Here is a 66,978-nt window from a genome sequence, read left to right as displayed (position 1 = left end):
CTGTCTGTAGGGCTGACTCAGCCTGTTCCAAGGCCCAGAACCATCTTTTGCTAGACCCCAGAGCCTTTGTCCTTAGTCATGAGGCCTGAGGGGGTGGGGACAGTGGATAAAAGGCCCCAAAGGCAGCACCACACCCTTCCACTGGGCTGCTGTTCACATGAAGCCACCAATGCAACCCCTAACCCAGGCCCTGCCCTCCTCCCTGGGAAATGTCCTTCGAGGCACCGGTTTCCAGGTGCCTGTCATTAAGATGGGCACAGGGTGGGAGGGCTTACAGCGAACTCTGAAAGAAGTAGCCTATGTCCTCCTCTGTTGCTGGTGTATCAAGGAATTACTGGATTAGCGGTGGCAGGGAGCACCTCCTGTCACCCCTGACACCAAGACCTGCATCACTCAGGTGAGGTGGGGGAGGGCAGACGTCAGGGGGAGTGGCTGCAGCTTCTGTGGAGGAACCTGCAGCCCAGCTGTCCTTCACCAACACGTGAAGAGTGAACTATTAACTGCTCTGTGTTGTCCAACTGTCTGACTGCCTCATCCTGGGGCACCCATTCCCAGCTCCCGTCTCCGCTGTATGTCTGGTAGGCACGAGCTTGGCTTGCTGGCTAAGACACCAATGAGACTGCAGCCTCCAGAATGGGTACAGTGAGCCCACCAACCCAGATGACTGCTCCTACCATGTACTTGAAGAACCAGGAATGAACTGCCCCTAAGATCTCTGGTAATCCTGAACTACACATAAAATAAACGTGCCCTCGAGGCCAAAAATTCTAAATGTCTAAAGGGGAGTGAGTACGTGTGTGCCCAGAAAGGGCTTTAGAGCCAGGGTGCGGACCAGGAAAGAAGGATGGATCTCCGGAGAACTGAGACAAAACAAAACAGGTTTGCTGACTGGTGCCGGGATAGAAGAGCGGGACAGAAACACCAGGTTCCTCCCGGCCTCTGTGATAGCAGAAGAATAGAATGAGCCTTATTCTGTGAGTCCCAGGGTTTTAGGACAGGGATCCAAGAACTCAGCCTTTTTCCAAATAGGAGATGTGACCTAGGAAGTTCCCTGTCTCTAAGGAACATGGGACCCAGCTTGTGGAAGGTGTCCCCGTTCACACACAGCTGTGAGAGGAAACATCTGTGTGTTCACACCAGTCCCTCAGGCCCATCACAGCACACCTCTCTCAGGAGTCTGAGTGAGTACACCAACCCTCTCTTCCTCCTAACAACATCAACAGTTCATGTGCGTGTTTATTAATTTGTTCACACCGATCACCGCCTCACCTAAGCCCTCTTTCTGAGCACCCTGGCCTGTCACTGCCCACCTTACCTGCCACACCGACCTGGAGGTAGTGGAGGTAGTATTTAGTTCCTGTCTCCCTCCCTGGGGCCAGCTCTTCTTTAGTCTTTTTCTTAGTCAACTCCTTTTTCTCTGGGCCTTTTGGGTTTTGTTTATTGTTGGTTGTCTGGCTGGTTGTTTGAGTTTGGGGGCTTTGCACTTACTAAATATGCTATCCCAAATGCTGATTTTTGTTGTCATACAGATACTATGTGAACTAGTTGTGGTGGCACACACCTTGAAGTCCAGCACTTGGGAGGCAGCGGCAGGCAGATTTTGAGACCAACCTGATCTACACAGCAAGTTCTAGGCCAGCCAGGGCAACAAGTAAATACATAAATAAACACTTTTGTTTGTTTGTTTGTTGAAATGGGTTTCTCTGTGTAACAGTCCTGGCTGTCCTGGAACTCACTGTGTAGACCAGGCTGGCTTGGAACTCACAGAGATCCACTTGCCTCTGCCTTCCAAGTACTAGGATTAACAGCATGATCCACCATGTCCAGCATAAATAAATACTTTGTAAAAAAATACTCATCAGGCCATGGAGGTGCTCGCCTTTAATCCCAGAACTTGGGAGGCAGAAGTAGGTGGATTTCTCTGAGTTCCAGGCCAGCCTGGTCTACAGAGTGAGTTCCAAGACAGCCAGGACTATTATAGAAAGAAACCCTATCTCAAAAACCACCCCCCAAAAAATAACAAAAAAGAAAGAAAGACTGACAGACAGACAGACTATATGGTTGGGTGCTCAGGAAGCTGAGACATAAGCATCACCAGTACATCACCATCCTGGCTGTATACTTCCAAGTTACCTATGGCTACATAGGAAATCTATCTCAAAAAAAAAAAAAAAAGAATTTGAGATATAGTTAGCACTGGAATACTGCTTACCTAACTTGTCTAGGCTCTGTAATCCCCAGCAAGGTGTGTGTGTGTCAAGGTGTGTGTGTGTCAAGGTGTGTGTGTGTCAAGGTGTGTGTGTGTGTGTCAAGGAGTGTGTGTGTGTGTCAAGGAGTGTGTGTGTGTGTCAAGGAGTGTGTGTGTGTGTCAAGGTGTGTGTGTGTCAAGGTGTGTGTGTGTGTGTGTCAAGGAGTAAGAGTGAGAAAGCTCAGAGGCAAGGTAGAAGGTTAATTTAAGAAAAGCTGTCAAGAAACAAGTCAAGCTAAGGTCAGGCATTTCTAAGTAATAATAAGACTCCATGTGTGTGATTTATTTGGGAGGTGGGTGGCGGGCCCGCCAAGAGAGTAAAGAGTAAAAGAATCCCACTACCACCATCCCCCTGCCTCAGCCTCCTGAGTGCTGTAATTACAGGCAAGATCCACCATGACTGGCTTTTGACCTGGTGTGTTTACTCATGGTTTGTTGACATACTATGCACAGTGCTCTGCATCTTACCTTTTTTTTTTTTTTTAAGATTTATTTACTATGTATACAGTATTCTGCCTACATTCATGCTTGCAGGCCAGAAGAGGGCACCAGATCTCATTACAGATGGTTGTAAGGCACCATGTAGTTGCTGGGAATTGAACTCAGGACCTTTAGATGAGCAAGCGGGGCTCTTCCAGCCCTGTGCCATCTCTCCAGCCCTGTACCTTACCTTTTTAAAAACTGTATTTGTTGAATTTTATTTTATATGTGTTGCTGTTTTGTCCAATGCATGTCTGTATGAGGGTGTCAGATCCCCTGAAACTGTAGTTACAGACAGTTGTGAGCTGCCATATGGTTGCTGAAATTGAACCCGGGTCCTCTGGAAGAGTGCTCTTAACTGCCGAGCCATCTCTCCAGTCCTGGACCTTACCTTTCCTGTGTGAGCTGTGTACAGGACATCTTAACAGTACATTTATCGCTTCCTGTTTCTTCTTAAAACATTATAAGTGCATGCTTTTTTCCCTCTTTCTTTTTCAAAAAGAAAACAGGATCATTTACTAGTCTGCTGTGGGGCCAGAGCAAGCGCAGCAGTAAGAGAAGTGTCTGCTGCCATCTGCTGCAATGCTGCAGTAGGCCTAGAACTCACGGAGATCTGCCTGTCTCTGCCCCCTCCCGCAAGTACTGAGATCAAAGGCGTGTGTCACCATGGACCGGTAGTCCTAGAGCTACTACAAGTCATGATTGTTTCAGCCTTGCTGATCAGTGCCCTTTTCTTTCTTTCTTTGATTTTTGAATCCTAGCTGCCTTCAAATTTGTAGCAATCCTCCTGCCTCAGCTTCCCCAGTCCTGGGATTAGAAGGATAAACCACCATATCTGCTCAGTACCCTTCCAAATAACCAAAACTGCAGGACAGAACTGCCACCTGGCTCCTTCTGAACCCTCCCTCTCGCCCATCCACCACCCCACGCAGCACTGCAGAAGGAATAGGGAGGTCTGAAGCTGCTAGTGGAGGGGGAGGGGGTCGCGCCTGTGCCTCTCCTTCCTCTAGAGTCTGCATTCTGCCTGGCCAGCTCCTCTTTTCCCTAATTCAGTCCTGGCCCAATGCCTTTTTCCCCTCTAAATCGTACTTGAATTAAGTGGGGCAGTACCTGAAGTGGACCCCAGAGTCTGAGGTCTGAGTACAAAGGCTTTTGCCAGAAGAGAGGATGTTTGGCAAAGACGGTTAGGGAGGTGGTGGATAGAGAGAGCAGAGGCCAGGGCTGTGCGCAGTGGCAGGATGGGAGCTGGTGGAAGGAAAAGAATGAAGAGTGGCGGAGGCCCAAGGAGAGCAGCAGCTGGAGAAGCTTACAGCGGAAAGACATGTCACCCTTCTAGAGTCTTCTCAAAGATGTCTCCTTTAAGCTGGGAGTCCAGTGCCTGGGGGTGAAAACAAGAGGATCACCTCCAGTTTGGGGCTAGCATGGGCTACGCAGTAAATTCAAAACCAGCCTAGCCTAAAGAGTGACCCACCCTGTCTCAAACAAGACCAAAATGATTGGTTTTGTTTCAAGACAGTGTTTCTCTGGATAGCCCCCAGCTGTCCTGGAATTTACTCTGTAGACCAGGCTGTCCTTCAACACACAGAAATCCACCTGTCTCTGTCTCCTGAGTGCTGGAATTGAAGGTGTGTGCCCACCACTGCCCAGATGACAAAATTTTTTTTTTTTTTTTTTTTTTGTTTTTCGAGACAGGGTTTCTCTGCAGCTTTAGAGCCTGTCCTGGAGCTAGCTCTTGTAGACCAGGCTGGTCTCGAACTCAGAGATCCGCCTGCCTCTGCCTCCCAAGTGCTGGGATTAAAGGCGTGCGCCACCACCGCCCAGCACAAAAACATTTTTTAAACAAAAACCTCAATGTGTAGCTTTTCCAGCCTGGAAGATGAGATTGGCCTCAAAGTCATAAATAAATTTGCCTTTCTTTCTTCCTTTCTTCCTTTCTTCCTTCCTTTCTTTCTTTCTTTCTTTCTTTCTTTCTTTCTTTCTTTCTTTCTTAGTATACTTTGGGGCTGGCAAGATGGCTCAGGGGATAAAGGTACTTGCTATCAAGAAGCCTGGTCAACTCAGTCCCCTGGGCCCACATGATGAAAGGACAGAGCCAACTCCTGCGAGCTGTCCTCTGACCTCCATACTTGTGTGTGTGTGTGTGTGCTCAGGAGCACAAGTACACCAAAACAGCAGGCAGGCTTGAGTGTGCTGGTGAAACCCTACCTCAGAACCAAGCAACAGACAAAATGTGCACACATACGTACACAGCAAAAGTAGGCAAGATAACAAAGGTAATTATACCACATTAATTTGAAGAAGCAGGCCCAAAGAGGTAAAGTGATTTAACCCAAGGACAGAGGACAAGGCTCTTTGATAGAACTCGGTGAACCTACACTTTCAGATCTCAGCTTTACGGATTGCTAGGCTGGCACACATCAGTTTCCCCTACCTGTTCTGGAGGCTGACTCTGGAGCTGATTGATCCTAGGAGTTAGAGAACAACATGGGCAATATAGTAAGATTCCTGTCTAAATAAAAAGAAAACAGAACCAAAATGAGGGTTCCTCATTAATTTGTCTTCTCTTCTGGTAGAAATGGTTTAATTGCTTTGGAGGCAGAGCCCTGCAAGTGTGGAGGTAGCCCTCCTAAACTGAAGCTCACTGTGTCCTTGGCTCCTTGGATCAACCTTTTTTTTTTATTTGTTTTTCGAGACGGTTTCTGTTTGGAGCCTGTCCTGGAACTCTCTGTAAACCAGGCTGGCCTCGAACTCAGAGATCTGCCTGTCTCTGCCTCCTGAGTGCTGGGATTAAAGGTTGCACCACCACCACCGCCCAAAAAGAGCTCCTTGGGTCTTGAACACCCAAGCTTCAGGAGCTCATGCCAGAATAAGGTGGGCAGGGAAACAAGATACCAACACAGAAAGGGGAGTTACCCCTGGGCTCCTTGTGGCCCCTAGCAGCCCCAAGGGTTAGGGGAATAGTTGGGGTTGAAATGGACCAGACCAGACCAACAAGCTAAAAGTGACCTTCAAGTATTCCAGCAAGAGAAAAGCTTTTCTGTAGATTACATCACATTTGGATCCTTGGCTGGAATGTGAGACAGAGGTGGGGACGGGACACACATAAGTAAGAAAGGGATCACAATAAAATGAGTTTGAGGGTTGATGGGGCCATAGTCCCACATTTTCACAGCAGACGGAGAGACACTGGAGGGAAGAGGCTGGCAATCATGGATGCACCATGGTACTAACACCCTCCCAAGGAAGGGTCTTTGTATTTCGTTTACATATGAAGCCCCCCGACTCCGTTTCTAGGTGGCTCTAGGACTCCAGAGTCTTCCATCCTCCTTAAGTTTCGAATCTGGAACCATCCACAGCCTCTTAGCCACACCGCCCGTTCTTCAGGACCGCTACCCTACACCCCTAGCTGGCTGGGATTTAGGAGCTTTGCGCCACCTGGTGGCGAGTAGGAAGCAGGCTGCGCGCAGAGGGATTCTGTTTTGCCTGCTCTGGGACGCAGAGTTTTGGAAAACGTTCCCCGGAGCTTCCTGAAGCTATTTTTACCACCCCGAGCCCTGGGGGGCACAGAGATCCCAGCGGCGATTAGCACAGCGCGGCAGCGGGCTCCAGCCGAGAGGCCCAGAATAGGAGCGCTGTTATAAATAGTGCTACCCGCAGGTGTGGGGGGAGTCGGCGGGAGGGAGTACCCCTGGCAGCCACCGCCCCTTTAGGTGGGTTGGGCGGTCGCGGTAGGGGTTCTAGGGGGCGGAGGCAGGGAGGGGGCTGCGGTCTGAGCGCCCCCAGCGGTTTCCTGGGCGGCGGGTTTTTCGAGGGAAGCGGAGGCTGCCGCGGGAAAGGGGCGGGGGAGCAGAGCATAGGTGGGCGCCTGGTGCAGGCGGAGGAGCTGCTTTCAGCTCAGCCCCCCCACAACCAGAAACGGGCCCCCAGACTCACTTTAGGACCCTGCCAAAGAGAACCTCGCCTCCAGCAGCCAACTGCATTCTTTCTCCAGGACTCTACAAGCTCTGTCACTGCTCAGCAGCCACTCTTCGGTGTACTTGGACCAGCCAGTCTCGTAACCAGGTCGCCACTCAGAGTCGCTGTCCCCAGCCTTAGGTGTAAAGTCCTTCTTGCTAGGGCTTTTATCCTTCTCAGGACAAACACCTCACTCTCGGGGTATTTACTCACCTATTTTCCTCATACATTAAAGTCTAGAATCTAGAAAGTTGCCTGAAGATTTAAGTCTGAGTGTGAAGGAGGGGGCGCTTACAAGGGGCCCCTGTAGGCCCCACACTTGCCTTCCAGTTCCCAGTACCAGTTCAGATGTATAGAAGATCGGGATTTTGGGGTGCAGGCTCCCTGTAAGGGGACGGGGTCCCACCAGCGCTTTAAGGTTTTTTTCTGTCTCCGGTTTGGCAGTTAGGACCCAAAGTTGGATGGATAGTAGGCAGGAATTTCAAGTCGCCCCCCCCCCCAACATGAACTATTTGTACCACAAGAAAAAGGAAAACCTGGAAAAGAGCCACTGGGGAGCTAACAGATTTCCAGGACTGCTGGAGAATGGTAATCAAGCCGCAAAGGATCCGGGTTGTGTCGAGTCAGACACAACTCCAGCGGGACGGCAGGTGTGTCTCGGTTCCCAAGGAGCTACTAACCAGAACTTCGCCTTGACTTTCTGGAGTCCTGGGCCACTTTTCTACCCTCCCCCAAATGCTTTTCCTAGGTCTTTATACCCTTCTCGTGAAAGCAACACCCCCCCCCCCATTTTACTTAGACATGAGCGCTGCTGCCTTGCCCCGGGCCCGGCCCGTTCCCTGGTCAGCGAGACCTGACAGCGAGGGAGGGAAAAACCCAGTACGGACACTTCTTGCTCGGAATCCTCCCGACTGGAAACACCAGGAGCTAAGAAAACCCGGAGCAAAGATCAGACTGGACCCAGGGCGGGGGGGGGTGGGGGGGGAGGAACGTCCGGACGATAGGAAAACCCGGAACGGATTACTCGAGACAGAGCTCCCCATGCCTACTGCTAGCCACTGGTCCCTATTGCCCCCTAATTCTCCAGTGAGATAATGTCTGGGATGGGGGGCTGTTTGGTTTGGCCTCGGCCCTCCGGGGCGCCTCACACTTTCCGCCCCTGGCTGAGGGGCAGAGCGGCAGCCTCTAGGCTGAGTCACGTAAGGGGGAGAAGGAGAAAGAGGGAGGGAAGGACCGACTCCGCCCCTCCCCCCTGCTCGGGGATCCCGGGTCAGCCCGGGTGAGGGCCCGGGCCCCCCTGGCGCCGCCCATTGTGGTCCAACAGGTTGAGCTGGTGTCCTGCGGAGCCACCTGCTAGAAAGGGAGGGAGGCCCTTTGCGCAGGGGGGCTGGGAAGGAAGGACAAGTCCGACCCGGTTCGGCCTGGCCTGCTGATGCGAAGCTGAACCTGGCCCTAGAGAGCGGGATTTGATTCCGTTTGAAAGCAGTGGGAGGGGCCCTTTTGGGGTACGTAGCACCGCCGGCCCAGTTGGAAGCGTCCCTCAGAGGCTACCTTTCTCTGTTGGCCGGGCACTGAAATAAGAATGCTGGTCCTTCCCAGATACACACAAGCAGACGTCCTAAGACACCCAGGCCTCGATCACCATCAGGGTGTCGGAGTCAAGACATCCCTCCGCAGTAGGGGTCTGTTCCTCCACTAAAGAACAGGCGGGTGCCCGGGAGGGAGCGCACCTCCCCCTTCCCCTTCCCAGACTCCGTCCCTCCCCTCTGAAAATGCCAAGGCAGCAACCGGCACTGGCTAGAGCGCAGAGGCTCCTTGCCCGGGGCACCGTTCCCTCCCCGCGGGGCGCCGACACGCGTGGGGAGGGACGCAGAGTGCCGGCCGCCCCAACTCCCCCGCTCCCTCAGCGGGGGATGGGCCCAGGGGCCGCAGATGAACGTCCAGTGGCCTTCTCCCCTTCCCTCCTGGCGGGACCCCACTCCTTCCCCACGCAGCCTATCTGTAACATCTCCTGCCCTTCCCTCCGCAGGTGCCGAGCCCGCAGAAGCCCCTCTCGAAAGGGAGGAAGTCCCTGAGGGGTTGCTCCGCTCCCTGGCCACTGCGGACAGTCTTCGGCCTCCCTCCCCTTCTGGTCTCAGGCCAGCCCCAAGCTCCACCCACTCCCTGGATGAACCCTAGGCGCGTCCCAAATGGGATAGGCGGCTGTTCAGGCCAATGGGCGGGCAGGGCGGTGGCGTGCAGGGGGTGGAGCTGGCCAGCAGCAGAGGGCTGGACGGGGGTCGGAGGCGGAGCTCCAGTTAAGGTGGACTGGAGGAAATAGTGGTAGAAAGCAGAGAGGGAGAGGGATCGCGGCAGGTGAAGGGAGATAGAAGGAAAGAAGGGAAAGGAAGAGGGTGGGAAAGGCTCTGGGAGCGAAGTAAGAGCTCGGAGGAAGGGGGCGAAAAGGAGGGAGGGATCCATATGCTCTCTGCTGGAACTAGCTGTTGGAAGAGGTGGAAGTTTATGTCCTTATTGGGCGGAGGGAGGGGGTGCCTGGGGGGGGCGGATGAAAAACCAGGAAGTGACAGAGGGTGTTGCTAAGGGTGGGGGGGGAGTTTGGGGGTGGCAGGGGCGGGGGGAGGGAGGGGAGGGATGGGGGAAAGCAAGCGGGAGGACAGGTGAGACAGCAGGACAGGTGAGGCGGGCCCTGGGGGGGGGCGGGTGGGAGCCAGGTGAATGTACGGCTCTCCGCGGCCAAGGGGGGGCGGGCAGCAGGAGGAGGCAAAGGGTGGCGGAGGAGGAGCCCCCCAGCAACGAGCGGCGAGCCACTGACCGCGGCCTTCTGACCAGGACCGGAGCAGGGCCCCAAGCCCCCGGGCCTGGCGGGGGACGCGCTTCTTCCCACACTCTGCATCTGCAGCTCCAGCGAGAGGACCCGACGGCTGAGAGGTAAGTGAACCCTACTTTTTTGTCCCTTGGCTCGGGGTCCACTAGACTCAAGCGTACTGCAGTGTCCTTCGTGCGTCCTGTGAGACCCCTGTACACACACACACACACACATCAGATTTCAAATAGTCGCATTCCCTATAGCTTTCCTAGGTCTTTGGAATTGGTTTTTAACTTGAAGGAAAAGGTAGAGAACTACAGCCTTCCCCCAACTCTGGGCGGAGGGTCTCCAGAAACTTTCTTTACACTTCTAATATCAGACAGACTGTAAGCTACGGGATGGAGAGGGGGTGAGCTGCGCTGAACTTCTCCCAGTCGCCTCCGTGACTTTAGGGGGAAGACCCCAAGCCCGACCGAACGGAGGGAATGGAAATGCTGACGGACTCTAACTAGGACAACGCGTGCCCCCCCCCCGCCCTGCTCCGCGCCCCCCTGGCGCGGTGGGCTGGACCCAGGCCAGTGGCATGGGAGCTGGGGGGCGGCGGGAGGAACCGCGACTCGGGGGGAAAGTTACCGGCTGGACTATTCGGTTTCTTGCGCTTCTAGAGCCGCGTCGTCTCTCCTGCGGTAGTGCGGCTCGACAGAACGACCCCTCTGCCCCTCCTGCTCCGCAATCACATTCCCTTCTCTCAAGCTGCAGCCCCACCACCACCTTTTCAAAGTCAGCCTTTGCTCTCACAACTCCTCCAGCGCGCGGGTGGGTGATAAGAACTCTACCTACCACCGTTTTGCCGCCGGCGCCGGCGCACCTGCCCTAACCAGAGCGGGGGTCGCCGTGTGGTAGAAATCTAGTGCGCGCCGCTGGCAGAGGGTGGCCATTCAAAGGGGTGGGGGGCGCTGCTTTCCATTCCCAGCTTTCTCTCCCCTCCTCCCACCCCACCCAAGTAAGAGAGCGACGTGTCCTGGCCAGAGCGAGGGGGGGTGGGAGTGGGGGGGGGCAGCGTGGGCAGCGGGTTGTGCCCGGACACGTGCCTGCCCAGGCGCCCCGGCCCTGCTAGTGTTTGGAGAGAGGGCGGGTCCCCTGCCCCCCGCCCCGCACATCCCCCATGTATCAAAGGGCGGCTGAGACGTGGTGAGACCTCGGGGCGCCCTGGGGGGCGGGGGGTAAGGCGGGGAGCCTGGGTCCAGAGCAGGGGAGGGGCTGAGGCGCCGGTGCTAGCTGACCCACAGGAAACGAGCACTGCTGACCTAGTTTGGGACACCGGAAGTGGGTGCTGGGGAGAGGGGGAGACCGGCAAGCTGTCCTGGCTTCCGGGCCAGGTGGAGGGCGTTCTTGAATTGACCCCCGCCCGAATGCTTTGGAGACCCCTAGCTGCAGCTGAGAATGGGAATGAGTCAGCGCAGCTATTTCTTCTTGCCCCAACTTATTCCTAGAGAAGGGGACCGTTTATCAGGGGTTGGGGGAGCCAGATTGGAAAGTGAGGAGTTAAACCAAGATAAGAACTCTCTGTTCCCCAAGGGAGTGTGTGTTTTGGGGGGGGCGCTAAGGCCTGGAGGATTATGGAGTTGCGTTTTGCTACCCCACACACACCAACTGGTTTGGTCACCCCTGTACCCTCCTGGCACTGTTTATAGAGAGCTGGCATGGAGTGGACACTAGATTGGGAAGAGATACTGGGCATAAGTATTGTGCTGGGCTGGAGAAGGGCATATTTGTGACTGGGTTTGGATGGTAGTTAGTGTTCCTCCTTAGTGGCAACTGGGGAGAAGGACAGGGGGCTCCCCCTGGAGCAGCTGATGAAACAGGGAGAAATCTCTGCCAGTGCTTCTTGTCCCTGGCCCCCGGGACCCCAGCTCCCCCAGCGTGCCTCTGTTACATGGTTGCTGTAGGCACGCTGCTGCCTGCTGACACCCCCAGACACTGTCCCCTCCCTTGGGCACCTCCCCCCAGCCTGGGGTCAGGAAGGGGTTAATATTGCCAGAAAGGGGCTCTGGGGAAGAAAGCAGTGCCCACTAGGCTCAGGTGAAGAAGACAAGCCTGCTCTAATGGGCCCTTCTCACCGCTACTCAGTCCAGGTGATACAGCCCCAGTGTCCGGGAGACAGGTGTTGCCCTCTTCCCCTTCCCCATGGTGCCCCCTGGCACCCACCGCCCCCAGCTCCTCCTTGGCCTAGTGCCTGCCCCAGGAGGGCGCGGCGGGCAGCGGGGGCTGGGCTAACAATGCACCATCGGGCCCTTTGTGTGCTTGCACTTGGCACCCTGGGGAAGAGTGGGGGAGGGGACCCAGCAGGCAGGGGGGGTGGAGCACCTCTGGGGTGGGGACAGTGAAGGCTTGGGGAGAGAAGCCGAGAGTGAAAACAGGTGGGGAGGAAAGGGAAGTAGGTCAGATAGAGTGCTGGCCCCCCCATTCCAGGCCAAGGGTAAGATGAATGGGATCCTAATGGCATCATGTTGGTACCCGAGGCCCAGCCCAGGAGTGGACATTTGGGGTCAAAAGTTACTAGCCCAACAGACTGCTCAGGTGGAGGAGGCAAGGCCCTCTTCTAGATGACTGAGAGGCCCAGTTCTTTTGGCACAAGGCCAAGGACCTGAAATGGGGAATAAATGGGCTCCAGGCAGGGCAGTGCCCTCTGATAGAAGCCTCTGGGCCTGCTTCAGGGCTTCCTGCCTCCAGTTTGCTTGGCTCTCTGACCTTCCTGAGAGTTAAGACAGCCCTGCCACCAGGCCTTGGGGCTTGTGCCTGTTTTGGCCTAGGGCTGAAAGGAGGGTGGGGGAGGAAGGTGGAGACAGGCAGATGGATAGGACCCTGGCATGGGGTGTGCCTGCTCTGGCCTCTCCCCCTCCTGCTGAGTAAACTCGTGAGTAAACTTGACGTTTTGCCCGGACAGTTTGAAGTTGCCTTGCTGCCCCCCCCCCTCCAGTCCTGCCAACACAGAAGCGGCCAGGTGCCAATGCAGGCCTGGGGGACTGGGGAGAAGGGGACAGAATGACTTGGGTCCACCACCATCACGGACTGGAGGACCAAGACAGACCCCACTACCACCACTTAGCCACGCTCAGGCCTTGGCAGTAATCTTGTGGCCTGTCAGCGTTTGTCACAGAACTTTGGGAAACTAAGAAAAAAAGTGTCTTCAAAGCCGTTCTCTTGCCCATCTCTACCAGGGAAAGATACCCAGTGGCCATCTGGCTCCCTACGAGGCCATATTTGATGTTGATAGGCCACTAGTCCAGGAGGAACTCCAGCAAATGCCTCAGTGAGGCCAGAGGAGGCCTCCCTCTTCTGGCCCATAGCCTGAGACGGGTGGAAGCAGGTGGCACAGGGACATTAGCTCACTCCTCCCTGAGGCTTCTGTGGTCTCTGTCCTGCCATTCCGCTGACCTCACACCTGGGCCTACCCCGCAGCTGCCTTCACAGTACTTGCCATGGAGCCCTTACCCCAACTCCTCCCAGCTTTCCTAGGACCCAGCAAATGCTGTACCGCACCCAGAGTTTCAGGGTGCCCTTGGCAAAAGAGGGCTGGTGACGGGCAAATGGAGCCAATAACACCCCCCCCACACACACACACACAATATGTTACTTCGATACCACTGAACATAACTAATTCCTCTTATGCCTTCCCAGGTCACCAGAATGGCAGGAGAAATGTCTTCCCAGTCTCTGCCACGCCTCAGAGTGGGGCTCCCCCAAGAACTTGCTTTCGACTTCATGTCTCTGGCTTCAATTTCCTTCCTGTTTCCACCCCCCCAGCTCCTCCCCACCCATATGCCCCTTTCAACAGACATCCTCTCGACCTTCCTTCCTTCTTTTCTTCCCCCTTTGCCTGGAATAAGGGGGTCTTCTCTCCCCACCATGAACCTCCTAGCCTGCTTTTACTCTTAAATAGTGCTGGGCTTGGAGAGGTCCATGACCATTCTCTCCCTAACCTACCCACTAAACTCTTGAGAAGAGAACCCAGGGCCCCTTAAGGGAACTACAACTCCCAATGTACATGTAAAACAGCTGTGGTGCACACTGGGAGTTGTAGTCCTCTTTGAGCTCTCAATTTGGTTGAGTCTGAAAGTGTTTCTGGGTAAGGGTAAAGTCCGGACTGGGATGGGTTGCAACGTAGAGACCCTCTGTATTCTCCTTACTTTGTTCTTACCATTACATTCCCATATAACACCACGCATTGACATGCACCTCTCATGCTAAGACATACTACCCATCCTCACCTTAGGATGAGCCCCACCCAGGAGATGCCCACACCCTGCCCTGATGCCCCTGGCAGGGGAAATGAGGGGCCCCATGGACTCCTCCCTTGCCCCCCTGCCCTCCAGGCTAGTTCCCTCCCTTTATGGGGATCAAAGGGCAGGGAGCAGCCCCACCCTGCTCCCTCACCAGCTCTAGGCATTAGACTGAGGCTCTCAGGAATTGCAGGGACTTTGGTGCCCAAGCATTTGCAGGGGGAGTGCTGGGAGACTGGCGCCTGGTGACAGGAGAGACGCTGGTCCCCACCTTGGGGCGTGGATCCTTCAGTAACTGCTCACAGGTCTATCCGTGTTCTGTATCAGCCCTGAGCAATATGCTTCCTCTTAAGGAGGTGGCTTAAGGACAGGGTCCTGGGGCTTATCTATAGGACCTCAGGGGCCTGGGCCCGCCTGCCTGGCACCAAGGCATAGAAGTGACCCTCCCCCACCCCAGGCCCACAGTTGGCATAGGGCACTGCGAGCAGGGGGTAGGAGGGAGAGGCGGGCAGGACTGCCAGCATCCTGGTGGGTAGCTGCCAGCCAGGCCGGGAGCCGGTGAGGAGCAGCAGGCCAGCGGCACTGAGCCAGCAGCTGTTGGGGGTAGCAGGGAGGGGGTATCTTAGGAGACATTTCTGTGATTCTCTCTGAGCCTACCAGAACCTGGGATGGCCTACTCTCTGGAGGACACTGGGGTATCTTTCATTCCAAGAGTAAGAAATTCCAGGAGTTGCACGACATTCTGTAGCCACTCATCTCCTCTCAGAGCTTTCCTGAGTTGCCCCTCAGGCCCAGGCGGGTCCCACCCAACCAGCCAGGGGAGCAGTGGCTTGCGCAAGGGGTGGGGCTAGGAGCTTCCCAGAAGATGCCCCCTCCCAGCTTCTTCCTCTTTCGGTGCCTACAGCTCCCCCAGTATGTCTACCCCTCCTCAGCCAGCTCTGTCCCCCTGGTCACTGGGGTCCTGGCATGAGTGCTGCCCCCTGGCCTGGTTGGCAGGACTGGCGCCCTGGCGAGGAACTGTGGTATGTGAGTGGGTTTGGGGTGAGGCTATGAGGAGGGCGGGTGCTGCCTTGCCCAGCCCCTGAGGGCCCCAGCCTGGTACAAGGTGAAGAGAATCCGGACAGCTCCCAGCAAGGGGCAAGGGCTTCCTAGGTTCTGGAGGGTCTCCTTATGGTCTCTCAATCCCACATACCCCGAGGGGCTGGGACCTGGGCACCTGTCACCCTTGGCACTGACTGTCCTGAGTTCCCCTCCTCCCAATTTGGCCACTGCTGTCTTCTGTCCCCTCCCCTCCCTTCTTCCTTCTCCTGGTCCCACCTCCAGCAACCTCTCCCATTGCTCCTCCTCACCTCTGTCCTCCTGGACTGGCCTAGCTCCTACCTTTCCTGCCCCTCACCTTTTTCCCCTTTTAGGACTGAGCAAGGACAGGCGGGGGTGGGGACAGCTGGGGCTTTGGGCATTGCAGACAGATTCTGGGCCCTCTCCCACGCTGCCAGCTCTTCTGTAACCCCTCCCTCCAAGCTGGGGGAGGGGGACAGCACCCAGAGGGTTAAGGCTGCAGGGGGAGGGACTGGGCCAGGTCGTGGGCGGCCCCTTTGAAGGAGGGAGCTGGAGTGGGGGAACAGACACCCTAACCCCCCCAGTTATCCCTCCCCCACCCTCCCAACGTGCTGCCCCCAGGGACCAGGAGGAGTTGCCGGCAAGGCCCCTCAGCGTTCAGGTGAGTAGGCCCTGCTCTGGCTCAGGAGGTCAGGCCCCAGGGGAGGCTCGGAGGCCTAGAATTGGCCAAGGGTCAGAGGAGAGCTGAAGAACAGGCTAGGAAGAGGGTGCCCAGGTTTCACTGTAGGCTTTAGGGAAGAGGAGCGGAGGCGCTGAAGTGTGGGGAGGCTTCAGAGTCTAAGGGACCCAAGAGGAGCAAGAAAGGCAGAAGAAGGGTTCCACAGAAGCTTGCTTGCTGGGCCGGGTCAGGAGGTTGGACAGGCCTTCAAGGAGCTGGGCTCCGGGGACCCGGCTGGGGTGTCTTCTGGGGCTTGGGGGGGCTCAGGTTTCTGCCTGCGGCTAAGCGGGTGTGGAGTTACCAGCCAGCTTGGTTACCCAGCCAAAGATATGGCCTGGGGGGGAGGGGGATACAAGGTAGACCCTGGCACTTTGAGTAGTCTCCTTAGCCCTAAGAAGAGCTGGCACTGGCTAACCAGACTCTGCTGGGAACCCTGATGACCAGGGTCTGTCCAGTGAATGGTTACCTGGCTCAGGGTGGCCACTTTCTGGGGAAAGTCCAGTAGCTTCAGGGCTGGAAACTCTGACGGGCAGAGAGGCACTTGCTGTCCCCCTTACCCCACATCCGCTCTCGCCGCGCACCCTACCTCTCCCACCTCTTTTCTCCAAGTGGCTCCCAAATTTTGGTCCTCTGCTTCCTTCACAAGGCAGGTATGGGTACCCAAAATTAAACTATTTCTTCATTAAGACCAGGCTTTGTGGAACAAGCCCTGGTCTTGATTTGGCTCTTCCGCCGTGCCTGCCCTGCACAGGCTTGAAGAGGGACACTTGGAGCGTGGTTGATGTTGGGCTCAGGAGAGGTCAGTGAGAGAAGTGATGGGAGAGGGGAAGAAATCTCTGAGGATGGTTCCTAGCAGCAGTCTGTGGGACAAGCATGGGAGAGACGAGAAAGCCCATCAGAACTAAGGAAGGGAACCCAGGTTCAAGCCTGTGCTGGGAAGAGGAGGCCACAGCCAGTGGAAAGAAGAAGGCTGAAAGACTGAAAGAGAGGTCCAAACAAGGAAGGCTGAGAGTCAGGGGCTGCCGGTGAGCTGGGGTCCCCAGAGGTGGAGATGTGAGGCTGGGGAAGCGGCGCCCCATTCCTTCCTCCGCCATCTTTATCTCGTTCCATTCTCCTTGATGGCTAAAGGGCCGTATGCGAGAGAGAAAAGGAGCCTGGTGGTAACCCTCAAATCAGGAGCCCCTGCACCAGGATCGGGACCCACTGGGAGCTTAACCCCCACAGCACCGGGAAGCAGCCAGCTCCCCTTGCCTCCTTCCCCCTTCGTGGCTTGCGGTCTCTCTTCCCCGCCTTGGCCCCCAGGAAGTGTGAGTGCTGGGGGTGGTGAGGTTAGGAGGGGGGGAAGCGTCACATGGGGGATGGGGAAGACATGTACAAGTTTAGAGGGGCTGCAGAGGAGAGCTCCTTTAAATGTCTTGGGCATCCCTGGACCCAGGACCTGTCTTTTGGCCCTGTCTGTGTAAGTTCTTCCAGTCCTCCAGTGACATGTGGCTCAGCCGCCTCACCTGCCTGAAACTGAGCAGTTACGATGTCAGTGACCCTTTGGCCCCAGAAAGGTTGGAGGGAATCATGGAATACGGATTCCTGGGTCCCCAATAACTTTGAACTGTCTGTCCAATTTTCCCTATCCTTCTGGTCCAGCCACAGGCTAAAGCCCTAGCTTCGTGCAAACTGCGTTCCAAAAAAACAGGAAGAGAACCTGAGGCTGGAGCTGGGGTTAGGGGGTGGGGGCAGAAAGGAGAAAGAGGGGGAGGGGTGACCAGCCCAGGCACCAGGAGTCCTGGGCAGTCTTGGGTCTCAGTCATCCCTAGCAGGAAGGTGTTTCCGCCTGGTCCTCACCCTCTATGGTCCTTTGGCAGAGAAGGGGCCTTGGATGGGGGCGGGGTGGGTGGTGATGCTCTGTGCTGCTGCGTATCAGCCCACATCTATTTTTTACGCCACTAATCCTGGTTCTGTCGGCTGCCCCCCACACTAAGCCTCAGTCCCCTAATCCCCAAGGTGGGGAGAAGGGGGAGCCAGCTTTCTTTGGCTGCCCCATTCAGGGCCTCCTATGCCTGCCCTTCAGCTGGCTCAGACCGGCATGGTTGGCCCTGGAGCCCCTCAGCCCTAGTCTGGAAGCTGCCTAAGGTCAGCACCTGAAAGATTCTAGCTGCCTTTGTCTTCTCGAGTAGACCAGCACCCTCTGTGTTTGGCTGTCTGGTAGACACTCTCTAGCAGGTGCCTCTCAGTACTGATGGGTAGGTCATAGGGACTCCCATCTTGGTCACCCTTTACCATGTCACCCTCAAGTTTTCCCCCACGAAAGGTGTTGCAGGCTTGACACAGGGCCTGGTTTCAAGAAAGCTGCCCACTGGCCTGGCCGGTCTAGCAGGCCTGACAATGAGGGGAGCCTGGGGGGGTGGCAAGAAAGAGGGGAGTGATGGGGCGGGGCCCCCAGTACTTTCCCCTACCAGGCAAACAGACCAAACAGACCTTGCCTGGTTCCCTGGCACAGCTGCCCCCCCTCAACCACCACACACACCCATGCCCACAAGGTCTTAGCAAGAGGGGGCATGCCAGGCTGGGTGGGGATGGGCTGCCTACATGGGGCGTCTCAAGGGGACTGGGCCCTCTGGGATACAGATGTGGGAAGGGTGCCCAAGATGGGGTGGGCACACTGGCACCAGTGCCCCACCCTGGCAGAAAGAAGGGGAGGCCTCCACCCCACTAACTCCTCCCATATGATAGAGCTAGGAGTGCCCCCTTGGCCCGGTTGGCACCATCATAGTTCCAGGTGGCACCTCAGTTGGTATGGGTGCCAGGGCTAGGGGATTTCCCAGAACACCCTCTCTGCTGTATGCCATCTGCCTCCATAGTTCTTCCTCGATACCTTGTGGCCATAGGCATTGGATTTGGGCCTAAGGAACTAAACACCCACCCTTGCCCAAGCCCTGTGTGAGTTGGTGGTGAACCACTCAGACCTGTACCCTGATAGCAAGATCAGCCAATCAGTGCACCTGCCATACCAAGTTGCCATGGAGATCAGCCCTGGGGTGGGAGAAAGGAGACAGGTTTACCAACGGGAATAGATGGAGTGGGTAGGGAAGGAGGGTGAAGGATGGGGTGAGCCACGTGTCTCCGGGTGCCCAGCTCAGCCAATAGGCAGCAAGGATAGCTCCACCCATGCCCCTTAGGAGGAATATGACGCACTTGGGCCCAGGAGGGTGCCCACTGCTGTTTAAGTGGCAGCCACTGCTGCTGCTTCTACTCTTGGTACCCACCTGATGTTTGTTTATTCTTAAGTCCTGGGGCCTTTCTAACCATATGTAAAGTACTGGAAGGGAGAGGACTCCATACTGCTTGGTCCCCCAGGAGGAGAAGTGGTCTGGGGGCTTAAGGTGGGGACAGGTGAGCTATCTGGGGGTTCCCAGGTGTTGCTTCCAAGCAGACAAGTGGCTCCTGTTCACTTCATACAGCGCTCCATCTTTGCGGTGAAGGTGGCCAGCAAGTCAGCCACTGTGACAGTGTAATTGTTATGTCCCAAAGAGGAAATGTGTAGCCCCTGACTTCCGCCCCACCCCCCAAAGGTCTTTCCCGTAGATGGCTAGGGTTGGCCAGCTGTTGGAATGTCAGGGAGGACACAGACAAAATGTCACAGGGACCAGAGGGACTTGCCCTAAGGATTGCCTTTACCTACAGGGAGGACTAGGCCTCAGCACAAAGGAAGTGACTTGTCCAAGGTCAGGCATCTCCCTGGCTCCCTCAGGGTGAGTTCCTTCACGGAGGAGAGGGGCCGACCTGTCTCCCTGCAGTTCTCCCAGCAGGGCCGTGTGCGCTGGAATCTGCCCAGAGGCTGAACTACTGACTGAGCCCTACTGTGTGGCAGGCGTTCTGCCACACCTGGCCTCACTTACCCCTCTCAACCCCTGGAGTCAGCTGGAATTGTCCAGTATCAGGATGAGGAAAGAGGCTCAGAGATAAAAATCACTTGCTTAAGACCAAAGCTAGGAATTCAAACTCAAGCCTGGTTGAGCCCAGCTCTGTCCGAGCCCAGCTGTCCAGTCTCTGTTCGCTCTAGGCCAGTGGTCCTCACCTTCCTACCACTGAGCGCCGAGACCCTTTATCTTCTTGTCACTGCAGCTTCATAACTGTAGTTTAGTGCGTATGTCAATGTCCGTGTTTCCCGAGGTCTTAGGTGGCCCTGTGAAAGGGCCACCCGCTGGCATCCAGCGGAGTCCAGACCCACGGTTGAGAACCACTGTTCTAGACTAAACCTGTCAGCGCTGATGGGCTGGGCTTTTGCAGCTTCTCTTCCCAGCCCCTGTTTGTTTGTTTGTTGTTGTTGTTGTTTTGGTTTGGTTTGTTTGAGACAGAGTCTCTCTACAGAGCTCTGACTGTCCTGGAACTTAACTTTACTGACCTCAAACTCACAGAGATCCACCTGCTTCTGCCTCCCAAGTGCTGGGATTTAAGGTGTGTGCCACCACACCTGTTGTCCCCAACCCCTTCTTGTGTAACAGGAAAGTATTGGCCAGACCACTGACTGAGCCCTTACTGTGTGCTAGGCACTGTGCCACACCTGGTACACCGGCCCTCACCACAGAGGCTTACTTGTTCAAGGTCATTCAACTAGGCCACTCACCAACCCTTGCCCTCCCCACCCCTCTGGAGAGGCAGGGTCCTCTGGAACAGGGAAGAGAGATGGTGGGGGAGGGTAGGGGTGGGACTTGGCCTTTCAGCAGCAGGGGTGATGCTTATCTGGGGGGGCAGGAAGTACCTGCGCCAGTGACACCCCAGCATCGGGTAGCTGCTCCTTGGCCATGAGGGAGGATGTGGGGAGCGGGGATCTTGAAGGAAAGATGAACTTTGGGTGGCTTTCTGGGGGCGGTGGCATGAGGAGGAAGAGGATGACTCTTTTTCATTTGCTTTTTGAGACAGTTTCTCTGTGTACTACTCCTAGCTGTCCTAGAATTCACTCTGTAGACCAGGCTGGCCCTGAACTCACAGAGATCTGCCCGCCTCTATCTGCGCAGGGATTAAAGACCTGCGCAGCCCCATCACCATCTGGAGAGGATGGTTCCTTTTGTTTGTAGGGTATGCTTGTGACAGAACCGAGACATGCCTTACCTGACAACTTTGGTGTGTTATCATTCTCAAGTCTCCTTGGCCTCTACCAGAGCTACCAGGAGGTTCTACCAGAGACCATTCCCCAGTTTGCAAATGTCTGAAGAAGCCAGTGTCACCATTTCCTTCTAGTACTTCTAGTTAGTTTTTCTGAAGCCCAAACCTTTTTTTTTTTTTTTTTTTTGAGACAGGGTTTCTTTGTAGCTATGGAGTCTGTCTTGGAACTTGCTGTAGACCAGGCTGGCCTTGAACTCACAGAGATCCACCTGCCTCTGCCTCCCGAGTGCTGGGATTAAGGGTGTGCGCCACCACCGTCTGGCTCAGTGGTTCTTCTTAAGGGTGAGGGAATAAGGAAGGTGAAGTGGAAGTCTATCTGAAACTAACAGAAAGGCAGGACTGCCCAGAAGCAGACTAAAGCAGTACAAGGCTTTGGAAGGTGTGGTGGGGCTGGGGCTGCCGGGTGGCCCTACTCACTTGGCACTTCACCTGGAAAGCAAGTTGCTTCATCTGTCCAAACAGCAGTTCCTTTGTACTTGACATGGAAGGAGGTCACACTTTGGAAGGGTATGGGATACTAACAAACATAAAGCACTTAAAAGAGTGGCCAGTATGGAGCCCTCCTCCAGTAAGAGAGCCAGCTCCCCATATAGGAAGAAGGGCTCTAACCTCACCCTCTCCTTGACCCTGCAGGAGAAGATGGGGAGCCCTGAAGATGACTTGATTGGCATTCCATTCCCAGACCACAGCAGTGAGCTGCTGAGCTGCCTCAATGAGCAGCGCCAGCTGGGCCATCTATGCGACCTCACCATCCGGACGCAGGGGCTGGAGTACCGCACCCACAGGGCTGTGCTGGCCGCCTGCAGCCACTACTTCAAGAAGCTCTTCACGGAGGGTGGGGGGAGCGCGGTTATGGGAACAGGAGGAGGTGGCGGGATGGCTGCTGGAGGAGCAGGGGCCGGTGTGTGTGAGCTGGACTTTGTAGGGCCAGAGGCCCTGGGTGCCCTGCTTGAATTTGCCTACACAGCCACACTGACAACCAGCAGCGCCAACATGCCAGCCGTCCTCCAAGCTGCCCGGCTATTGGAAATCCCCTGTGTTATTGCTGCCTGCATGGAGATTCTACAAGGCAGTGGGCTAGAAGCCCCTAGCCCAGATGAGGATGACTGTGAGCGAGCCCGACAGTACCTGGAGGCTTTTGCCACTGCTACCACCACAGCCTCAGCTTCGGGAGTGCCCAATGGTGAAGATAGCCCTCCACAGGTGCCCCTCCTCCTACCACCACCGCCACCTCGACCTGTTGCCCGCCGCAGCCGCAAGCCCCGAAAAGCTTTTCTTCAAACCAAGGGGGCCCGAGCAAACCATCTGGTCCCTGAGCCGCCCACGGTACTCGCCCATCCCTTGACCTACGAAGAAGAAGGGGTGGTTAGTAGAGTGGGCAACAGTGGGGGCAGTGGGCTTGGGGACAGCTACAGTCCTCCCGCGGGTGCTGCCTCACCTCCTGAGGGGCCCCTGAACTATGAGGTCTGCGAGGGTGAGGAAGAAGAGGAGGAGCTGGTATATCCCCCAGCCTATGGGCTAACACAGAGCAATGAGCCCTCACTATCACCAGAGGAGCTGGGCTCGGATGAAGATGCCATCGATCCTGACCTGATGGCCTACCTAAGTTCCTTGCACCAGGACACCCTGGCACCCGGCCTGGATGGCCAAGACAAGCTGGTGCGTAAACGCCGTTCACAGATGCCCCAGGAGTGCCCAGTGTGTCACAAGATAATCCACGGAGCAGGCAAACTGCCACGACACATGAGGACCCATACCGGTGAGAAGCCCTTTGCCTGTGAGGTCTGCGGCGTCCGCTTCACCAGGTGAGCACCAAGTGGGGCCCAGGGCCTAGAGTGGGCTGAGGTGGGTATGGGATTTGAGTGAGTGACCGCAGATGGTTCTAGTAGGGTCCAGAACTCTTGCGAGTTCCTGGAACGAGCTGGGAGGCCAAAAGAGGCAACCAGAGAGGATGCCTGCAGACTGTCTAGTGCCCAAGAAGGTTTCCTGGGTCCAGAGGCGCAGGTGGTGCAGGGCCCACTAAGCTAGGAGCCAATCAGAAAGAGTATCGTGGGGCAGTGCTGGGGAAAGAGCAGGGAGGAATGAGAGTGGGACGAGGCCTGACCGGTGCCACCCTTTCCCCTGCTTGCACCAGGAATGACAAACTGAAGATCCACATGCGGAAGCACACAGGAGAGCGCCCCTATTCGTGCCCACACTGCCCAGCCCGCTTCCTGCATAGCTACGACCTCAAGAACCACATGCACCTGCACACTGGGGACCGGCCCTACGAGTGCCACCTGTGCCACAAGGCTTTCGCCAAGGAGGACCACCTGCAGCGCCATCTCAAGGGCCAGAACTGCCTGGAGGTGCGCACCCGAAGGCGCCGCAAGGATGATGCGCCACCGCACTACCCACCCCCCTCTACCACCGCCCCATCCCCCGCTGGCCTTGACCTCTCCAATGGCCACCTGGACACCTTCCGCCTCACTTTGGCCCGATTCTGGGAGCAGTCAGCCCCCACAGGACCCCCAGTCACTACGCAAGGGCCCCCTGAGGAGGAGGAGGAGGGGACACCTACCACACCACAGGCTGAAGGTGCCATGGAGTCCTCTTAAAAGAGGGATGAATGGCCAGGCTGGAACAGCACAGGCCTGGGATGCCGTGCCACACAATGGGGAGCACATAAGACAAGTGGTCAGGGTTCCTGAGCCTCGTTGGCATCAGAATCAACCCCCTTTTTCCCCAGAGCCTTCATTCCAATTCCAAGCTGAGGTTTTGGGGCACAAGCTCTCTAGATTGGGCTGATCACCCAAGGCGTTATACATGAAATATCTATGTGTGTGTATCTGTATGTCACATACATTGCACATATATATATTTACACACACAGTAAAGATAGGGTCCCTGTCCCCAGCTGCTACTGGGGAATTGAAGCAATAATCTATCTTTGATTTGTGGGGTCCCACTTCGGCTATGCGGGTTTCTAGGAGACTGGGGCTTGGGACCAAAGCCTTGCCTCACTCCCATGCCCCCTGGGTTTTGGTTGTGTGTGAGGGGGTGGACTGTCCCTCCCTTCCGAGACCCCTCCTTCCTGGTTTCTGTTCCCTTTTCCTGGCAGTAAATTATGCAAAGGGGGGTGGCAAAGGAAGGGTAAGTGGGGGTAACATGGTAGAAACTTGAAAGATTGGGGTGCGGGGTGGGGGAGACTGGGCCTGTAAGGACGGAGCCATCCCAGTTCCCCCCCACACACACCCAGTTCCAAAGCTGAGTCATGGGGTCCTGGAGAAGGGGGCAGGGTGGCTTGATTGGTTCGCCCGCCCCTGGGGGTAGCAGAAGGGCTCCTCCCAGCTAAGGGAGCTCTCCACCTCTCCCCTCCCGCGTCCCGGGGCAGGGAATGTCTTGTTCCTGGCGCTCCCTCCCTGGGGCCAGAGGGCAGGGCGGGCCGGGCGTCTTACCCTCTTCTCCCCACCTCCCCGCCCAGGTGCAAGCCGGAGCCGCCTCTGCTGCTTGCTGCCCCTGACTCACGCCCGCCCCCGGGCTGGCAGGCGCTGGGTGTGGGTTGGGGTGAGGGGTTGAGGTAGCCTTGCAGGGAGTGGGCAAGCCAGCGCCATCTGGTGGCCATGCCCTGTAAGGGCGAGCGCCCCGCAGCGACCACTTTCGGTGAGCTAGTGTCACACCCAGCCATCCTGGCCTGTGAACGGGTGCCCCTTGCCAACACGGTAGCTAAGCAGCTCACTTGCCCCTGGGAAAAGTGAGCTGAGGAGCAGACCTAGGGGAAAGGAGTCCATTCCTTAGACCTTGCCCGTCGCTCTTAGGACTGAGTCCACCCCCATTCTGTACATAGCCTCTTCTGATGGTCTTGTTGAAATCCAATTTCACATTTTAAACTACCAATTCTCCTGGGGTGGAGAAGAGTCTTCACCCTACCCCTTCCTCGCTGGGTGCTGGACCCCCATTGCGGCCTGGGCTCTGCCTTGCACTATTCCCCTACCCTCTTTGGCCTGGTGGCCCTTCCCCCTCCTTAAAAGGGGCAGGTTCAGGGGCCCGGTGCTCTCCTCTCCCCATGCACCTCCATGCCCATTTGCACAGCTGCCCAGGTACCCCCAACAGTGGGGAGGGGTCAAACAGGGAGGGGTGGCGGGACCAGTCCCTGTATCTATTTAAAAAAGTGATGATGTAATATATTAGAAGGGAGGTCAGGAGCCCTGGGCCTCATCTTAGCATTTCAGGTGATAGGGGAGCCCAGGGCTGGAGAAACCTGGGGCTTAGTCCCAGAGAGTGGGCACACTGTGACTTCCACTCTCTCTACTTGCGGCTTTCCCACTCAGTGCCTTAGTGGGGGAAAAGCGTTTTCCCCCTCCCCGTCCCCTTCATCTCCCCCTGCCCCCACCTCGGGTGTAAGTGATGGAAGAAAGAATAATAATTTAAGATTCATACTTGTGTCCACTTTTGGTTCCTTTATTTTGAGGGTGAATGGGAGGGGTCAGGAGGTTCTGAGGCTGGAGAGGGGTCTGCTTTGGGGGCAGTGGACTTCTGAAGTGGTCCCTGGGAATCAGGGGACAAGGGAAGGCCTGCGAACTCATGAGTTCCCGGGAGGGGCTGCAGGGGCTTCTTTTCAGGCGTGTTCCCTTTGTCCTGGTCACTAGGAGCAGAGGAAGGCCTGGTAAGCTTGAAACTGCTGGCAGGCGACCTCAACCACAGTCCCTGTTCAGCTTAGCTTGTTTTTTGGTTGTTTTTCAAGGTAGGGTTACTCTGTAGTTCTGGCTGTCCTAGAACTCATTCTGTAGACCTGGCTGGTTTTGAACTCACAGAGACCCGCCTGCCTCTGCCTTCAAGTGCTGGTATTAAAGGCATGAGCCACCACCCTGGCTTTGCCAGTGCTCTTCACAGTTAAGGAGGACATAGCTAGAACACCATCCTCAACCCAGCCAGGGGTCAGCCATTGTACTCCTCAAAGGCAGTCATCTCAGTTACTGAAGATGCCTCCATTTTCTTCCCATCCTGCCCTCTGACCCATCCAGAAAAAAGTCTTCAACCTTCAAACTCAAGAGAAGACCATGTGGTAAGCCTTCAGGAAGCCAAGAGAGAACAATCCCTACACACTCAGGCCTACAGTGTTGAGAACCTGTCACCAAAGACAAAAAAACAACAACCCTCTGACCAGGCACACAGGAGCAGCCATTGTACAGGCTCCCTCCCTGTCACCTGCCTTAACCCTACCCAGGGATCCCTCAGCCTCCCTGGCCCTGGCCAGCTTCTCTGCACACTCCTCCCCACAGCCGGCATCGTAGCCTTCACCACCCACTCTGAAAACTGCCCCTTCAGCCACGTCTCTGCTCTCTGTGAGGTGTCTGCCTCCTCCTCCCTAGAGAAAAGTGAGCTGGAGCAGGCTGGACCTTTCTGAAGGCTCCTCTTAGCGCACTCGGATGCCCCTCACCCACATTCTCCTGGCCTGCCTCAGCGGGCGCTCTCTTCCTGCATCCCAGTCCAGACCTAGAGTTGAACCCAGACCTTGTGGGTGCCCAACAGGCGCTTGACCACTACATTCCTAGGCCCCCAGAAGGTCTGGGATTAAAGGTGTGTGTCTCTCTGGCTTAATATGTGTACTTATTTTTAGGATGATCTTACTATATGGTCTAGGCTGGCCTCTCTTCCATGTCCTAAATGTGCTAGGATATAAAAACATCTTTTGGAGCCGGGCGGTGGTGGCGCACGCCTTTAATCCCAGCACTCGGGAGGCAGAGGCAGGCGGATCTCTGTGAGTTCAAGACCAGCCTGGTCTACAAGAGCTAGCTCCAGGACAGGCTCTAAAGCTGCAGAGAAACCCTGTCTTGAAAAACAAACAAACAAAAAAATCTTTTGGTGCTGTATCCCTTATGTGTAAAGACAATTCTCTAACACCAAGCTTCCTTTCTTCGAGTCACGCAGGGTGGCACATGACCTCTCCTCTATGGAGACTGAAGCAGAAAGGCTAAAAGTTCAAGGCCAGCCTAGATCATAATAGTAAGATCCTAAAAATAAATACACATATTAAGCCGGATGGACACACACCTTCAATCCCAGCCCTTCTGGAGGCAGAGGCAGGCAGACCCTTATGAATTCAAGGCCAGCCTGGTACACATAACAAATGCCCGGTCAGTCAGCCAGGGGCTACACAGTGAGACCCTGTCTCAGAAATAGATAATGTAATTAAATAAGCCCTCTATTTTTTAATCACAGAAGTTATATTAAAGGGATCCCAAGCCATCTTCCTCACACAGAAGCCACATACTCGACTTCTGAATCACTTTTGTCAGCTGCTTCGTGACCTGGTTTTAGCCATCCTGATGCCAAGAAAAAATGTCCCCTCAAACCACACCAGTGGTCTGGTCTCTCAGCTATGGAGTGAGTGTTGGTCCCCCAGCCTATTGCTCACATTTGGCCTAATAAGGGTTAGGCTTTCCTGCTTTCCTCAGCCTTTGCCCTCGGCTTTACAGTTGAACTCTGTTGTTGTTGTTGCTTTTCAAGCAGGGTTTCTCTGTAGCTTTGGAGCCTGTCCTGGAGCTAGCTCTTGTAGACCAGGCTGGCCTCGAACTCACAGAGATCCGCCTGCCTCTGCCTCCCAGTGCTGGGTTTAAAGGTGTGCACCACCACCACCTGGCCCCATTTTTTCTTAAGTTTGCAACTTCCTAAAGAGACACCTCCTGTTCAGAGTCCTGCTGCACATCTCTGCTCCCTGGGTGGTTCTATCTACATACCCCTATAGACAGACATCTCTTGGTTTCAAATCCGGCCAGTCCTGTTTCTCCTTCTTCCCCAAGCTTAGTATCTCATCTTCCGACTACCAATGGCTGAAACAGCCTCCCGCCCAGCCGTTCTGTCTCCTTAGTGTATGGGAGTTTTCAATAATAGATTCCCTCCTCTCTCCCCCCTCCAGTTCTCCCTTCTCTTTAAAACTGTTTGTTATATTTTTGTGCATTGTATGTCCACCTGTGTCAGTATCTGCCATGTGTGTAGGTGCCTGTCCAGAGACACATCTGATCCTCTGGAGTTGCAGGTGGTTGTGTTTTCCTTGTTTGTATGGGTGAGTGTTGCATGCATGTCTGGTGGCCAGAGGAGGACGTTGGATCCCCTGAAACTGGAATTATAGATAGATAGCTATTAGCTGTGTTGTTGTTGTTGTTTCTGTTTTTGTTTTTTGAGGCAGGGTTTCTCTGCATAGCCCTGACTGTCCTGGAACTCATTCTGTAGACCAGGCTGGCCTTGAACAACTCCAAATTCTGGGATTAAAGGTTTTCACCACCACTGCCTGACTTGCAAATATTCTTAACCTCAAGGCTGTCTGTCTAGCCCCACTCCTTCCTTTTGTCTTTCTGGTCTTGTCCAAAAGACCTGGTTAGCATGGAACTCACTCAAACTTGTTTGTTTATTAAGATGGTCTCACTATGTGGGACTGACTGGCCTGGAACCCCTAACACACACACACACACACACACACAAATTTTAAAGACTACAAGGTGTGTGAACCACACAGATAATCCCAGCCCTAGGGAAAGGAGTTCAAGGCCATCCTTGACTATGTGAAAAAGTCTTATTTCACTGAATAAGAAGTAAATAAAAAGAACTCAAACTGTGGTGAGAGAGAGACAGAGAGACTGTGGTGTGTGAGACAGAGACTGTGGTGTGTGAGAGACAGAGACTGTGGTGTGTGAGAGACAGAGACTGTGGTGTGTGAGAGACAGAGACTGTGGTGTGTGAGAGACAGAGACTGTGGTGTGTGAGAGACAGAGACTGTGGTGTGTGAGAGACAGAGACTGTGGTGTGTGAGAGAGACAGAGAGACTGTGGTGTGTGAGAGAGAGACTGTGGTGTGTGAGAGACAGAGACTGTGGTGTGTGTGTGAGAGAGAGACTGTGGTGTGTGAGAGACAGAGACTGTGGTGTGTGTGTGAGAGAGAGACTGGCCTGGTGATAAGAGCTACACCTTTAACCCCAACATTTTCAGGCAAACCAGGGCGACATAGTGAGACCCTTTCTCCAAAAAAAAAAAGAAAAGAAAAAAAAAAAGCCAAACCCTGCTTGTACAAGGCTCTGGGTTAGACCCCTAACACCACAGAGGAGGAGGAAGAGGAAGAAAAAGGAAGAGATGGGGTGAGGAAAAGAGAGAAGTAGGTGCAGTGGGTACACAACTGTAATCCCAGCGCTCAAACAGGAAGGACTGCAGAACGTTTGAAACCAGGACCAGGAATGATCCCACACGCCTTTAATCCCAGCACTTGGGAGGCAGAGGCAGGTGGATCTCTGAGAGTTTGAGTCCAGCTTGGCCAACGGAGTTCAAGGACAGCCAGGGTTATACACTTTGAGACCCCGTATCAAAACAAACACAGATAAGTGTGAATGCATCCCTGAACACCTAAGATCTCCAAATGTCCAATGAAGCGTTCCTGTCCTGTCCTCTCTTCCTTCCTCCCTCCCTCCCTCTCCCCCTCCTCTCTCTCTCTCTCTCTCTCTCTCTCTCTCTCTCTCTCTCTCTCTCTCTCTCTCTCTCTCTCTCTCTCTCTCTCTCTCTCTCTCTCCCACACCCAAACACACACACCCTAGGCTTTATTTACCCTCCTGAATGCTTAACATTCTCCAAACTCACAGAGGCCACAGCTTCCTGGCCTCCCTTAGCCTGCGCCTGACAAACCACCAGATTAGCCCCAAACCCAGCTTATTTTCCTCCTTTTCTGTGAAGTTTTGGGTTTGGTGAACCCCCCCCCCTCTACGACAGGGTTTCTTTCTATTCCTGGCTGTCCTGGAACTCACTCTGTAGACCAGACTGTGCTCTAACTCACAGAGATCCACCTGCCTCTGCTTCCTGAGTGCTGGGATTAAAGGCGTGTGCGACCAAGCCTATCCTGGGAAGCGTGTCGTGGTATCTTCTCATCACAGGGCCCTCCCTTCTTCCTCAGGAGCTCCGCACAGGACGGCAGTCCTAACACCATCGTAAGCCACCGCAGGCTAGGGGGCAGGTGCTCAGAACATGCCCCAGTTCCCAGGGGCCATCCCCACCTGCTTCCGGCTCACCTGGACGTTGGGCGGGGCTTGTCAGAGAGGCGCTCGCCCAGTGCTTTCCGGAGCTCCTGCTCAGGAGCCCTTCTGCGGGCTGCAGCCAGCCATAGCTGAGGACCCTCCTCATCGCTGGAGTCCCTGGAGAAGCCTGCTATCTCAGTGGCCCACAGATATCCTTGGAGGAGGGCATTATTCCCATTGACCCCACAGATTCCCAGGTGCCTTCCCCACCGCGGAAAGACTCACAGCTCCAGGTCCAGGTGCCCCTGCATGGAGAGAGGCGAGGCACACACAGAGCAGGTGTTGTCCAGGAGACGGAAACAGGTGAGGCAGTAGAGACCTAGAGGAGGCCAGGAGGGAAAGGAGGCTTGCGCTAACCCTTCACTCTCTGTGATCCCTAGTTTGTGGCCTCCTCCCCGCCCTCCAAAGAAGACCCATCCTTGTCAAGTACGCACTTAGGGAACTGCTCAGTACCCCTTGCACCCAGGAGAATCGAGACTCTGGGGGAAGGAGCTATGCAAATAAGAATATGCATAGTAATGAGGGGCGGGCACTTGCGAACACACAGGAGAATTCCGTGAAGGAAGACAAGTGGTTGACTGTCATGCAAACACCGCGAGTCCTTGAGAGAGAGGGCTTCTCACCTTTGCAGCCTGGGGTACTGCAGGACACAAAGTTCTCCATGTCCCCTTTGTCTTCAGGCTGCCCACAGCCCAGGCAGTAGTGCTGATGCAGCAAAAATGGGTTGAGCAAAGGACTTAGGCAAGGGCACCTTAGAAGAAAGGTTGCAGAAGTCAAGTTTGATGAGCCAACCTCCAAAATGGAGGGACACCTTCCAGCACCCAGGCTGTGGCCCTTCTGACGGTAGCAACTGTTTCTCCATTGCCCCATTCTCCTACCTCTCTCCCTCACTTCTGTTCTCAAGAATCTCTAGGGGCTGGAGAGATGGCTCAGCGGTTAAGAGCATTGCCTGCTCTTCCAAAGGTCCTGAGTTCAGTTCCCAGCAACCACATGGTGGCTCACAACCATCTGTAATGAGGTCTGGTGCCCTCTTCTGGCCTTCAGGCATACACACAGACAGAATATTGTATACATAATAAATAAATAAAAAAAATAATCTCTAGCGCGGTTAGAGAGATGGTTCAGTGGTTAAAATCACATATTTTCTTTCAGAGGACCTGGGTTTGGTTCCCAGCACCTACATGATGACTTAAATCATCCATAACTCCAGATCCAGGGGATCCAGTATTTTCTTCTGATCTCCATGGGCACCAGGCATGCACTTGGTATACATACATACATGCAGGTAAAACACTCGTACACATGAATAAATATTAAAGTTTATCCTTGGAGCTGGAAAGACACCTCAAGCAGTTAAGAGCACTGGCTGCTCTTTCAAAGGACTTGGGTTCAATTCCCAACATCTATAACTCCAGTCCAAAGAGATCTGATGCCTTTTTCTGGCCTCCGTGGGCACTGTATGCACATGGTACACAGATGTGCATGCGTGTGGAGAAACCCATACACATAAAATAAAAACAAAACTTTTTTTAAAAAATAAAATTCTTAGCTGGGCAGTGGTGGTGCATGCCTTTAATCACAGCACTCGGGAGGCAGACGCAGGTGGATCTTGGTGAGTTTTGAGGCCAGCCTGATCTACAAAAGCTGTCCTGTTCCAGGACAGGCACCAAAGTTACATAGAGAAACCCTGTCTCAAAAAAAAAAAAAAAAAAAAAAAAAAAAAAAAAAAAACCCCGAAATAATAATAGTAATTGTTGGGGACTGCCGACCACCAGATACCGAATTTCTTGTAAACAGCTTGTTTTCCTCTGCTCTGAGCACGAGACCCTGATGGCAGGGGCATGGGTTCTGATGAGTCTGTAGCTGAAAGATCCCGAGAGCTGGGGCGTGGCCAGAGCCCTATATAAGCTGCCCCTGAGCAGTGGGTATTCTTGGCATTCTTGTCTCAAGGATGTTCCTGTGGCCCCGTTGATCTGTCTGTCTCTGTCTGTGTTTGTGTAATTTTAAATTTTCAGCCAAGTTCCCATTGCGCGTAGCGAGTAGCGAGTAGAGCACGGAGCAGAACCAGTGTGGTTTTACAAGTAATAATAATAATTAATAAATAAATAAAATACAATTCTTGTCCTGGGTTCTTCCTTCAGGACATGAAGGTATGAGCCGGACACCCCTCTTCAACCAAACCTCTTGTCCCTCGGGAAGCAATGCTGACTCTTTTTCTGTCGATTGCCACCCCATCCCTATAGGAAAGCACCATAGACTCACCGGATGGCCAGCACCTGGAGGATACTCATGTGGCCCTGGTCAGCCGCCCGTCGCATGACTGCTCGGTGCACTGCAGCCGGCATGTTGGTCCGACGACGCAGAAGCGAGTTGTAGAGGTAGGAGATCCTTTCCTGGTGGGGCGGGCCCCGGGAGGTTCATGTGATCCTGCTCCATCTGCCTTGCTGCGTTCTCTCGCACCCATCCCCACTCCTGCCGGTCTTTTCCTTCTGACTCTTTGAGTTCCTCAAATGCCTGTTCCTCCAGGAAGCCTTCGGGTCCCCCCAAGCAAAGTCGGCCATTCCTGCTCTGCCTCTCCATAGCTCTTCATTCCTTAGTAAACCTTCTTTTTTTTTTTTTTTTTTTTTTTTTTTTTTAAAGTGATGTTTCATTAAAAGCCTTTCTTCCTGGGGCAGGAGAGATGGCTCAGCAGTGATGAGTGTGCATTATTCTTCTAAAAGACCCCAGTTCCCACACCCACATCAGGCAGCTCACAACTGGTTGTGACTGGAATTCTAGGGGATCTAACACTTCTGGCCCCCGGCACCTACAAACACATGGAATATACTCACACGGAAAAAAAGAATATACACATGATTAAAAATTTAAAAAGTAAAAGAAGTTAATCTACTTTAAATGCCTGTCAGCCAAACTATTTCACCGTGCCTCACCGGAGTCCCTGAACCGCAGATGTCGTGGGGCACACCTCAGTATGCCGCTATGGCTTTAGGAAAGCCTTGGAGGGAGATGCTGTGCCTCAGGAAGCCTGGGCTGACTCCCTACTGGCTCCACCTGAGGGCTCCCACAGAGGAGCAAAGATTGGGGCTGCGAAGCTTCAGTACCCTCAAGCTGAGACAGACAGCTTAGTGCCAGGGCCACTGCTGGGTCCGGACCCCTCACCTGTTCTCTGAATGGGTAATAGGAGGCACAGATGACACGCCGCAGTCTGCTGACATAGTTGCCACACAGAGTGACGAAGAAGCACAGACCATACATGGTACCTGGGAAGACAGCACCCAGTGAGCACTGCCCGCTGCCCAAGGCACTGGCCTCACTCCTGGTCCACATGCCCCCCTCGCCCCGGTCTTCACTCTTAGAAGACATGAATACCGATAACGATGTAACCGCTGGCGTCTGGTTCTGAGGGATGTAGGAGGCAGCGCTGGGACAATATACTGATGTTGCCTTGTTGCAGAACATCAAAAGCTGACACCAGGTCACGGTAGATACTCCCTGAATAGCCGGTCCCTTCCACCGTTATAGACACCAGCACCGGGCCTGCACAAAGACACTGTGAGGACACTCATGGCAATGACCACTTCCCCTGCAGGGTGGAAAAGCAGAGCCAGGCAGGTCATAGGCACGAACCACACCCAAATCCAGGACCATTGGTGCTCAGGTACCCCTAAGGTACCTGAGACCTGGCTTCTGTCCTAATGCCATGATCCAGCTGGCACTGCCACGGTCTTCATGGCCATCCCAGAAGCATTTAACACTGGCTGAAAGCTGGGAAGTTTTCCCTTGGTTTTTAGAGACAGGGTCTCACTGTGTAGCCTGGTCACTCGATCCTGCTGCCTCGGCCTCCAGAGTGCTGGGGTGACGGGAGTGCCACCATGGCCTCCAGAGTGCTGGGGTGACGGGAGTGCCACCAGGGCCTCCAGAGTGCTGGGGTGACGGGAGTGCCACCACTCCCCAGTTTATTGTTGCGCCTTACATTTGTCTTGAGTTTCAGTGGTTCTTTTTCATTTATTATTAGTGTGTGCATGTGTGTGGGTGCATGTGTGTGGGTGCATGTGTGTGTGTGTGGTTGCGGGGGCACACACACCCCAGCACACGAGTGGGACCAGAGGACAGCTCTGTGGAGGCAGCTCCCTCCTTCCACCTTTTCTAGAATTTTGAGGCTTGAGCTCAGGTTGAGCCTTCGTGACAGGTGTCCCTGAGCTATTGTCTTTGTTTGTTTGTTTCTCTTCTGTTCTCTGTGTCATGATATGCAAATTACAAATGCAGGTTAATTATATTTCTTGACTTGTGACCCAGTCTCACAGGGGCCCAAGGAGGGAGTAAACAGCTAAACAATACTCTCACTTCTTTTGTTTGTTTGTTTTTGTTTTTCCGAGACAGGGTTTCTCTGTGTAACAGGCCTAGCCATCCTGGAACTCTGTAGACCAGGCTGGCCTTGAACTCACAGAGATCTGCCTGCCTCTGTCTTCTGAGTGCTAGGATTAAAGGTGTGCACTACCACTGCCCAGCTAGTCTCACTTTTTACAGTGACCCAGAGAGCAGCCATTGCTTCATTATTCAGATGAGCAAACTGAAGCTGTGAGGGGTTAAGCAATTTGTGTGTGCACGTGTATGTGTGCACACGTGTGCATATGTGTGCGTGCATGTGTGTGTGTGCATGTGTGTGTGCATTTGTGTGTGTGTGCATGTGTGCGTGTGTGTGCATGTGTGTGCTGGGGATGGACCCAGGGCACTGTGCGTGGGGCTCTGTCTCCAGCTCCCAAGCAGCTTACTTAAAATCACTTCCTGACAAAGAACAGGGCTGGGATTTGAACCAAGCCAGTTTGGCTTACAGCCTGTGTCTTTGCTATTCGGTCATGTTGTGTTCTTTACCCACATAGGAGGCAGAGGCTGGAAGAGTGAATGGCAGTAACATGAAGCTATCCAAAGAGTCCCCCAGGAGAAAGCCCCAGGGAGAAGGAGGATGCATCGGGTGGGTGGGCACAGGAGGAGGGGTGGGCACTCACTGCGGGCTACAATCTCGCCCTGGAGATGGTACCGGGCCAGGTCAAGTACCCAGAAGACAGCATAGTCCAGAAAGACCAGGAGAAACACGAGGAGGAGGTGACGAGCAAGATCAAAGGTCTCCAACATATAAAAAAACTGCTCCCATCGGGACAGGAAGATGGAGCCTGAAGGAGGGTGTTCAGGAGTGTGTTCCCCAGTTCTCCTGCCCACAGATCCCAGCTCTTGGGGAGAGGCCCATTCTACCAAGTTCAGCCAGAGAGCAAGAAGAAAAGAGGTGAGAATTGTGGCAAAGGTGGGAGCAGTCCTTTATGTGGACCTGTGGTCCATCCCCAGAGCTCTTCTACCCTGTTTGCTTCCTGCCTCCTGGGAACTCCTCCTTTCCATATTAGCGCACCCCTCTGGCCCTTACCACAGAAAGCCTTCCCAACCTTGGTCCGTGTTGCTCCCTTGTCTTCCTCTCAGCCTGAGGTTATCTCTGTTTCCTCTGATCCCTATGTTCCCACACAGGGTCAGGACTATGGGACCGTCCTCACACCCTCACCTGGTTGGATGTAGTATCTGGCCTCCTGGGAACTGAGCGGCAGCACAGTGGGCAGCCCTGCCACGGAGCGCACTGCCTCCATGTGCAAGAAGCGGCTGGTGATATAGATGTTGTCAAAATCGTCCCAGTGCAGGTAACAGTACCGATACCACAGGGCTCTGAGGAGAAGCGCACATGAGATTCCAGCTCTTTTTACCAGACCCCCAGGCACTCCGGGCAATGCTGCCCCACCAGCTCCCACCACCCCCAAGATTCCATAGATGGACAGCCCCACAGCAGCCCATCTCCCCACAGGCCCTGGGAGCCCCTCACTGGAGGTAGAGAAGTCCAAAGAGAAGAGGCATGGTATAGCCCATCAGGGCCAGGACCTCCCTGGCCCTGTGCAGCTTCGTGCTGACCGCCTCGTGAAGGTCCAGAGCCACCTGGGACAGGCTCCGAGAGGCATTGAGGTCCACAGAGAAGTAGTGGGTGGCTGTCATGTTGAACTCAAACTCACGACGCACCTGGTTAAGCAGCTTCGTCACAGCTGGGACCAGCAGGGCCAGAGGAGACACGAGCCAGGAGAGTTAGGAGGGCAGAAGTGAATGGGGTGGGGCCGTCCCGGCCCAGGAATTTCACAGGTCACAGATGGCTGGAGCTCCCAGGGCCCAGATCTGGACTAGGAAGCAGTGACACCTTCCTGACACACAGTACTAGACTTGGCCTGGGGCTTTATGCTCCGTCACGAGTAAGGAGTGAGCCACGACCTAGCTCTGGTGGGAGGCCCTGTTCCTCCCAGGTTCTGCTCTGAAGTCTAGCTTTGATGAGACACCTTCCCTGGCTCACTGGGCCTAGTTTCTCAATCAGCTCAGCCCAGACGTTAGTCTGGGTGACCCTGCAAAGCACTTTCCTGCTCTTGCGATCTCACATAGGGACCAGGAGACTCCCGCTGCCCGTGGCTGCAGGAAGGTGAGAACACAGGCAGCAGGGGCTGGAGGGGTCACTCACGGGTGCTGATCGTCCTCCGCAGGAAGAGTTGAAGGTACGTGGGGATGACACAGAACATCTGGACCACTAAGTCAGGGAGCTCAGTGTGAGGACGAGGCGCAGATGTAACCTGCCTGTCCACCTCTGGAACCTTCCTCTATGGGGATGTCTAGGCTTTCCACCTTTCCCACTGATCTCCTCTGCATTTCTAACACTTCTTAGCCTTTCTCTGCTGTGCTTTCCTGAACATCACTCCTTCTCCATCGCCTACCTTTTCCTACTGAACCCAGCGTCCTTATGGGCTCCATATCCAACGCCCCCTATGTGCTCCCCTCTGCCCCCCCTTCTGATGGCTCCAGCATTCTCACACCCCATTCCACCCCATGTTCAAGCCTCCCCGCAGGGAACCCCTGGCGTTCTCACAGCTGGCAAGTCCGCATAGCACCAGTTTGAAGGGCATGATCACATAACACAGGTGAGCGACCCGCGGCATGATCTTCATACAGCTGTCCCTGGCGTCGTCGAATACCCGAGTGCATTTTGTATAAGGGTTGCCCAGCTCTGAGTTGCACACATCACCAATGTGAAGGAGCCAATACCACACATTCCGCAGGGCCCTGGCTGGAGACAGCTGTTCAGTCAGTACTCTGGGTAGGACTGGCCCAGTCTTTTTCAATAACTTAGGTAACACCACCCACTTCCCCCCCAGAACTGGCCAGTGGTCAGTGAGCAGGCCTGGAGAGGCCTAGGATAAGGAGACCGGGGGTATTTTGACCTCCCAAACCAGATATGTGACACACCTACCTACATGCTTCACGCCATCCATGATGGACCTGAAGAACCTGCGGACCCGGTCAGCCACCACTTTGGCCCTCTGGGCAATAGCTTTAATCTTGGTCAGAGCACCTGAGAGACAAAGGGCAACATTGTGGTGGGCCTTTCCCTCCAGGAGCTGATTGTCATCATTTCCTGGGGGAGGGGGGTGCAGGGGAGGCTATCAGAGAGGTTAGGGAACCTGGGTGTTGAGGTGTGAACATAACCAGGTGAAGGAAGAGGCTGGAGGGCAAGGGAAAGAGGATTTAGCCGGACTGGGAAGCGGCTTCCCAGGCCCAGCCACTCAGAAAGGAATTAAACTGAAAGGTGGAAGACCTTCCAGGCTGGAGGTCAGAGGTAGGCCAGGGTGGACCTTACTGACAAGGGGCTGCTTGGCTCGCTCTAGCACTTCTGCCGTCTGGTTCAGGGCCAGCTCTGCCCCACAGGCCACAGCTTCACTGGCCCGGGCGAAGTTGCGCAGGGTATTGGCACAAGGCCCTTGAAGCACCAGTCCAAAGGCAGCCACAAACAGCAACATCCGACCCTGCCCTAGGGAGATGGCTCAATCAACCACAGCCCAGGACCCCAGCCCCAAGGCAGCAGTTGCTCCTAGAATACCCTCCCCAAGCCCCAACCCCGCCCTGCCATGCTCCCAGAGTGCCAGCCTCACTGGAGAAGACCTGGGGAAGCAGCAGGAAGACGGTGACACGGACCTGGCGGGAGAACCCCATGCCCAAGCTAAGGAAGGCAGCCAAAGTGACAGTGGCCACCAGGCAGCCATAGGGGCTATGTCCCTCCACCAGAAGTTCCAGGATCCCATAGGCTGTGGCCAAGGACAAACCCAGAGTAAAGCCACCCACACTTCGGACCACAGCCCGTGCCCTGCTGGGCTCCCCCTCCCTGGAGGGCCACTCTACAGCATCAGTTTTAGACATGGCTGCTGGGACCAAATGCCAGTATGGCTCCAGAAGAGGCCCCCAGGTTCTAGAGACTCGGAATTCTTCATCTAATTCTAAGGTTCCGCCAAGCTAGCTTACACCGCGGATGTGTCTGTCTCGGAACCCATTGCCCAGTTCTGAGAGCTCACAGAGCTGGGGAGTTGAAGGACACAGACCACGGTCAGTGAGTGACACAGAGGACACAGGCAGTACTTCCATTCTCTCATCAGAATTTCACAGCCTAGACATCTTTGAAGAGACTTCTCGGGTGAAAAGGGTTCCCGAGAATAGACTGATGGACAAGACACAGCATCAGAATGGAGCAGGAAGACAACAGAAACTGCCCCACACTAGTGAGACTCCCGCCCCTTCCCAGCACCCCTCAGACTTCTCTTGTCCTCGCCTCCGTTTGGGGGTCCTCCAACATCTATCCCTCATGTCCTCCCTACAGCCCAGTCCCTTCTCTTCTCCACTCCTGCCTTACTCTTCAGGGTCCCTTATCTCTTCTAGTGCACTCCACATCCCTGCCACCATGTTTCCCCACCATCTGATCCTCCTAAAGATCTCAGACCTTAGCAGGATGGTGGTGGCGCACGCCTTTAATCCCAGAACTCGGGAGGCAGAGGCAGGTGGATGTCTGTGAGTTTGAGGCCAGCCTGGTCTATAGAGCAAACTCTAGAACAGCCAGGGCTACACAAACTTTGTCTTGAAAAGCACCCCCCCCCCCAAAAAAAAATCTCAAACCTTGGGGCTAGAGAAATAGCTCAGTGGTTAAGAGCACTTCTCTCCGAGGACCTGAATCTAACACCCACATCAGGCAGCTTGCAGTGACTTCTAACTGTAGCTCCAGGGGCTCCAGCACCCTCTGGTCACTGCATACATATGGTGCACATAAACTCAGGCAGGTGCACACATACTCATAAATAAAGTGTTTCTAGCCTTAATGAACCTCCAAGCCAGAAGAGGCTGTGAGCTAGACTGTCCCCTTTCCAGCCATGCAGAGGCTCCTGCGCTGGGGTCTTCCAGTTCCCTGGAGCCGGTTCCTATGGCGCCAGCCAGGGGAGTTCCCTGCCACTGCTTTTCTGCTCGGAGCAGGAACTGGTGGGCTACTGGCCATAGGTAAGTGTGGGAGCCAAAGGGCAGGGCTGGGGCAGGGCCGGGGCTACCAGTTTACGACTGGCTTCGCCCTGTTTCTTAGGTCTTTTTCAGCTCCTGGTGAACCCTATGAACATCTATGAGGAGCAGAAGATGGTGGCGTTGTATGGCCTGGCAAGTTAGTAGTGGATAAAGGCATTAGAGGTGGGGGGAACGTAGAGCTTGCTCCTTTTGTGCCAGAAGTCCATGACTTTAGCTTCCTTTTACACTTTGGAAAAGAGAGAAGGGAGGCTCAGAGAAGAGAGGGTCCCAAAGTGATAAGGCAGCCCCTGCCTTCATTAAGTCTTTGAAAGTCTCACTGCCCACACATCATAGGCCAAACCTACACCTTATAACCTGGTCTGTGGACCAGTCGCGCACATTGCCAACTCATCTAAAGAACCCTTCCTTCCGTCTGCCCTTCCTTTCTTCCTTCCTTCCTTCCTTCCTTCCTTCCTTCCTTCCTGAGGATTCAGAAGTAACAAAGTTGACAAGCATCAGCCTTTTTGGAGTTTACAAAGAAAAGAAAGTAAGGCATAACTGCACCGGTGTGGCTCAAAACTGCAATCCCAGAATTCATAGGCTAAGGCAGGAGGATTGCCTTAATTCAAGATCTGACATACACAGTCTGGATTGCTGAGTAACGTCCCTCCTCAAAAAATAGACACTAACCAACCTGCCAGTGTGATAGTAAAGTAAGGGGGCACAGTAGGCTATGGAGGAGGGAGGAAGGGGCTGGGCGTGACCCTAACCCTGTCAGGGAAAACTTCTAGAGGTGACATTTGAATGGAGACATTTGCTTCGTGAGGTGCTGGGCCACAGGAAAGGGACGGCTGAGAAGGGCTATGTGGAAGTAGCTAAGTCTTAGAGACAGTTTGTCATCCCAAGGAAAAGCTGCATGAAGAAGAATGTTGGGGGCTGGAGAGATGGCTCAGAGATTAAGAGCATTGCCTGCTCTTCCAAAGGTCCTGAGTTCAATTCCCAGCAACCACATGGTGGCTCATAACCATCTATAATGAGGTCTGGTGCCCTCTTCTGGCCAGCAGACATACACACAGACAGAATATTGTATACATAATAAATAAATAAATAAATAAATATTTTTTTTTAAAAAAGAAGAAGAATGTTGGGGCTTACGTCTGGAGTTCCAGGACAGCCTGGGCTCAGTGTCTCGACAAAAACAGACAAGAGAAAAAGACTTAAACAGGATGAAAAGAGAAAAAGCTTTAGAGCTTGAGAAATCTAACAGCTCCAGATGTTAGCTCTGAGATGTACTTAGAATCCCAGCACTCGGAAGGCTTGAGGCAGGAGGATTGTGTACTTGAGGCCAACCTGGACTATATATTAAGACTTTTCTCTCACATGGCTGAGCAATGGTTCAGGAGTTAAGAGCATCTGATGCTCTTACAGAGGGCCTGGGTTCGATACCCAGCACTCATGTGGCTGTTCACGACCACCTGAAACTCAACTTCCAGGGCATCTGACATGTTCTTCCAACCTCCAAAGGCACTAGGCACATACATGGTGTACATACATACGTGCAAGTAAAACACTTATATATGTATACACACACACACACACACACATATATGTTTTTTTCTGAGACAGGGTTTCTCTGTGTAGCCCTTAGCTGCCTTGGAATTTGCTCTGTAGACCAGGTTGGCCTTGAACTCAGGGGTCCACTTGCCTTTCCTGAGTGCTGGGACTAAAGGCATACACCACTACCACTGGGTACTTTTTTTTTATTATGACTTTTTTATTCTTTTTTATTTTATTTATTTTTCATTTTTGTTTTTTGTTTTGTTTTTTCGAGACAGGGTTTCCCTGTAGTTTCTAGAGTCTGTCCTGGAACTAGCTCTTATAGACCAGGCTGGCCTCGAACTCAGAGATCCGCCTGCTCTGCCTCCCGAGTGCTGGGATTAAAGGCATGCGCCACCACCGCCCGGCTTATTTTTCATTTTTTATTAAAAATTTCCATCTTCTCCCCCTCCTCTTCCCCCTCCCCTCCCCTCCCTTCCACCCATATCCCCACTCCCTCCCTCTCCAGGCCAAAGAGCCATCAGGGTTCCCTACACTATGTTAAGTCCAAGGTCCTCCCAACTCCCCCTAAGTCCAGGAAGGTGAGCAACCAAACTGACAAGGCTCACAGTGAGCCCGTCCATGCTGTAGAGTCCAAGCCTATCGCCATTGTCCTTGGTTTCTCAGTCCTCCTCCACCGTCGGCCACATTCAGAGAGTCCGGTTTGGTCGCATGTTCCATCAGTCCCATTCCAACTGGTCTTGGTGATCTCCTGTTAGTTCTGTCCCACCGTCTCAATGGGTGAACGCACCCCTCACGGTCCTGACTTTCTTTCTCATTTTCTCCCTCTTTCTGCTCCTCATCAGGACCTTGGGGGGCTCAGTCCGGTGCTCCAATGTGGGGCTCTGTCATTTTCTCCATCCATCGCCAGGTGAAGGTTCTATGGTGATATGCAAGATATTCATGAGTATGGCAATAGGATCTGGACATTTCTGGCTCCCTCTCCTCAGCTGCCCAAGGAATTAGCTGGGGACATTTTGTTGTTGTTTTTTGTTTTCTGAGACAAGGTTTCTCTGTAGCTTTGGAGCCTGTCCTGGAACTAACTCTTGTAAACCAGGCTGGCCTCGAACTCATAGAGATCCACCTGCTTCCACCTCCCAAGTGCTGGGATTAAAGGCGTGCACCACCACCACTTGGCCACTTAAAGATTTTTTTTAAAAAAAAAAAAAAAAAAGACTTTATTTCAAACAAAATAAAACACCAACCAGAGTCCTTCGGTCTTTTCAGTCTTAGAAGTTTCATCTTTTTGATTTTTTCCGAGACAGAATTTCCCGTAAAGCCTTGCCTGTCCTGGACTGTAGAACTGATAGACCCATGGTCTCCCAGGTAGTGCTGGGATTAAAGCCGTGTGCCACCACTGCCTGGCTGCCTAGAGGTTTTTCTGTTACAAAATCCCCGCCATAACTCCAGGCATCACATCTCCATGCAGTAACCACAAACGCTAGCGAAGGAACATCTCTTTCTCCTGCCCCTGGTTCAGGACCTGGGAAAACTTGCCAGCAGGCTTTTCACACTCTGGTCAGTCCCGCAATCCATGCCCTTCTCGGTCCCAGCCAGGGCAATGGAATGAATGCCACGCTTACTGAACATGTAAACTAGAGTCTTTGACCATAAGGTCACGACCACAGCAAACTGTTTTTCCGTCTGATCACTGTATTCATGTGTGTTCTATAGATGATCACTGTATTCACGTGTGTTCTATAGATGACTGCCATATTCACATGTCTATAAATGACCACTGTATTCACGTGTGTTCTATAGATGAACACTGTATTCACGTGTGTTCTATAGATGACTGCCGTATTCATGTGTGTTCTATAGATGACCGCCATATTCACATGTGTTCTATAGATGACCACTGTATTCACGTATGTCTATAGATGACCACCGTATTCACGTATGTCTATAGATGACCACCGTATTCACGTATGTCTATAGATGACCACCGTATTCACGTATGTCTATAGATGACCACTGTATTCACGTATGTCTATAGATGACCACTGTATTCACATGTGTTCAATAGATGAACACCATATGTGTGTTCTATAGATGACCGTCATATTCACATGTGTTCTATAGATGAACACCATATTCACGTGTGTTCTATAGATGACCGCTGTATTCACGTATGTCTATAGATGACCGCTATATTCACGTATGTTCTATAGATGACCATACCTGTATGTACCACCACACCTGGCCTCCTTTTTGTTTTGTCTGATATCAGGAGAGAGGAAGAATCAGGGGAAAGGTACCAAATCTCTATTTCTTCTGACCAGGAGAGAGACACAATCTTTAGTCAATAGTGCCCTCAGTGTGGCAGGCTCACTGACAGGCTTTGGGGTTCCTCATGGTATGACCTTAGACAGATTCTTTTGGCTGGACTCAGATGGAGCCCCTTAGCTCTGTGAGACAACCACAGACAGGCTTTCCTTTGTGATGTGCATCCACCCGGCCCCCCCAGCAGCTGCTTCTAGATGCAGAACTCCAGGCCTGCTCCCTTAGGAATTATATGGACCCTGTAGTTGCCCTGCCCCCTGCCTAGAGAGAAGAAGTTCCACATTCTGGGATCTGCAGAGGGCGGGGCCTGGAGCAGTCTGGCCAGCTGCTATCGTTCCACAGGAGCCCAGCCCACGAGGGATGAGGCAGGGTCCCTTCCTGTGATTCCCTGGAAGGTCCTGACCTGCCTACACTAATGCTGCTCTTCACTTCCAGAACACTAACACTTCCAGTGCATTTTATTCATTGAGTGGTTGCTCTTGTAGCTCTGGCTGTCTAGAAACTAGCTGTGTAGGCCAGGGTGGCCTTGAACTCACAGAGATCTGCCTGACTCCCAAGAGTTCTGTTGTTAAATGTGTGTACCACCACATCCAGTCCTTCCTTGTCTGTCTTTCTCTCTCTCTCTCTCTCGTTCGCTCTCATTTTCTTTCTCATTACTTTTTGAACAGGGTCTCATATACCCCAGACTGGCTCAAACTGGGTGTGTCATTAAGAATGGCCTTGAACCTCTGATTCTTTTGCCTCCACCTCTGAGGCACAGCTGAAAGGCATATACCACCCAGAGCAGCTTGCATGCCAGGCAAGCGCTTTCTCAGCTGGGCTACACCCCCAGTCTTTTTATTTCTTGAGGCAGAATCTCATGAAGTAACTGTGAGCATACTCTATAGAGCAGGTAGGCCTTAAACTTTTCTGTCCTCCTGCTTCAGCCTCTTGAGTCACTGGGGTTGTAGGCACATGGCACCAGACTCCAATCTCTCCTTGTAGAATTATTTACCTCTTAGTGTTGGTGAGCCCTGCTCTCTTCCTACAAACTGGTTGAATAGAGGAGTGGAAGATTAGTTCTGCCTTTGTGTGAAGCTAAAGGAGCTACTGGGACACTGAATAGTGATGTCAAATATGGCTCAGCTGAAGTCTTTGGCCAGGAGGCCAAGACCACAGAACAAGTCTCTTTCACTGCCCTGTAATGCACAGATTGGTTTAGGCAAACCCAGACTCAACCCCCAGGGGCCAGGGCAGAACCAGGCTATTGTCCTTGAACAAAATCCAAGTTGTGTTAGCAAATGAGAAGGCAGGAAAAGAAAAACGCTGGGTGGCATCCAGGGTCTGCCACAAACCTATAGTCTAGGTGGAGCCGTGGGGAAGCAGTGCTACTAGCAGGCCGGAGGGCAGAGGGCTGCAAGCACCTGAAGAGCTGGGGAGAAATGGGCAGCCACCAGGGCCTGTAGACTTATTAGAGACTCAGTGGCATGGGATCCCTGCAGAAGGTGGGAGGGGCTGATCTGGGGGTCTACCGCGCGCATGTCGAAGCCTTGGGGAGCTCTCCACAGGTGTAGGAGAAACTGAAGGAGGGAAGGCTGCCACTGTTTACCTTTGATAAGATCAGCTTGGCCACTGGAGTGGAAGGTAGTGAGAGAGGGTGTGGAGACAGGCTGGAAAGTTTCAGTCCATACGTCTAGAGAGATGGCTCAGTGGTTAAGAGACCGGCTGTTCCTCCAGAGGCCTGGGTATTATTCCCAACATCCACACAGCAGCTCACGACTGTTGGTAACTCTAATTCCAGGGGTCCAACACCCTCTCTAGCCTCCATGAGTTAGCCACACACATGGTGTACATACGTGGTGTGAAAAACACTTCTACACATAAAATAAAAAAGAAAGGAAGTTCCAGGACAGGAGCCAGGGGTAGAGCTCACTGGTAGAACACTTGCTTGGCATGTGCAGGGTTGCAACAATAGGCTATCATTCCAGGACGTGATGATAGGGACTGGGGGAGGACTGTGGAAATGGTGGGAGTATAAGTATTTGGGGCTTGCTTTGGCCATCATTGGGTAAAGACTCCATCTACATGGGGATCTTCTTGTTCTCTGACGAGCTCATGCTGTTCCTTTGTCCCAGGCTGCCATCTGTGCCTCCTAACCACAGTTACTCATCTCCCAGGCCCAGCTGACACATCAGCTCCTTTGTCCAGCCTCCCCAGCCCCACCCCTCCCTGCAGAAATGCCCACACCCTCCTTGGCTCCACAGCTCTCCCCATAAGCCCCTCCCTGGTGCACTGAGCACGTCTGTCCCGTGGTAGTCATTTGTTTACTTGTCTGTCTTTCTCTCTGGATTATGAGCTTCACGGAGCTCACTGTCTCTTTGCTGAGACCACATGTGCCGCTGTGACTGCTGAAACCTACCAACCACACGATTAGGCTACTGCACAGGAAGGGTGGGGATGTGGGTGCTGTGGGCACCAGACTGGGACTGTCCGGGTGGGCTCTGGCTGCTCCTCTGGCCACCTTGGGCATCAGTGCCCATTTCCTCAATGTCTCCTTTGCCTGCTGTGCTCTCTCACTGCTTCTGCTTGAGTGTGGAAAGTATGGACTCCTGACACACACATGCACACTCACAGGCACACACAAGTGTGACCATGACTTTTGTGTCCCTAACCATCTCCCAGGGACTTTCCCTGTACTCTATAAATGGCTGGTAGAGGGAGGGAGGGATGAAGGGTGAAAGGAAGGGAGGGAGGGAGGGAGGAAGGGAGGAAGGGTGGGCAGGAGGAAGGAAAGAAGGAAGGGAGGGAGGGAGGAAGGGAAGAAGGGAGGGAGGAAGGATGGAAGGGGGAGGGAGGAAGAAAGGAAGAAAGAGAGGGAGGGAGGGAAGAAGGGAGGAAGGAAGGGAGGGAGGGAGGGAGGAAGGGAGGGAGAAAGGGAGAAAGGAAGGGAGGGCAGGAGGAAGCACATCAGTGTGGGTGTAAATGGAGAAGAGGGCAGACAGACCAGGAGCGGGCTGGAGCAGGTGACGGTCTGGTAAATGTGAGGTTGCTTCCTTACTTCATCTCCCTGACCTCTGGATTTCCCAATAGGCTTGGGGGCCATAGGCTGGGGGACCTCCCCTCATACTCGCTGTGCCAGCGTCCTGTTGATACCCAAGATGCTGGGCAAAGAAGGCAGACTCTTTGCCCTGGGATATGCTTTGGCTGCCATCTACAAAGGTGAGGAGTGGCTATCCCACAGTGCCAGCTGGTGACACCAGAGCAGTGACCCTGGGCAGATCACCCAGTGGGCAACCATGTTGAAAGAAGAGCGTGGTGGTGCTTCTTACTGTTCCAAGTTTCTGCATTTCCCTGAGAGTGCCTTCCCACCTCGACCTCCCTAGTTTATAGGGCTGCAAAGACAAGGATTGAACGGATCACTCACAGACTCATCAGTAACAGGCCTAGAAATGGCCGATGGGCTCGCAGGGGGTCCGCATGCAGAGAAGGTGCCAGGGGTGGCTCTAAGAAGGGACTGCCTCTGCAGAGGTGACCCACCAGCTCTCTTCTGCTAGGGCCAGCAGCCAACCTGCAGTACAACCTGAATGAGGTGATAGCATCCCTCGGCTGCACCGTGGAGCTGCAGATCAATAACACCCGAGCGGCCTGGCGCGTCTCCACAGCCCCGCTGCGGGCGGTGTTCAAGGACCTGCTGGTCAGAATCCTGTAGTCTCTGTCCCCAGGATTGACTGGGCTGATCTGGGAACATGATCTTGGATCTATGGTCTCCTTAGAGGGGGTGCTCCAAGTGTATTTTGTAGTACTGTACCCAAACATTGCAGATCCCTTCCTGATCTTGGGGCGCTAAAACCCAGAACGTTCTAGCATTCAGACATACATACCTCCACATTTCCAGATACCTGCAGGGCAGGACTCTAGATAGGCAGCTGAATTAGAATGTAGGGAAATTGGGGACATTGGCCTATGAAGACCAGAGGATCAGAGAATGGGAAATTCGGGGGCTAGCAGCTATGTTGGAGAGGAGAGGACTGGGAGAGGGGAGGCCCCAGGGGTCTGGAAGATTAGGACTGAAGGTGTAAAGTTCAAAATTATGGGAATCATTGAGCAATAAAGATGGAGAACTGGAAACCCAAGGGAAAGCTGGGGGTCCGGGAGGAAGGCAGAGCCACAAGGGGGAGGTGAGGCTACCAAGCACGTGAGCTGTGGGGAACTGGGGTGGGGGTTGTCTCAGAGCTAGATCCCTGTGGGCCGAGGCAAGAGCCCAAGTGTGGCATTGCTAGAAGACATACTGGGAAGTGACAGATTCGAAGCCTCCCCTGCTTCCTCCTGCTTTCTAACCCCAGGGCAGCAGAGAATCATTGAAAGCAGAGACGTGGAACATCTCTACCTCCTTTGAGGACCTGGATGCCCAGTTGAGGAGTGAGATTGGTTACTCACCTGAGGATGCCACAGACACTCCTGGTGCAGGGAGCCGTGGAGTCCCCGGAGGGAGACGCCGCCTATCCACACAGAAGATGTACGAACTGAAGACCAAGTTGCGCTGCTCTTGTGAGGAATGTTCCTTAGGTGGGGGAAGTGGGGTGGGCTTTTGAGCCAAGCTCCAGCTCAGGGCGTGGATGCCCTAGACACCCCTGTCTCTTTGCTGCAGATGTGGTGAATAAGGCCATAGAAAACTGCCATCGCTGGTTTGAGGAGAAGCACCAACAGTGCATGCAGCACATCTGGGTGCCACTCCTGAACCACCTGCTCTGCCTGCCCATGAAGTTCAAGTTCTTCTGTAGCATTGCCAAGGGTTAGTGGCAGGGTGGTGAGGGATTCCCCGGGTTAAAGGGGATGAATCCTTGGAGACCAGAATAGGTATAAGGCCAGAGGTTGGCAGGTGTAGAGGATGTAGGCTAGTGGGTACATGAGTCCACTCTCCGCTGATTTCTCTGCAGTGGAGATGAGTTTCAGTTAAGCTGTGAAATCTGTCTCTCCATTGGAAAGGCTGATAGAATAACAGTTCTCATCCCTCCCTGTAAGGGTTTTAAAATTTAACGGGCTAATGCATGCCAAGTGCTAACAGAAGTGGCACCTGGAGGAACTGCTCTAGAAATGCTGGGTACCATTATTAGTATTCAGTACATTAAGGGCAGATGCAAAAATAAGAGGGAAGTGCTAGGCAGTTTATCCCAGCACTTGGGAGGCAGAGGCAGGAGGAACACAGTGAGTTCAGGGCCAGCCTGGTCTACAGAGCTAGTTCCAGAGTAGCCACGGGTACACAGAAAAACCCTGCCTCAAAAATCCAAAAACAGCAACAAAGTAGCCAGGTGGTGGTGGTGCACGCCTGTAATCCCAGCACTTGGGAGGCAGAGGCAGGAGGATCTCTGTGAGTTCGAGGTCTACAGAGGGAGTTCCAAGACAGCCAGGACTGTTACACAGAGAAACCCTGTCTTGAAAAAAAAAAGACAAAAAAACAACAAAAAGTGGAGAAAGGCATCAGGCCTTGTTGCTGGGGGTGGGGCTGAGGATCCAGGGCCAGTAGAGCCTGGACTCAGCCCAAAGAGGCCCTGACTTGGCCACTGTCCACCAGTGATGGAGATTTGGTGTCACAAGCGCATCCCAGTGGAAGGAAACTTTGGGCAAACCTACGATTCACTCAACCAGTCTATTCATGGTCTGTATGGAGAATTTTCAGCCAATATTGACATTAAGGTAGGAGGCAGAGGCTGGGAGAGGGAGAAGAGCAGATAGGAGCAGGAGGGGAGGAAGGAAGGCATCAAGGAACAAGGAAGGGAGAAGGACAAGTGAGAGGCCCCGGGGAAGGCGTCGGAGTGCAGAAGAGGGGTAGAGATGGCCAGCGCAGGGGAATCATGCCAGCCTGTGGGACGCATCTCTCTGACTGGGGGATGGAAGAGATAGGCACCAAACGGTGTCAACTAATGTGGGTGCGAGGAAGCAAGACTGTCACAGAGGCTGGAGAGCAGTTGAGGTCCGGGGGATCAGGGGCTAAGCAAGGTGCCAGTGGGAATGTGTCCCCGAGAGGCTGCGGCAGGCTGTGCACCCATTCCCTTCCCAGGAGGAGAAGCAAGCTGCAGTGCTGGGTCTCAACACGTCCTGGGAGCACGTGAGCGTTGAGGTGCGGGACTATGTCCGACAGCAGGAGGCACATCTGCAGTGGACTGTGGGGCTGCTGCACGTGCTGCTGTCCTGCACCTTCCTGCTGGTCTTCCACGCGTGAGCCTGAGCCCCACCTGTTGCCCCTCCCCCCTATGGGAACCCCTGATCGGGAACCTGATCCTGATTTGCCCGTTTTTACAGTTCATGGGCTAACACTGGCTCCTCTCCTCCCCTCCTCCCACACACATTTAGCTTTGACAGTGGACTCTTTTCCCTTGCCCTTCATATTCCCCTTGGCTCTGACTTTGTGCCGCTTTTATCATCCAGTTTTGCTTTCATTCTCTCCTGCCTGCTGCGTTGGCAGCTCCTTTCCTTCCATTTAGAACAAAGTCCTCACCCCGACCCAGCCCAGTGTCTACCTGGGGCTTCCCTGGCCCTCAAGTTCCCCCACTGACTTCTGGACCTTCTTCTCTTCTTCACCTTCAAATGTCTGGGCTGGGCAGGAGCTAGGCGATGGCAGTCATAGGGACCCTTGCTGTCTGTCCCTGTTCTTCAGGCTAGAGTGGCCCCAAGTGAATGATTATATGCATACCCAGGGCCCTGTGGAAGGACAAAGGTGAACAAGCCATATGCTACCCTGGAGAGATTCCTACTCTAGTTGAAGTGGTGGCAAAGACAGCCACAAGACACAGATGGCTCAAGGGCCATACTATAGACTGGCTGTGGGGCCAGGCGTGGGAGCTAGGGAAGCACCATGGGATGGTTACATCTGGGATCCAGAGGCTGCAGGTGGGGTAGATGCATGGTCAAGGGAAGGTAGGGCAGTGTCCTGACCAAGGACCTGGACATGTGCACAGTTCATGGGGCAGTGGCTGGGGTGGAGCTGAGCTAAGGGCAGCTTGGCTAGGAGAGCCTGGAAAGCCCTACAGGAAGGCCCTGATGGGGGTGGGGAGGGTAGAGGGTGGACAGTACGGGGGCAGAGGCCAGGCTAGGTCAGAGGTTAGGGAGCCTGGAGAGTGAGGCGGGGCAGGAAGATGGCCCGAAATGGAAGGAAATGGAAAGGTACAGCAGTTCTCAGAGCCAAGCCTGGGGAGGGAAGGGAGGAAGCATAGAGTCTTTCAACCTTGGTGAGATCACTCAAACAGGACAGCTGGGGGAAGGGCTGTCCCCAGCCTAGAAGATCCAATCTTGCAGTGATAGGTCTCTCCACAAGGGGGCGCCCCAGTCTATCTTTGCATTTCTTTGATGCACCTCAGTGGCATTGTTCTTTAAAAGTGGGGTTTATGTTTTGTTTTACATAAAACATATTTCGGCAACTTAACATGTTTCACAATTATAACTTTTCCTTAGTAAACAAGCATTATATGTGACTTTGGGAGTTACACAGAGAACAGCTACTTATGCACGTTTACACACACACACACACACACACACACACACACACACACACACACAGTTCAAGGTAAGTCAGGAAGGGCAGGGGTATGCTGGAAAGACAGGAGCTATCTGGATAGGAGTTCTGTTTGAGGTGTGCAGCAGGCAAAGCTGAAAAAGGTGGTGGCGCAGGCCTTTAATGCCAGCACTCGGGAGGCCGAGGCAGGCAGATCTCTATGAATTCAAGGCCAGTCAAGGCTACATTGTGAGACCTTGTCTTAAAAATAACAAATAAATAAAAGTGAATACGGGAGCCATCATACAGAGTGATTCTTGCAATCTGGAGGGTTTTCTGCCTCTGTGCATCTACTTCTTTCATCCTGCAAGATAAACATCTGCCCCTAACCCGCAGACTGCACATGCCCTCCGTTGGGTCTTGGCAGTCACACAGATGGACAGTCTACTGCGCAGCCAGAAGACAGGGTGCAGCTTCCTTCACACCAGCTCGTTGGCCCTGGCTTTAGACACAGGGAATGCCGTTGTTCTGTCATGCAGTGTTGATGGGAGATGAGGCAGGAGACAGACACACCCCGTCCATCCCTTCATAGGTCCTTCTCCTACATGGACAGTTACAACTGGGACATCCGCTTTGACAACATCTACATCACCACCTACTTCCATCAGATTGACGAGCGCAGGAAGAAGCTGGTGAGGGAACTCAGCCCTGCCAGGGGATGCCTTACTGTGCCCTGTGTGGACATACCTCAGGAGAGTGAAGGTCCCTAAGGTTTTTACCTACAGAGACATTTTTAAATGTGTATTGCCTGCTTGTCTGTATGTGTGCCATAGGCATGTATGTAGTGCCTTCAGAGACCAGCAATGGGCTCTGGATCTCCTGTAGCTGGACATACAGGCAGTTGTGAGCCACCTGATGTGGGTGCTAGCAGCTAAACCTAACCTCTGGAAGGGCAGTAAGTGCTCTTAACAGCTGAGCCACCCTTTCAGTTCCCCCCACTTTTTTTTTTCTTTTTGTTTTTTTTGTTTTTCGAGACAGGGTTTCTCTGTAGCTTTGGAGCCTGTCCTGGAACTAGCCCTTGTAGACCAGGCTGGCCTCGAACTCACAGAGATCCGCCTGCCTCTGCCTCCCGAGTGCTGGGATTAAAGGCGTGCGCCACCGCCGCCTGGCCCCCCCACTTTTTTTTAGGGCAAACAGAGTCTGTTGCCCCTCCGAAAGGCAGAAAAGAGATCCGTTATCTTCCCTTTCAAGCCCTCTATCCAGGCCTCAGAAATGCGAAATGTGGTGAGCTGGGTCGGGAGCAGGTTGGGGATGGGTGGCAACTCGTAGGTGGAACTCGGGCAAAGGGCAGGGAACACTCCAAGCCAGGGAAAGGGGCCCCAACCCTATCTACCCTGGCTCCCCACAGGCAAGGGAGCTCCTGGAGACACTGCCTATGGTACTCCTGCTGCTGGTGCTGTGTGGGCTCGACTGGGCGCTCTACTCCATCTTTGACGCCATCCGCCGGCATTCCTTCCTGCAGTACTCCTTCCGCAGTGAGCCCAAGTGGCAGCCCCTCCTTCAGAGCATGTCTCCTCAACCTCCTCCCAAGTCCAATCCTCGTCTTATCTGAAACCCTCTTTCTCTCCACTCTGACCAGGCAGTCACAGACTGGAGGTGAAGGTTGAGGGAGACTCTATGCTGGCCAGGCTTCTACGAAGAACCATCGGAGCTCTGAACACCTCCTCGGATACAGGAGTGGTGGAATCCGACAACATGCGTAAGGGATGCGGATGGCTGGGACCTGTGGCATCCAGGGCAGGATGCAAGCAGAAGACAACAGGGTGGGGCTGAAGACGGCTTTGAAAGTGGGAAGAACTTTGGTATCCTCGAACTGGAAAAGTCAGAGCCCAGAAAAGCTCAATCAGCCTTCGGAGGGGGTGTCGTTGTGGGGAGGGCAGATAATAGAAACCATGTATGATGGAGAAGAGGCAAGAGGAAGTTAAACTGGAAGCCCATCCTGTACCTCCTACTGGAGTAGGAGATCAACCCAGTGCTGCCCTGTCCCTCAGCTGGCCCTGACCAGACTGCTGACAGCCTGTCTCCTCCCCCAGCCTGTCTGCCTCAACCCGTGGGCATGGATGCCAGGGCCTACTGGAGGGCTTCACTGCCAACCCTTCTCCTTGTGTGTCTCTGCCTAGTCCAAGCTTTTGGTTACAGGCTCCGGAGAGTCATTGCAGCCTTCTACTTCCCCAAGGTGAACTCTCAGACAACTCCACCCCTCAACACATGCACTGGCCCTGTGTCCCTCCTTGCTCTGGCACTATCACTGAGTTCCTCTTGCTCCCTACCCAACCCTTCAGCGAGAGAAGAAGCGGGTTCTCTTCCTCTACAATGAGTTGCTCAGGAAGAGGGCAGCTTTCACTAAACTGAGGAGGGCTGCCATTGTCCGTCGGGCACATCGGCAGAAGGCTCCGGTAAGTACAGTCCCGGGCAAGCCTGCCAGCTCTTGGCTGGATCTGGACTCTCAGAGAACGGGCACCCTTTTCAGTACACTCAGCACCCTCTGTTGCCCCAGGCTCACTGGAGCTGGGTGTGTCTGGCAGGATGTGGGTTCCCACTTCTTCTGGAGGTCAGGGCTGTATCTGTCCATGAACTTCAGTATTCAGCACGGTCTGAGACCAGTGGTGGCCCTTTAGTAGGAGGCAGAAAGGGGAAGTCAGGTCTGATGGTCTGTTTGTAGGACATCGAGCAACACTCATCAGAAAGAAGCCGCTGACGAGCCCAAGGTGGTTCCGGAAAAGAGAAAGGCGGGGGAGGGGTTATAGGAGAGCTTCATGAAGGAGCTTGTGATCTCTGGAGGACAGAGTCAGAACCGGGTCTGAATCCACACTTCCGAAAGCTGTGGGAGCCTGTGGTCCTCGCTCTGTCTATTCTTCCTTGGAACAGAAGGGCGTGTGGACAGGATGTGAGACCATTCCTCAGTTTTAAGAAGGGTAAATTGGGTGGCAAAGACGCTTTGGTTAACTCCAGCTCCATCTCTGCCATTCCGTGACTGAGCCCCTACTCAAATGCTGGCCTTGCGCTCTCTTTTCTGTAAGCTGGTGGGAGTCACATCATGGTTCAGTTGTTACAATGACTGCTTTACTCCCTTGATGCTGGCAGAAGAGTAACATTCTATGTGTGTGTGTTAGTTGCTACTGTATGTCACTATATGCCTGGAGCAAGCAACTCTTTCTCCATCAGTTCTCTCCAGGAAGGAGAGATGGTAACAGTAACAGTAAGCACTGCCAGGCAGTGGTGGTGCACACCTTAATCCCACCCAGCACTCGAGGCAGAGGCAGGGGGATCTTGGAGTTCAAAACCAGCCTGGTCTGCAGAGCAAGCTCCTAAAAAGCAAGAGATACATAGAGAAGCCATGTCTTGAAAAACAAAATAACAGTAAATGATTACACACACACACACACACACACACACACACACACACACGGAGGGATATTGGGATGGAACAGAAGGCATGGGCCCTACCACCGAGCTACACTCCAATCCATACATTGTTTTGTTTAGTTGTTTACTATAGTCTCTTTTTACAGGTGCTACCATTATAAGCAGAACAATGGGGCTGTTAAGACAGTTAAGTGGCTAAGGTGACCTGCCACCTAGCCTGATGACTTGAGTTCAATCCCACCCACATGGTAGAAGGAAATAACTTTCACAAGTTTTCCTCTGACTGCCACACATGCCCCGTGGCACACATAAATACAGCATCAACAGGCTGGGATCCCTTGACCTTGGTCCTGAAGAAAACTGAACCGGTATGGCTATGAAGTAGAAGGGATATGTATTCTAAGCTAAAGGAACAGGATGTGAAAAAAAAAACCCTCAGAGACCAAAGAGAATGCCAAGACCAAAGGCTAAGCTAAGGAAAAAGCTTAGACAAGGGAGGCAGAGCAAGGCTACAAAGAAACAGATCTTAGTGTTCCAAAGGCCAAGCCCAGAGTTGCTTTTATCTGGCAGGCAGTGGAGCCCTGGGATTTCTTAAGCAATGCCCAGTGAAGGGTTCCTGGCAATTGTATGAAGCCATCTGGAAAGTGGAATACTGAGTCTAATGACAGCAAAAATTTGTAATTTGGTTCCTGCCAGGTTTGACTGAGATCTGACTCACAAAAGTTACACCATCTTTCTAAGATTTTTTTTTTTTAGATTTAAAAAATTTTCATTTACTTATTGCAAACGGGTGTTTTGCTCACGTATACGTCTCTGTGCACCTTGTGAGTGGCTGGTGCCCAAGGAGGCCAGGAGATCATCAGATCCCCTACAACTAGAGTTACAGACAATTGTTTGGTGCTCAGACTCAAACCTGGGCCCTCTGGAAGAGAGGCCAGGGTTTTGAAGCACTGAGATATCTCTCCAGTCCTCCTGTAATCCCTGTCTGCCCTGCTCCCTTCTAAACCTCACTATAAGGATCAAATGAAGCCACTCCACACAATAGCTGTTGCAGGTTATCCTCTGGAGAGAGGTTCTGCATTCCACCGTGAGGAAAGGAGGCTCTGTAAGACTCACCTCCATAGCACTCTCGCCCTCCAGGGCTCTTCTGGTCCACCCCAGCTGCCTTCAACAAACCACTGTCAGGCCTTGCTTGGGACTTGAGACTTTAAGAGCTGCCCAGTGGTCCTGACAACCCTTTCCGCTCAGCCTACCTGGCATTAACCAACCCACCCCGCCTCTCAACAGCGCCACCACCTGGTGGATACCCTGTACCGCCGGAGCCCTCTCCTGCGCCGCTTGACGCGTCGGCGCTGCGTAGTGTGCCAGGCACCGGAGACGCCCGAGTCCTACGTGTGCCCCACGCCGGACTGCCAGGCAGTGTACTGCCGGTCGTGTTGGGACGACATGCGACGGCGGTGCCCGGTGTGTACACCCCTCGAGGAGCTCTCTTCCTCCGCCTATAGCGACAGCAACGACGACACCGTCTATGGCGAGTGAAGGGATGCTGCCCGCCTTCTTGCTTAATAAAGTGTGATGCACGCTCCTGCGACTGGCGCTTCGCGGGGGTCGGGGACTGGGAAAGCTGGAAGTGCCGGCTTGCACGACCCTCACCAAGCCGGGCCACAGACCCGAGGCCGGACCGCAGCGAACAGAGGGGAAAGGCGCGCTCCCCGCCGCCTCCACACCGACCCCGGGAGCCGCCGGAAAGAGGCTGCGCTGGGCGGCAGGGGCGGGGCTTCGGGGGGCCGAAGACGGGGCGGGGCGGGGCCTGGTGGCTGCGCCGCGCCGAGCTGGTGTCCGACCCCGCTGCTCCACCGCGCTTGGCCCCGCACCTGCTGCCTTTGCCCGACCCGGAGCTCCGCGGCTATGCGGCTGGCGCTGCTCTGGGCCCTGGGACTCCTGGGTGCGGGCAGCCCTCGGCCTTCCCCGCCGCTCCCAAATATAGGTGAGTTCCCAGGCGGGAGTGGGTCGAGGAGGTGACTGGGAAGAGGTACAAGGGAACCCGGAGGCACTGGGATGCTGCGGTCAGCCCGAGCTTAACTAGGGTGCAGCCTGTCTGGTTTGCTGACCAAGGCCTAGGGCTGGTGATTCGGCGAGGGAATGGTGAAGGGAGGAGGATGCTGGCGTCCCCTATCCAGAAGTCCTGCGTGATCCCGGCAGACACTTTCAGGTTCCGCATTGAATTGAGGGGCCTGCCCAGCGCCCCTAAGAATCCTGGAAAGTGTCACTTCTCAGGACTGACGTCTTCGTCTCTCTAGGGCCTAGCTGACAGTTCCACTCTGTGCAGTGCCCGGAACAGGCATGGCTGGTGGGCTTTTAGTGAAAAGGATTATTTCCAGTTGTTCATTCCACATCTGGGCGGCCAACATCGCTCACCCTGGTGCGGTGGCCACCAGGAGCCTGGAGGAGCGGGAGGGGCCCCGGAGGAGCACAGGGAGGGAACACCAGCCAGGAAAGAGGCTGGGACACCAACTCCTCCTTGGAACTTTCACTTCCCGCTGCTGTCTTGGGCTGGGGGCCGAGAGGGTAGGCGGGGGTGGAGTGTCCGGAGGGGAGAGGGCCATTGTTGGGGTTGCTGGCGGAGGAAGCGGAGGCTGTTGGGAACGGGTGCGCCTGACTGGGCATCAAGGCTGTTAGGGAGGTCGGAGTGTTTGCACTGCTCACCCAGAGATGGGCGTTCCCAGCATCTCATCCGTGAGGGAAAGGAAGGGCAAGTGGGCACCAGGCCACAAGGCTTCTCCGAGTCCTAAAAAAGCGCATTCCTGATTGGGTGGAGGGTGTGATTGAGAAGGGATGGGAACAGGGAGGGTCCGTGCGAGAACCTGGGATTGGCCAGAGAGGCTGGATAAGCTGAACTTTCTTTAGGGACTTAGGGATGAAATTGGCCAGTTGGGATTTCCAGGATCCTTCCTTAAGTGCCAGCATGCAGTGCAGGAGCCCTAAAGTCACTGCTAGGCCTTGCTGTGTGAGAGTCGATAGGTCTGGGGACACCAGGCACCCCAGCCTCGGGGAGAATTCCCTCAGCAATCTTCTCGGCCCCCGCAGGAGGCACTGAGGAGCAGCAAGCCAAACCAGAGAGGGCCCTGAGTGGATCCTTGGAGAGGCAGGTCGGTCAGGACAGCCCCCCAGTTAGCCTAGCAGAAATGCTTCAGGTGAGTCCTGCCCTGCTGATACGTTCTCACACTTCACAGTGTTAGTAGTTATTATCTTGAGGCCAAAAGTTTGGCTAAACAGCCAGTGAAGAGACCGTATAGCAGGTCGAGCCGGGTCCAGTGGCTTTCCCTCAGCCCCTGGTCTTTCTGCTTTCATGTGTCTGCCTCCGTCCTGTCAGCCCACCCATGTGTGCTGGGACAGTGACACTGAACCTCCTTTCATCGCACGCTGCTTGTTTGCTCAGGGAGAGGTTCAGAAAGGGACAGACAGACAGACAGACAGACAGACAGACACACATTCTGCAGCTGAGTCAGAGGAAGGGCTGGGGCCTGTGCCGGGTCCTTCATGATGCTTCCTCTCTGGGCAGGAAGCCGAGAAGGGGTGGCCCAGATGCCTTCCTTGACCTCCCCACACTAGCCCCTAGAACAATGCCCCAGTCCAGGCAGGGCTTCCTGGTCCCTCCCTTGGGATCCCCCAACCAGTGACCTAATCATTGGTACTCTCCTGAGAGCATGAGCTTTTCAGGTTATAAAGGGTAGGAGTTGTGGGCAGGACTAGGGAGGTGACATGCCTCTGGTGTCCACAGACTGGTCTGCCTGAGGCCCTGAGGGTCACAGTGGAGCTGGACGGTGAGACCCATGTCCTGGAGCTTCTACAGAATAGGTAAGAAGGCAGACATAAATAATCACAAGGAAATAGTTTGCATACATTTATCTGCACCACGCACGAAGTACCTACCCTCCTGGACTCCTTCTCAACAGTCCCACAGGGTAGATAACTCTTATGGAGTGATCCTTATTTAACCCAGGAAGGAGTTAAAGCCCAGAGGATTTAAATGAACTTGCCTGAGTTCATACAGACATATATCTCAAAAAAACATTAGACACAGAAAGGCTGGAGGAGACAGCAGCCCAACCTTTAAAGTCTGTGGCCTCCGAGGAACTGAGGAGTTCGGTGGCATTGCCTGGCCCCTCACATAGCCTTGCCACCTCAGTAGCCTATGAAGTGGCCTCACAGGTCCTGCCTTCTTTTTGTCACAGAGATCTAGTCCCTGGCCGCCCCACTCTGGTGTGGTACCAACCTGATGGCACTCGGGTGGTCAGTGAGGGGCACAATCTGGTGAGTCAGGCCCTCTCATGCTGTTTCTGGCCTTGGCAAAGGAGGGAAGGATGACGGGAGGGTGGGAGCCCTGGAGGAAGTGGGAGGATCCACCGCTAGCAAGCTGGGCTCCAGGATTCTCTGGTCTTCCCTGTGAGCTGGTGCTACTAATGTGGCTTCCCTACTGTAGGCAAACTGTTGCTACCGAGGAGGCGTGCAGGGCCACCCTGGCTCATGGGTCTCCCTCTGCAGCTGCTCCGGGATCAGGTACCGAGGATGGTTCGCTACCAGGGTAGATGATACATGGACAGGGACCCGAAATGCCCTCTGATTCCCTGTCTTTTTCCTTAGGGGGTTGGTGGTCCTGTCCCCAGAGAGAAGCTATACACTGGAGCTGGGACCTGGAGACCTTCAGGGTCCTCTCATTGTTTCTCGGATCCAAGACCTCCTCCTGCCAGGCCACACCTGTGCCCCAAGTTGGCATGCGTTTCTGCCCACTCAGGCTGGACAGCGCCACATTCATAGGGTGAGAGGCATGGAAGCAGCAGGGGCTGGCTCAGCCAGCGCAGTGACAGCCAGCGCAGTGACAGCCAGTGCAGTGACTGACAGCACAGAGACGACAGCCAGTGCAGTGACAATAGCCAGTGCAGTGACAGCCAGTGCAGTGGCAGCCAGTGCAGTGACAACAGCCAATACAGTGGCAGCCAGTGCAGTGACAGCCAGTGCAGTGACTGACAGCCAGAGTGGTGACTGACACCCAGTGCAGTGACGACAGCCAGTGCAGTGACGACAGCCAGCGCAGTGACTGACAGCCAGTGCAGTGACAGCCAGCGCAGTGACGACAGCCAGTGCAGTGACTGACAGCCAGCGCAGTGACTGACAGCCAGTGCAATGACTGTCAGTGCAGTGACAGCAAGTACAGTAACTGACAGCGCAGTGACAAGGCTCCTTCCTCATTGGCTCTTCATGGCAGCCTGAAAAGGCAGATGCTGACAAGAACTCTGTTTTCAAATGAAGAAACAGTGTTAGATAACTCGCCTGAGGCCATTCACTAGTAAACAGTATATGGAGGATTCAGAAGCAGGGTTCATCTCAAATACCTCCCCTATTTCTAGGCCCATGGCAGAGAGCATTCGCTTGAGTAGAAACTTCCAGCTAAAAAGCAATACAAAGACAATTTCCTAATTTACAAAGGTGGAGATTACAGTACAGTGTGAAAATTAAGGTCAATTGTTATATATGTCTAGTGCTTAGGACTGGGCCTGAATAGCAGATTTGGCTGGGTCAGCTACATTCAGTTGCGTTTGTTTGTTTGTTTGTTTGTTTGCTTGCTTGCTTGCTTGAGACAAGGTCCCACTGTGTAGCTCTGGTTGATTGGGAACTCACATTATAGACCAGGCTGGCTTTGAACTCACAGCGATCCACCTGCCTCTGCCTCCCAAGTGCTGGGATTAAAGTGCACCATTACACCCGGCTTTAGTCGGTGTTTTCAAACATTGATAGAAGCTAGGTTTGGTGGTACACAACTACCCAGCAGGTTTTGGGAAGTGGAGGCAGGACAGTGAGTTCACTGCCAGCCTGGGCTATAAAAGACACCGTCGCAAAAAACCAGAAGCAGTGGGTTGGAATGGGAAAAGTGGAGCCCTGTTGCCAGCTCCATCTTTTTCTGGCCCCCATGGGCAGGTCTCTGGCCTCTCACGCTTCCCATGAGGTCTTCATCCTCTGACTACTCAGAGTGGGCATGGACACAGCTTGCCCAGCCTGAGCCCTGGCCCTGAGGGGGGTTTGCCTGACATGCCCCACTTCTTATCCACAGCTTAAGCGGGATGTTGTAACAGAGACCAAGATTGTTGAGCTGGTGATTGTGGCTGATAATTCAGAGGTGAGTGTCCTGATACCATAGTCCTCTCCTGCTCTCCCTGAACCCACCTGTCCACCACATTTCAAGGTGACCTCTCTTGACCCCAGGTCAGAAGGTACCCTGACTTCCAACAGCTGCTGAACCGAACACTAGAAGTGGCCCTGCTGTTAGACACAGTGAGTATGGGTTGGGGAGGAGCTTCAGCTCCCTTGCTGTAGGCCCGGCCTCCTCCTGAGCCTTGGCTATTTCAGTTCTTCCAGCCCTTGAATGTCCGGGTAGCACTTGTGGGCCTGGAGGCCTGGAGCCAGCGGGACTTGATAGAGATGAGCTCCAACCCGGCTGTCCTGCTGGACAACTTCCTCCACTGGCGCCGGACAGACCTGCTGCCTCGACTGCCCCACGACAGTGCCCAGCTGGTGACGTAAGGGCCCCAAGTTCAGCTGCTGGGACCTGGTGCTATCCAGATTGCTTCGATGCCTCCCGCGCTCTGACAACAGCTTTAGACTCTGACCTTTCACCTCTGTCCACAGTGGTACTTCCTTCTCTGGGCCCATGGTGGGCATGGCTATTCAGAACTCCATCTGTTCCCCCGATTTCTCAGGCGGTGTCAATATGGTAAGCTAACCACAGGTCCCTCATCTCCAGTCCCAAAACTGCAGAAAGAGGACAGAGCCCACCATGTGGCCTTTGTCAGGGAACACAGAGTTGTTATTTATGACACCTTCGCATTTCCAGGGGGAACCTGAGGCCCAAAGGCAGAGGCGACAACCAGGGGCTATTCAGTGGGGGAGGGGGACATAGGACAGAGTTGAACTAGCACTTAAGATTTCTGTCACCCAGGCCTGTAATGGCCTACTTTAGAAGCAATTAAGGAGGAAGACAGTATACAGGAAAGCGGGTGAGGAGAGAATGGGAGTCAGAGTCGGCTGTCCATTGTGTTAAGTCCAGGCTGGGGTTAGACCTGGGGCTATCTCCGTCCCCAATGATAGGATCACTCCACAAGCATCTTAGGAGTTGCCTCCTCGATTGCCCATGAGTTGGGCCACAGCCTGGGTCTAGACCATGATTCACCTGGGAGCAGTTGTCCCTGTCCAGGTCCAGCCCCAGCCAAGAGCTGCATCATGGAGGCCTCCACAGAGTGAGTAGCTGGGGGTGGGATGGATTGGGATGCGTGAGGGTGAGGCAAGAGAGGAGAGCTCCCAGCCTCACCCTCCTTGCCACTCTCCCCAGTTTCCTACCAGGTTTAAACTTCAGCAACTGCAGCCGACAGGCCCTGGACAAAGCCCTCCTCGATGGGATGGGCAGCTGCCTCTTTGAACGTCTGCCTAACCTGGCCCCTATGTCCCCTCTGTGTGGAAATATGTTTGTGGACCCCGGCGAGCAGTGTGACTGTGGCTTCCCAGATGTGAGCCCCTGACCCCAAAGCCTTGCCCACTCCTATCTGTGCCCTCGTTCTGATTGTCCAGCCCTTTCTAAGTCTCCTGAGTGGCTTTCTGACTCAGAGACCTTACTGTCTTCTTTGGTCCTCATTTACTGGTGGTGTTGACTCCTGGATTTGCTTTCTGGGAGGCTGGGAGGTCTTGAGCCTCTCTCTGTCCCCTTGCCTGCAGGAATGCACTGACCCTTGCTGTGACCACTTCACCTGCCAGCTGAGGCCAGGAGCACAGTGTGCATCTGATGGACCCTGTTGTCAAGACTGCAAGGTGGGAATAGGCCCGAGACTAGCCACCCACAACTCCCCTGCCAGGTGAGCTCCTGGCTGAATTTGCCCAGCATCTACTTTGTTTACCACCCTCTACAGCTGCAGCCAGCTGACCGGCAGTGCCGCCCTCGCAGAGACGACTGTGATTTGCCTGAGTTCTGCCCAGGAGATAGTTCCCAGTGCCCCCCTGACCTCAGACTGGGGGACGGTGAGCCTTGTGCTAGTGGACAGGCTGTGTGTATGCACGGGCTCTGTGCCTCCTATTCCCAGCAGTGCCAGTCACTTTGGGGACCTGGGGCCCAGCCTGCCACACCACTTTGCCTCCAAACAGCCAATACTCGGGGTGATGCCTTTGGGAGCTGTGGGCGCAGCCCCAATGGCAGCTACGTGCCCTGCACGCCTAGGTAAGTGGAGAAAACAAGCTCCCGAGTTTGTGGGGACCTTGGTGCTGCTTCTGCCAACCCTGCTTGTCTTTCTGCCTACCCTAGAGATGCCATCTGCGGACAGCTACAGTGCCAGTGGGGAAGGAGCCAGCCTCTGCGGGGCTTGGTCCAAGATCTGCTCTCAGAGGTCCTGGAAGCCAACGGGGTGCAGCTGAACTGCAGCTGGGCGCACCTGGACCTGGGCAATGATGTGGCTCAGCCCCTCCTGGCTCTACCTGGCACTGTCTGTGGCCCTGGCCTGGTGAGTGGTCTGGGTGGTTGAGACCAGGTGGGAAGGGACATCTGAAATAGAGCAAGCTGTGTGCCCAGGCTTTGCCCCACCAGCTGGAACAGGCACGGGCTTCAGAGAGGTCAGACTTGCTTCAACTCCGGCGGTCTTGTTTCCCATTCTGTCTCACATCTGGAATAGTCTCACAGTCTTGCAGGCCCAGCAGAGCCTGCGGGCCCTTGCAGAGCTCTGCTCTTCTCTCTGTGGAGCAGGTGTGCATCGACCATCGGTGCCAGTCCGTGGATCTCCTGGGAGCACAGGAATGTCGCAGCAAATGCCATGGTCACGGGGTGAGCTGGTGTGGAGGAGACAAAAGGGGAAGGGAGCCTGCTGAGGGAAAAAGGGCTAAGGAAGCAGACATCCCAGTCTTTGCCACTTCCTGGGGGCATACCATTAACCTTCCTGGAGTGTTTCCTCATTGCAGTGGACGTAACAATGGCACCCATGTCCTGGAGGGCATGAAATGGGTAGGAAAGCTGCTAACTAGTGACCACACACTAAAGGTCTTTTCCCCTGGCAGGCAAAGACTTCCGCTCTCCAGGACTGTCTACCCACTACCCACAGCATTCCTGTCAGTCTGAGAAGCCTGAGCTCTCGGGAAGCTAGATAGGACTGCTGGTGCTGGCGCATGCCTTTAGTCCCAGCTCTTGGGAGGCAGAGGCAGGCAGATCTCTAAATTTGAGGCTAGCCTGGTCTACAGAATGAGTTCTAGGACAGCCAGGGATACATAGAGAAATCCTGTCTTGAGATGGAAAGTGAGAAATGGGGCAATGGTCCCATCTCCCAGATGCTGTCATTGCTTGCTTTGAACCTCTAGGTCTGTGACAGCAGCAGGAACTGCCACTGTGAGGAGGGCTGGGCACCTCCTGACTGCCTGGCTCCGCTCAAAGGTAGCTGGAGATGGGCCCCAGGCGGGGAGGGTGAAATGGCTCCACCAGTTACCTTTCTCTTTAGTCCTCTTCCTGACCCCTTCACTTCCAGCTCCTTGACTCCTGGCCCTCCCGGAAGCCACCTCTGTCTCCGAGTACTTCATCTACTGCCTGTCCCTGCTCCTCTCTAGGTAGAGAACTCTTAGCCACACTCAGCCTGTGTCAACCTCTTTCCATAGCCACTAGCTCCCTGACCACGGGCCTGCTCCTCAGCCTCCTGTTGTTGTTGGTTCTGGTCCTTCTTGGTGCCAGCTACTGGCACCGTGCCCGCCTGCATCAGCGACTCTGCCAGCTCAAGGGATCCGGCTGCCAATATAGGTATGAACATCCTTTTCCTGCTGTTATTTCCTTCGTTTAAGGACAGTTCCGAAGCCCCTGCTTCTAATGGCCCAAGCCATGCAGTCCTTACCCCTACTTCTAAATCCCAAACTCCCAGTCCCTGGATTTCCTGACCACCACTCCTATACAGGTACCTACCATTTCCACATGTGTCCCTTAGACCTCTGGGTACTAGGGCCACCTCATTGCAGACCCCAAAGTAGGGGAAAGGTGGCCTTCTTCAGGCTGTTTAACCACAGCCCTGGCCTAAACCACACACAGCTGCCCTCCAAGGGCTAAAGGGTTAACTTCTCCCTGACCAGCAGGTGGGAGGCCAGTCCCATTCTCTCTTTGGTTTTCTTTTTTTTAATATTTATTATTTATTTATTATGTCTGCTTGCATGCCTGCAGGCCAGAAGAGGGTTCCAGACCTCATTACAGATGGTTGTGAGCCACCATGTGGTTGCTGGGAATTGAACTCAGGACCTTTGGAAGAGCAATCAATGCTCTTAACCACTGAGCCATCTCTCCAGTCCCCTCTCTTTGGTTTTCTTTATACTTAGGGCAGCCCAACCAAATCCTCCCGAAAGGCCAGGACCTCCACAGAGGGCACAACAGATGCCAGGCACTAAGGTAAGCCCTGAATGGCAGAGCAAAGAGTCTACATTACTTGGTACCTACTTTGGGCCTAGAGGTGGCACTAAAGGTTCAAGACTCACAAAAGCTTTGGAGTGCTCAGTCAGTCCGAGGAGCAGGCAGAGAAACGAGTGCAGCAAGAGCGGCCAGGCCAGTCACCCCCAGGAGGCTCTGCTGAGCTCTTTCAGCTGGCCAAATTGGTAGCTTTGAGAGGTGGTTCTGCCCATACCCATCGGTGGCCAGTGCCATGGGATAAAGGGGTGGTGTGCAAAAGGACCTTCAGTGTGCTGAGATCTGACAAGGCCCAGGACATCATGGGTAAAGGGTGCCAAGTGCCGAGGGCCAGAGCTGAGCCCTCTCGTGGCAGGAGGGTGTGCATGAAGTCAGCCTGCATGTCCCCGTCATTACATGTCACCCCCTGCATGTAGCTGAGTAACTTCCCACTGCCTCTGGGCTCTGCTGTCCTCGTCTCAACACTAACCCCTTTCTGCTCACATCTGTCTGTCTCCTGCCCACTCTGCCTGTCTGCTCCACCTGTCATCTCAGCAAGCTAGTGCAATCATCTTTCCGGTGCCTCCCTCCAGGCCGCTGCCACCTAACCCTGTGCCCAAGAAACTCCAGGTAAATCTGGGCTGGGCCTTGCCCTGGCTCAGGACACATGGGAGGCGAGGTGCCCAATCCCAGTTCTCATCCCTGCTTCCCCTCAGTGGTGTTCTTCATTAGGAGACCAGGGTGCCCCCTCATCCTTCAAAGTCCCAGAAGCAGCCGAGGGTGAGCATCCTGACATGGTCTCTACTACCACCTGGTGGTCAATAATGGGACTACAGCCATCTAGGGACTATGATTGATCCACACCTTCCTTCCCCGAGGCTCCTGTCTATTGGCAAGCACCCAAGGCCCCCCCCCCCACGCATGCTCCCTTGTTCCATTGAGCCCCTGGCTGACTTTGCATGTTGACCCTGGGGAGCCTCTGCATGCTCACCCCCTGGGACTGTGCTTTCAAAGCCACCACTCCTCTCTTTGTTCAGGCTGAGCTGGCTGACCGACCCAATCCCCCCACTCGCCCCCTGCCCGCCGACCCTGTGGTGAGGCACCCAAAGGTAACAGTGAGTGGAAAGCAGAGAGCATTGCCTCTCCTGCCTAGAGCCATGGTGGCAATGGCAAGATGGCTCCCTCTATGCCTGAGGACATGTACCCCAATAGCACCTTTGGTAGTGACAGGTTTGTTTGGAGACGAAGGTGCCCACTAGCACTGCTCCTAGAACCCTCCATTGAGGGTGGAAATCATGACGAACTGGTCTTCTCTCTCAGTCTCAGGGGCCCACTAAACCCCCACCCCCAAGGAAGCCATTGCCCGCCAACCCACAGGGGCGGCACCCATCAGGTGACCCGCGGGGCCCAGGGGACGGAAGCATGCAGTTGGTGGTGCCCTCCAGGTGGGTGAGGAGCGTGCTGCGGGAGACCGGCGTCTTACTGCCAGTGAGGCGGCATCTGAGCAAGAGTTCTGATTTTTACAAATGTTTTCCTTGGCTTTCTAAACTCCAGGCCAGCTCCACCACCCCCCGCACTACCCTCACTCTACCTCTGACCTCTCTTGAGGTTTGGCTGCCTCCCACCCAGATTTAAGACTTAAAGTGAAATCTCTGCCGGACCGTCCCCCTCCAAATGCCTAGAGGAGCCGGAGCCGAGAGGACGCAGCGTCCAGCCCTAAGGAACCACCCATCATCCGGCGCTGTTAACCTTGGGACCCACCAAAATAGCTGCACCTGGCTATTGGGGAGGGGCCGGAGCTGGAAAAGGCGGCGGAGGGACGCGCACACAGTTTGTCTCTGCTCCTTTGTAATAAATGTGAGATCTTGGAATGTGGCTCCTGGAAGCTGGGTAGTGGCTGCTGTGTTTCCAGGTCTGACCACTAGGAGACGCCGCTGGGTCAGACCAGGGCCTGTTGGGGAGGATGACATCCCAGAAAGGGTGAACTAGAATTGTCACTGGGGATGCCTGTAGCTTGTTTCTTCCCAGTCTGGGGTGGATGGCCTCTAGTTTCCAAGTTCTCCCTGCCGGTGCTATTCAGCCCCCACCGCAGCTATAGACAAATGACCTAAGTCGTCAGACCTGCATCCCCACCCTCCGACCTGGGCTGGGAAAATGAATCTAACTGGTGTTCTCAGAGCCCTGAGCCTGGGCGGAGCAGGGCAGCAGCTGCTTGAATTCCAAGGCTTCACACCTGCCTCCTCCACCTCCCTACCCCCACCCGAAGGTTCTAGAACAAAGGTGCTTTATGTTTTGTACAGATTGCTTCTACCTCATCTCTGGGTCCTCAGGTCTGAGGCCTCCTGGAAGAGGGAAGGTGTGTAGGGGTAAGAGGTGGGCTCTGCCCCAAAGTGGTCACCCAGTGTGACACCTAAGGCTCTATAGCGGTGGGCATGTCCCCAGAGGTACTTCCTGCTTTCCCCGTGCACCGTCCTCTGGATGCGCAGAGAAAACAGCAATTCATGGAAGGTACTTCTCCAGTCTCCAAAAGATTTGGGCTCTCAGGTGCTGGCTCGAGTGCCGGGAGGGAACTATCTTGTGTAGTTGGAGCTGACCGGAATTCTGGATTCTTCGGGACATCCTCCCACTGCAGAGACTGTGG

The 66,978-nt window shown here is 54.2% G+C and overlaps 5 protein-coding genes across 9 annotated transcripts in view; 4 read left to right on the top strand and 1 right to left on the bottom strand.

Annotated features, from left to right (window-relative positions):
- The window catches only part of LOC119801032 (lens epithelial protein), a 956-nt gene extending 184 nt beyond the window's left edge, over positions 1 to 772 (top strand). The window contains exon 1 of the mRNA XM_038311465.1: positions 1 to 772. This exon is cut by the window's left edge and continues 184 nt beyond it. Coding sequence (XP_038167393.1) covers positions 158 to 343 — 186 coding nt within the window. The 5' untranslated portion in view covers positions 1 to 157 and the 3' untranslated portion in view covers positions 344 to 772.
- Positions 773 to 9,301: 8,529 nt separating this feature from the next.
- On the top strand, positions 9,302 to 25,126 carry Zbtb7b (zinc finger and BTB domain containing 7B). 3 transcript variants are annotated; one of them, XM_038311155.2, is made up of 4 exons: positions 9,302 to 9,356; positions 9,512 to 9,610; positions 21,342 to 22,513; positions 22,843 to 25,126. In XM_038311155.2, exons 3-4 carry the CDS (start codon positions 21,348 to 21,350, stop codon positions 23,303 to 23,305), a joined length of 1,629 nt encoding a protein of 542 aa, XP_038167083.1. In that variant the 5' UTR covers positions 9,302 to 9,356; positions 9,512 to 9,610; positions 21,342 to 21,347; the 3' UTR covers positions 23,306 to 25,126. The 3 variants fall into 3 exon arrangements, with proteins under 3 accessions (XP_038167083.1, XP_038167084.1, XP_038167085.1); XM_038311156.2 differs by having other exon boundaries at positions 9,307 to 9,339; XM_038311157.2 differs by lacking the exon at positions 9,302 to 9,356 and adding an exon at positions 9,941 to 10,062 and having other exon boundaries at positions 9,389 to 9,610.
- A 22-nt stretch (positions 25,127 to 25,148) lies between these two features.
- Positions 25,149 to 38,004, bottom strand: Dcst2 (DC-STAMP domain containing 2). Its single transcript, XM_038311625.1, has 15 exons — positions 37,740 to 38,004; positions 37,448 to 37,618; positions 37,061 to 37,162; positions 36,680 to 36,877; positions 36,278 to 36,343; positions 35,603 to 35,816; positions 35,291 to 35,448; positions 34,749 to 34,913; positions 33,112 to 33,279; positions 32,902 to 33,002; positions 32,005 to 32,135; positions 30,366 to 30,493; positions 29,968 to 30,061; positions 29,737 to 29,859; positions 25,149 to 25,332 (listed from the first exon to the last, which is right to left on the bottom strand). Exons 1-15 carry the CDS (start codon positions 38,002 to 38,004, stop codon positions 25,149 to 25,151), a joined length of 2,268 nt encoding a protein of 755 aa, XP_038167553.1.
- Positions 38,005 to 38,287: 283 nt separating this feature from the next.
- Dcst1 (DC-STAMP domain containing 1) lies at positions 38,288 to 55,480 on the top strand. Of its 2 annotated transcripts, XM_038311920.1 has the most exons (16): positions 38,288 to 38,360; positions 39,001 to 39,126; positions 39,206 to 39,280; positions 46,072 to 46,200; positions 46,536 to 46,675; positions 47,325 to 47,529; positions 47,630 to 47,773; positions 48,554 to 48,675; positions 49,040 to 49,197; positions 51,063 to 51,162; positions 51,659 to 51,754; positions 51,879 to 52,005; positions 52,110 to 52,229; positions 52,564 to 52,706; positions 52,813 to 52,926; positions 55,184 to 55,480. In XM_038311920.1, exons 1-16 carry the CDS (start codon positions 38,303 to 38,305, stop codon positions 55,433 to 55,435), a joined length of 2,109 nt encoding a protein of 702 aa, XP_038167848.1. In that variant the 5' UTR covers positions 38,288 to 38,302; the 3' UTR covers positions 55,436 to 55,480. The 2 variants fall into 2 exon arrangements, with proteins under 2 accessions (XP_038167848.1, XP_038167847.1); XM_038311919.1 differs by lacking the exon at positions 39,206 to 39,280 and having other exon boundaries at positions 38,303 to 38,360.
- A 227-nt stretch (positions 55,481 to 55,707) lies between these two features.
- Positions 55,708 to 66,212, top strand: Adam15 (ADAM metallopeptidase domain 15). 2 transcript variants are annotated; one of them, XM_038311677.1, is made up of 22 exons: positions 55,708 to 55,883; positions 56,984 to 57,090; positions 57,678 to 57,754; positions 58,132 to 58,210; positions 58,380 to 58,456; positions 58,541 to 58,715; positions 60,006 to 60,071; positions 60,158 to 60,226; positions 60,302 to 60,471; positions 60,581 to 60,665; positions 61,040 to 61,188; positions 61,281 to 61,455; positions 61,661 to 61,753; positions 61,852 to 62,156; positions 62,241 to 62,436; positions 62,676 to 62,753; positions 63,281 to 63,353; positions 63,572 to 63,710; positions 64,274 to 64,343; positions 64,893 to 64,967; positions 65,658 to 65,782; positions 65,892 to 66,212. In XM_038311677.1, exons 1-22 carry the CDS (start codon positions 55,805 to 55,807, stop codon positions 65,932 to 65,934), a joined length of 2,505 nt encoding a protein of 834 aa, XP_038167605.1. In that variant the 5' UTR covers positions 55,708 to 55,804; the 3' UTR covers positions 65,935 to 66,212. The 2 variants fall into 2 exon arrangements, with proteins under 2 accessions (XP_038167605.1, XP_038167606.1); XM_038311678.1 differs by lacking the exon at positions 64,893 to 64,967.
- The last annotated feature ends 766 nt before the right edge of the window (positions 66,213 to 66,978 follow it).

The sequence above is a fragment of the Arvicola amphibius genome, chromosome 14 (genome assembly GCF_903992535.2).
Source record: "Arvicola amphibius chromosome 14, mArvAmp1.2, whole genome shotgun sequence".
NCBI lineage: Eukaryota > Metazoa > Chordata > Mammalia > Rodentia > Cricetidae > Arvicola > Arvicola amphibius.
This window is presented reverse-complemented; position numbering and strand designations above follow the sequence as displayed.

Coding starts and splice junctions, on each gene's coding strand:
- Zbtb7b (XM_038311155.2), top strand. CDS start 21,348: ATGGGGAGCCCTGAAGATGACTTGATTGGCATTCCATTCCCAGACCAC. Junction 22,514..22,842: donor TGCGGCGTCCGCTTCACCAG/GTGAGCACCAAG, acceptor TGCTTGCACCAG/GAATGACAAACTGAAGATCC.
- Dcst2 (XM_038311625.1), bottom strand. CDS start 38,004: ATGTCTAAAACTGATGCTGTAGAGTGGCCCTCCAGGGAGGGGGAGCCC. Junction 36,344..36,679: donor GCTATGCGGACTTGCCAGCT/GTGAGAACGCCA, acceptor TCCCTGACTTAG/TGGTCCAGATGTTCTGTGTC. Junction 32,136..32,901: donor ATTACCCATTCAGAGAACAG/GTGAGGGGTCCG, acceptor CCGCCCCACCAG/GAAAGGATCTCCTACCTCTA.
- Dcst1 (XM_038311920.1), top strand. CDS start 38,303: ATGGACAAGACACAGCATCAGAATGGAGCAGGAAGACAACAGAAACTG. Junction 47,774..48,553: donor CTTCTGTAGCATTGCCAAGG/GTTAGTGGCAGG, acceptor ACTGTCCACCAG/TGATGGAGATTTGGTGTCAC. Junction 52,006..52,109: donor CCTGCAGTACTCCTTCCGCA/GTGAGCCCAAGT, acceptor CACTCTGACCAG/GCAGTCACAGACTGGAGGTG.
- Adam15 (XM_038311677.1), top strand. CDS start 55,805: ATGCGGCTGGCGCTGCTCTGGGCCCTGGGACTCCTGGGTGCGGGCAGC. Junction 58,457..58,540: donor TGCAGCTGCTCCGGGATCAG/GTACCGAGGATG, acceptor CTTTTTCCTTAG/GGGGTTGGTGGTCCTGTCCC. Junction 63,354..63,571: donor CTGCCTGGCTCCGCTCAAAG/GTAGCTGGAGAT, acceptor CTCTTTCCATAG/CCACTAGCTCCCTGACCACG.